The following is a 72,089-nucleotide window of genomic DNA, read 5'->3' on the forward strand; positions in this document are numbered from 1 at the left end:
CCTTGTTCTTATCATTTTTCTAAATCCAGAAAATATATGTGAAAAAAATACATTTTCTTATGTTTCTTCTTTTCTTTAAAAATATAAAGAGTTTTAAATTTTACGATTATGTATCCTTCAAATGATTGTTTTTGATGAATAACTGAATTAAGAATGCACTATTTTCAAAGATGGACATTTTTACACCTTTCTTAAAGTAGCATTCTACTTTGCAATTTTTAGTGAGTTCTTAAACTCTCAAACTTGTTTTCATAAATATTCTGACTACTAGATACAACTTCAATGAATGGGTTCATGTCTTAAGAGACAATCTCATAAGAGATATGAAGTTATATACACTTAAAGGTCTTGGTCCTAAAGTATTTGCTTTGAGCAATAAACCTGAACATGATATCTAGTAAATGCATCACTGTGATGCAAAAGATGCTTCTAACATCAAGAGATTAAGGGAACCAAACGCGACCTCTGCAATTTCTTGCAAGCCGTGAAATTCACATTATAGTAATGTCACACTTTACATGCGAAGATAGTAATACACCAAGTTTTATCATTTTTATGGAACACATTTTCGAAAAAATATAATGGGTATAGTAATGTCACACTTTACGAGTTATTCGTGACATTTTACATACTATAAACACTATAAAGAGGAAATATTTACATTTACAAGGAAAACGGACTTTTCATTTCGTAAATCTATTGATACTAATTTTTGTGAGACATTTGGCTTCACCGTACTTTCAAGTACGCATTTCAAGTCCTGTATTATAAACCATAATCTCTTGTAGGGAAAGCGTGATACTTGTGTATAGATCTATACGGGATTGACAATCCCGCACCTAAACTGTTATCTACAGTTAGACCGGCAGGTCTGGGGTGACAAACATCATAACACTGCAACGCCTGAAGAACGTTGTTACAGGTAGTCTGGGTCAATAGCATGGTTATAAAACTCACATGGAGTATCAAAACAATTTGATTTACGGAGCTATTAAACACATTAGTGATTATATATACATATATAAAACTACATGCACTATTTTAGGTATGAAAAATACTTATGCATTCCAGCCTTTGGAACTTTTCAACTACCACACATACATGGAAAATATTGGATTTTCTAGAAACAAGCTCAGTTATTTTATACAGAAAGACATACATTCTAGTACAAAAACGCTTATGAACTCACCAACTTAATTGTTGACATTTTTCAAAACTACTTGTATTTCTCAGGAATTCAGTAATACAGGTAAAACATCAGCTTTTGGAGAAGGGACGCTAAGGCGTCAGTTTTCAAAACTTATTAAATCATCATATTGTAATATTTTTTTGAGACATGTATCACATGCAACAATGTAACTTTTAAATTATATTTATGATGGTTGTGTTTACTTTCTTTACAAATATTCAACTATTATGATACTACGTGAAGTCGTCCACCCCCGAATGTTTCCGCCATTCTGGTTTGGGGGTGTGACATTTCTTCAACCTTCTAGCATTTTTTAGAGTTAATTTGAGTGTTCTAAGCCTAGTACCTTCAAAGTTAGGGTTTAGAATTGGGTTCCATAAGTTCACCACTTCCCAAAATGGCCAAACACTCCATCATGAGGAGTGTACGGCCGTACACTTGTGTGTGCGGCCGCACACACCCCTCCTGGCAGCACACTCTCATGTATAAATGAGAGACTTAGCCTTCATTTAGCTCTTTTCACACTCCTAATCCAAGAACTCATTCTCTCTCAACTATCATCCGATTTTCTTCATAGATCTTCAAGTTGTAAGTGTTTCTTTCCTTGATTTTTTGATTCCTTTCACTATCTAGTAAGGATCATTGGTTTCATCCATGAAATTACTTCTTTTTATAGATCTTCAAGTGTTCTTCAGTTTCACCAAGAACACCAAGACCACCTACTAAGTTCTTGGGCTCCAAGCACCCCTAAAGGCTTCTATATTGTAAGTACCACTCCCTATGCTTGTTACTTACTAGATATGCTCCTTAAAAATCGTCCAAACCATGATCATCAAGGAGTGTGCAGCCGCACACACCTCATGTGGCCATACACCCCGTTGTTTAGTGCATATTGGCCTTTAACTCATGTTATATGCTAGCACATGATCTAGAACACCTAAAGGATGCAAGTTTTAGCCTTAAAACTCACTTTGGCATGTTTCATAGTGAGTGTATGGCCGTACACCCACTTGGGCCGTACACCCTGGCCGCACACTCATGAAACTCATGCATTTTGGCCGTACACTCAATGGTGTGGTCGTACACCCCTTATATAAGCAATCTTATGTGATTGTAGCACTTCCAATCAAGTGTTTCCTAGTCCCTAAGGTGTTTCCTTACATTATTAGTTGTATAAACATTAATGATATACATATATGTGTTATTATATGCTATTTAGGATCCGTTGTGCTCAAATCTTCACTTGACACTTAGCATCCTACAAACCGATCTTTCATTCGTATCACTCACTGCAGGTGAGTTCATACCCCTTTAACTTACCTTTTAAATGATTTTAAATGCTTTTATGGGGGGGGGGGGAATTCAATTACAAACATTATAGTTATTATATCAATCGCATGTGATTAATAATTATCAAACAGACAGATTTCTTATACTTCAAACTGTGTTTTCAAACAAATTGCTTCAAATGGTTTTACAAACTCTTTAATATGAAAAACTCTTTATTAAACTCTTTTAAAGTTATATTTTGTCAAAAGCATATCTATATAGATATAGTTATATAAGTAGGATTAAAAGGACTTAGGACTGATAGCTCGCCTTACTTCTTGTTCCTTGTTTGGTTGTGGACTTAGGGTATCGGTTGTTTGTCCGAAGGTCGTTTGAATCTTAATTATATATTATGTGTATGTATATAGATATAAAAGTTATTCATTCAGTTCAATACATTTGGGTAGCAAAGTTGTACAAACATGTTCATTCATACAAACAACATTGCTAGTAAACTATAATAGGTATAGTTTAGGAGTCACTATTACTATTACTAGAACAACGAAACAATACTCACTATAAAGAGAAACAGATAGAGAATACTATAACGAGAAACAATACTCACTACAAAGAGAAACAGATAGTGCATACTATAATGAGAAACAATACATACAACACGCTATACACTAGAGAACATACTACATACTAGACAGAGAGAACATACACTACACTAGTACATACTATACAAATACAAGAATACTATAAAATTAATGTGAGATACTACTTCATGGCTCGGCAAGATACTTCTGTGTCACGTTTTGTACCCAGAGTCTCCTGGAGGGAGAGCATGAATTTGTGTATAGATCTATACGGGACTAACCCTCCTACACCTTGCTGCTAGCTACAGTGGGACCTGCAGGTCTGCGGGTGACGAATGTCATATCATTTCGACGTCTCGAACGTCGTGTTATACTGGTCGATCAAGTATGGTTACAATCATATCACATTTTACCTTAATTAACTAACAAGTTTAAAGGTAGATAGTACATTAGTAGTTACCTAGATAAAACTAGATTACATTTTTATTTTTCCCAATTCATTCACATTGTGATCTTCTCACATAAACGGTAATGAGAAACTATATTTTGGTAATGATAGTCATACTTTGGGAAAACTCACACTTTTACAAAAGAACAAACATAGAGAACAGTTGAGTCTTGGTAGAAGACTACTTTAGTAGAAAATATAGGATTTTCTAGGAAGTTTACAAACATTTACATCAAATACTTACAAACTTTTACATCACACATTAACAAGTACATTCTTCAAACTTATACAAACAATGACACTAAATTGCTTATGAGCTCACCAGCTTAAATGCTGATCTACGCTTTCAAAATAACTTGTATTCTCAGGTTACCAGTAGATAGGTAACGATGACCAGGTTTTTGAGAAGATGGAGCACGTTCAAGACTCATCTCTTATTTTGATTATTCATTTTTGGTGTCTTATACACTTCAGAACACTCTTGTATTAAAATTATTACTATTAATGCAATGGATGATGTTGTTGCTTGTTTTACTATTATGCATTGTTGTGATACTGTACATGACGTCCTCCGCCCCCGAACGTTTCCGCCGTTCTGGTTTTGGAGTGTGACACCATGGACGACGAAAATTACGAGTCATCCGTTCGTTTGCTTCAAGCATGTCTATAGAATTATGCAAAGCATATATCTTAGCATTGAGACGTTTGTTATCAGAACTCAATACATTTCTTCCAGAATAGGTGATTTCACATTTTTCTTTTAAAATGACACATTCATCTTTTGACATTACAAGCTCACGCTCTAAAGACTCGATTTTCAATTTTTTATCCTCAAAACGTAACCTAAGACGATTTAATTCACACTCCTTCTTGTCACTGGCTTCTATGGCAGACTCATAGGCTTTATAGATGGTGCTCATATCTGTTTGGATCTGGGTTAGATAAGGTTCACAGAGAGACAAATCAAAATTATTATCAGTAATCATAGATTTTACCTGCTGAACGATGCTTCGACCAGGTGGATCGTTGGTGGCCATGTAGCAGTAGTGTAGTTCAGCAACATCATCTTTATCTTCTGACCCAGATGACCAATATCCTTCATCACATTCAACGGTTTGTCTTGCCATCAAGCACATGTTTCTTCCAGTTACCATGTCATTATCAATCATCCGAATGACCAATATCCTTCAACATCCCTTGATACAGTTGTTACGAAAGCTTTTTCACTTTATGCCATCTCTTGAGCTTTTTAGACGTAGTAAGAAGAGTCCTTGATCTTTGGTTTTTGCGGAGCATCAGCCAGGAAATATTTAGCAAAGTGGTTTGCATGTCCACACTTGTGACATACAATTTTCGGTTTGTCAGATTTTGGATTCTGTGATGGTTCCGGAGTAGAGTTTGGCTTAGTGATGTTTGGTTTGGATGCGGGAGGATTTTCCGAAGTTGGTTGAGGTTCCGGAGCTGAATATGGTTGAGGATTGTTTTGGTGAGGAGCATCGAATCGGTTTTGGTATGGTTTGTAAGAGGGATTGAAAGGACGTTTGTATTTCATGGAGAGTAGAGCAAACTCCTGTTGGAAATGGAGTTCAGAGTCCATGGCTTTGGAATCATCAACAGGATAGTTTTGTGTGGGTAAGATGGGTACGGAGGATTGAACATATGGAGCAATGGGTTTGAAAAGGTCCGAAGTGGATGAGTTCGGAATGGTTGGTTCAAATGAACTGACAAGAGCAAGAGGACCTCCAGAGAGTTCCCTTATGGTCTGAGCAACATTATACTCGTGTCCTTGAAGTTCATCAAAAAGTTGATAGAGCTTTAACTTTTTCAAAGAACCATTACTTTGGAGACAAGATTTCACATTTCCCCATCCTTTGCCGAGACTGTTTATGAATTTTAGATTGTACTCCAAAGGAGTTCGGACAATCCCATGAGCAGTCATGTTGTTGACCACAACTAACAGTTAGAGGCTGAGGCCACTGATTCACCAGGAGTGGTAGTGAAGGTATCGAAGTCATTGACAACTGAGGTTGGACGCTTGTCTTTCATATTTTCCGAACCTTCAATCAGTTCTTGAAGAGTGTCCCAAATCTCTTTTGCTGATTTGCACAACTTGATGTGCTCAAAGAGTGAAGGAGGAACACCAAAAACCATTTCTGAGAAAGCAACTTGATCATCATGCAATTTCTCAATATCATATGCAGTTAGAGGAGCTGGACGAGTTTCATCTTGACCCATAAGTTGAGCAGCAGCATCTCTCACAACTGTTCTTACAGGAACATGAGGACCTTCTTAGACAGATCTCCAAATTTCTTCACCTTTCTCTTTGGCTAGTAAAAATATTTCCATTCTAACTTTCCAGTGATCATATTATTCCACAACTAGCAATGGGGCACGTGTAGGGCCACCCACACTATTTGCGATTTGCATTGAAATCATTTATTGAGGATTAGAAGCAGCCATTGAAGTTAAGATATCTTCAAGCAAAAGTGGTATATAGAATAACTTTTATCCTTAACACATAAATGGTTGAAATACCAAGGTAGTTTCAAACCAACTATAATCTGATCTTATGGATTCAAAGGACAACCACTCAAGCTCTGATACCAATTGAGAGAGCAATTAGATCTGATGCACAGGGACAAGGTTTGAAAACTCAAACCTTAAGTGAATGCTTAAGATCAATGTATGCTTGCTAATAAATGTTCTAGTCAAGCCTGGATAGACCAGTCAAGTCTGAGTTAATGCATTCAACAAATGATCAAGCCATAAATGAAGAATGAGAATAAAGATCAAAGTAAAGTTAATAAATGAAGAACAAGAAGAATGTTTGAAAGGGAATTGAAGTAACTTAGTAAATGCCAAAATGAGTGAAAGATTCGTCTCTTAACATTGCATTGAAAGCTCCTATAAATAGGAGTGTGTGAAGCATGGTACAAACCGGTAAACATACATAGGACCGGATAAAGGGAATGATTCTTACATACTGATTGTCCAAGTTGACAAACATACTAAGTCCTATGAAATGTCTAATCATACAAAGAGACAAAAGTAATTAATACACAAAGAGACAAAAACAGTGACTCCGGATTATCGTCCATTCCGGAATGTCTTCACTTCTAAACTTCTCATCTTCTATTCTCCAAGTCCGGACAGATTCCGGACTACTCTTCACTTTGGAACACTTGCTGACTTCGGAATTCACGTTTGGACTTATGATTGCTAGAGGTTCACTTTCAGGTTCCAACAAAATCCCCTAACACCATCTAACTAGCTTAAGAATACAATTACGTATCACCGACACCAGATAATTCTCTGAATGATAGGTCTCACACTACAACGGTTGGACTCAAACAAGAGCTGAGCAATAGAGTTAAACCTAGCCTTCTAAAATTAACTAATTGTTAGGGCCAAGATCCCGGAATTACATTCAGGATCCTCAAAGCTCAGGATCCTTAAACAGACTTCAGGATCCTAATTATTATCAATTATTTTCCTAACATATATAACGGTTATATGCTAATTTATTTTTCTCATGTGTGCAGAAACAGCTAGCTAAAGACTTATTCTCGACGAAGAATTATCTTGACCATGCAAAATACTTGGGATACCAAGTCAAATAACGTCTATAAGCTGATCTCGGAGGATCCCTGAATTATCGGACTTCTTGTTATTTGATTTAGACTATAAATAGAACTTGTATTACACACACAACACAGACGATTAGTCATCTATAATACTTGTACTTGCTTTTTACACATTGATCTCTGTATTGACATTTTCAATCAATAAAATCATCAAGGCAGGTGATCATTATCACCTCCTAAGGTTTTGTGTCGAAGATCCTAGCAAGGATCAAGGGCTTTCCTTGTAAACCACTTGTGTCACTTTGATCATCATTCTATACTTGTTTTATTCTAAACATCACAGCCTCTCATACAATTTGGTTAATTCTTGATTGTTCATTTTTTGACCAAAACAGGGGTCATGGTGTTCAAAATCCCTTGAAAAATCATGTATACACAATCGACCCTATCCTTTTCCTCAATTCCTTCCATTTCCTCCAAAAACCTTCCACCAGCTCCAGCTGAAGCTTCCAAGAAAGCCTCAGAAGCACCGAACAAAAGTACATCTGCGGTCGTTACCCCAGGACTCCAGGATCCTCCTATGTTGATTTCCAACAGTGACATCATCTCTATGATGAAGAGAATAGAACAAAAAGTCACCCAACAGCAGTAGGATAATAGGACAATTCTCAAGGAACTGGAGAGAACGCAGACAGAAATCCACGAGCCTCAGGAAGCAGAACCCTCGATCTTGCAACCCAAGATCCTGAACTTTGATAACAAGGGATCCTTAGCGATTTGTGGTGAGATAGGATCCTTAGTACCAGCCTCTGTTCCCGCCTGGGGCGCAACTCCAAGAGAGTAAGCCCACATGACCCAAGATCCCAACGAAACCTTTGTTACTCCCAATACCAAGGATCATGGTAACCCCGTCAATAATAATATCCTTACTACTAAATGAATAGATCTTGATACAGGTTTAAGCTCGATCATGGCTAAGGAGCTCCAGGAACTAAGACAAATGATCTCGAGCATGCCTAGAGTAGTTCAACCTGTACCAGAAGTATCCCCCATAAGACATAGGATCTCAATATTTGTTTCGACAACAGCTAATACCGAAGTCCTAAAGTGCTTCCAAACCCCCAGCATGAAGCCTTATGACGGGACTACAAATACTGAGGAGAAAGTGGCACAATACAGGGCAACGATGGAGATCATTCCCATCCCCACTCACTTAAAAGAAGCTTGGCTATGCAAGGGTTTTGGTTTTGGTTGACCCCACACATGATCAGCTTTAAAATGGATTCTCAACGTTCCTCCTTACTCTATTACATTGTTTGCTTATTTAATTAATTTGTTTAACCATCAATTTTCTTGTAGAAGAACATTCGAAAAGATCACTAGTGATCTCTATCGAGTGGTCCAGGATCCTAAGGAATCCCTTAGGACTTTTGTGAATAGGTTTGGCAGGAAAGCTTTAAGTATCCCCAACATCGACATGGCAACTATAGTTTAAGCCTTTGAAATGGGGTTAAAGAACAATTCTCCTTTCTATGAAGACCTCCTGATGACTCCATGTAAGAGGATGGACGAATTCAGAAGCAGAGCACTAAGGTTCATAAGGCTTGCAGAAGACAACCAACAGGACCTCTACATCCTATAACATCCTACATCAACCAGCATAACCTCTACATCAAATCATCTCCCCTTATCCATTCATGAAAAGGGGGATTAATATAGTGAGTAAACTATCGGTGGCTCCTGGAGGAAAGGTCTTTATGCTGGTGATAACTGACTACTTCTCAAAATGGATAGATATTGAAGCTTTCGTCCATGTAAGACACAAAGAGATAGTTTCCTTCATTAAATGCAATATCTTAACCAGGTACGGGATCCCTGCCGAAATCATATGCGACAACGGATCCCATTTCATAAGCAAAAGGACAAGAGACTTTTGCGCAAGTTGGGGAATCAAGATGGTAATGTCCACTCCGGTCCACCCTCAAGCCAACGGTCAAGCAGAATCTAGCAAAAAAATTGTAATCAATAACTTGAAGAAAAGGTTGGACGAAAAGAAAGGAAGATGGGCAGAAGAACTTCTTTTCGTACTGTGGGCAGATAGGACCACTTCCAAAGTAGCCACAAGCCAAACCCCATACTCCTTGGTCTTTGGAGCAGAAGCAATGATTCCTACTGAAGTGGTGATCCCAACAACAAGATACCTGCTTCAAAACCAAGAAAACAACGACAGGATCCTGGCCCAGGATCTTGATACTATAGATGAACTCAGGGTTCTTGCCAAGGTTCGCGTAGTTGCTCATCAACAGAGGATTACTAAAGCGTATAACAAAAATATAAAAGTTAGAAGGTTCCAAATAGGAGACTTGGTACTAAGTAAAACATTCCAAAACACCAAGGATCCTAGTGCAGGTAAAGTTGCACCTAAATGGGAAGGACCATATCTTATAGATGTCGAAGCAGGAAAGGGGGCATATTGGTTGGCTACCCTTGATGGAAATATCCTGCCATGATCCTGGAATGCTATACATCTTAAAGCTTATTTTATGTATGTAAGATTAGTCATTTTTCAACACACTCAAGGTACACACGCTCTTTACCTTTTACCCTTTATTTTTATTACTATTTTCTCTCTTCGAATACCGTTACTAACTTAAGCATCGAAGGGGCGTTAGCTAGACTAACGCCCACCCCTAGCTAATGATTTTTGTACGCATGGACTCAAGGATCCTAACACTCAAGGATCCTGACACACAAGGATCCTGACATATAAGGATCTTGACATATGAAGATTCAAGGATCCTAATAGACAAGGATCGTGATGTGTGAAGACCCTGGCACCTAAAGAGTTCCATAACTACAAACGTCCTATGATTCATAACACAAGTATCCTAAGAATAGAGACTGGTCATCTCTCCTACGAATAAGGGTACTTAATCCCCTCTAAGGTTTAAAGAGTTAATTATCTCTTTCACACGAGTTAAGGTTTAATCACCTCTCTTGGATGCACATTTTCTAACTATGGGATATGGATAAGGGGATCATTTCCCGCTGCAGTGACTTAGCAACCCTCTTATTTCTGAACATAAGTTAAGATTCTAAAGTTGAAATCTAAGGTTTATAACAGTTTCATGTTATCTCAAGTTGGGATCCTCGCTATATAATTCCTAAGGTTTATAACATTTTCATGTTATCTCAAGTGGGGATCCTCCTCATTAATTCCTAAGGTTTATAACATTTTCATGTTATCTCAAGTTGGAATCCTCCCTATATAATTCCTAAGTTTTATAAAATTTTCATGTTATCTCAAGTTAGGATCCTCCCCGGATAATACACAACGTTCATAACATTTTCATGTTATCTTAAAATTGGGATCTTCCCCACAAAATACATACTCTTTATCGGGATTTTTCCCAAGTAATTTACTAAAGTTTATAGTACTAACATGTAAATCTTATACTAGGATTCTCTCTTGAGATTTTCCAAGGATTATATAACTGACATATTGCTTGGAGATTGGGAAGCTCCCCATAAAATATACAAGACTTATAGCATTATCATGATGCAAAACAAAAGTTACCTCAGTTATTTTCCAGGTTGGAGCCATTTCCAACTGATCCTTAAAGAGGGACCCTCCTTAAAGTTTACTTAATTATAGACAATCAAGGATCCTATTTGATGAACAAGGACCCTTCCATGTACGAACTTTAGGATCCTATGGAGCCAAAATAATCGTGACTTCACACCTCTCCTAAAGTGAGTCCTAAAGGTTACGAAGCCGGAAGATGACCAGGTTCTATCTATCCTTATTTGTCAAAAGTTGTCTTTCTTATATAATGATCGAAGATTTATCCTAAATGGATCTCAACTATTTTGGGATCCTAAATGGATTACAAACTATTTTCAGGTTATTCAGATTCTGAGAGTTCTTATAAACCCTGAACTCCTTAGGATACTGATTATAAGGATCCTCGAAAATCCTACTGGTACAACAACACAATTCAATCAAGTATGCAAAGAAATATTAAACAACCATAACACTAAGGGTTGCCCACCAACCCTACAAGAAAAAGTAAAAAGATAGTAATATTGTCTTACACCCCAGAAGAAAAAACCAAAAACTACCTAAACTTAATTTTTGCAGGCTTAAACCTTTGTTTGGTTATCATCTCCTGTGAGTTGGGCAAGAGCAGCGCGCCACCCTGCCAGGTTCCAGGATCCTACATTGGCCACATCCTCAGCCAGTTTAATATTATATTCCCAGACGGCCATAGCAGCACTAGCCCTTGCCTTGTCAATCACCACCTCCATCTCCGCGATATGCAACTCTTCCTTCTCGACCTTCTCCTAGCTCAAAAGTTCCACCCTCTTCAGGAGGTCCTCATTGATTGCTATCCACATTTTCTCTTGCTCTTTGAGGGCTTGTTTAGCTGTTTCGACGCGGATCCTCAACTTAGTAGAGACGTGGTAAGAGACCTAATATAAGGAATACATAACAAATAGAAAAGAGTAAAAATGCAAAGGGAAGAAGGATGTTTGCTCTTACAGCCTGAGAGAAAGAAACCAATTTCCGGAGTGCATCTTCCACCCCAAGGTTCTTCAAACTCAACTCAGTGGATCCCATATTCTTTCTCTTCTTAGATCCTGGAGTTTTCACAGTTGAATTTAAAGGGGATCTCATGATGGGAATGGAGGGCAAGGTCTTTTCTTTCTTCACCACCAGTTGACCATTGGACATCGCCGTATCCAAGTCAGCAAGGGTGAAGTGGGTGCCAGAACGGGTACTCTTGGATCCTGGGCAAAACAAACAAGAGCATTAGAGGTTGGGATCCTCCATAAAAAGAGGAAGAAAAAGTTAAGATCCTTACCTTTCGACATGGAGACAGTGGTAGACGAACTTTATTGAAGATAGGTGTAACACCCATAAAAATCATGAAAAGTTTAAACTTTTAAAACCAATCCACAAATCATCATTGTTTACAATATAGTTTTCAAAACATGTTTAATAACAACGTTTTCCCAAAATCATAAATCAAAACACGAGGAGGAGTGCGATCATGCCTTCGCCTTCTCGCAGTCATCTGAGGTACTTAAAACATAACCCAAAACTATCAGCCCAAAGCTTAGTGAGTTCCCCCAAAGTACCAACACATAAAAAAATAGCACATATCCAATAACAACCTGCAATGGGTCCACAGCTAAAAGACTGTATTACCCTTGAGCCCACAACATAAGTCTGGCTTGCCCTCGGGGCCCACAGCTTATGTCTGGATTGCTCCCAGACCAGATCGGTCCTCACACTGAATACCAACAAGCCCTCATTACGAGTCTGGCATGCCTTACCCTGTCCCTCAGCTCGTATCTGGAATGCTCATGAGCCCTCAGTATGAGTCTGGCATGCCCTAACCGGCCCTTAGCTCATATCTGGATTGCTCTAGGGTTTGTTGGCTACCGTACGGAGTAGTACAACCTTGTGACAACCCGAACCTTTTTTCGTTTCCGTTATCCTAATTTCGTTAATAAAATTTGAATTTTATTAAGTTTCCAGCAAAACCTCATGGTTTAGGAAATCATCTAGTTTTATATAAATTTATATAAGCTATTCGGAATCAAATCACGCGAAAACCCGAAGTCCTTGAAAAAAACAAATCAGTTTTTGGCCTAAGTAAGTGTATGGCCGCACACCTGTGTACGGCCGCACACCCGTGTACGGCCGCACACCCGTTCACGGCTGGTGCCAGGTGGACCCCACCACCGACCGTACCCCCAACCTATAAATACAGGACCCCCACCCTCATTTGAACACTTTTGACCGGAAACTCTCTCATTCTTTCTCTAGAACCCCTGACCGTACACACTAAAAGCACCTCTTTTCTTCCGAAAAACATCGAAAATCGTCATTTGGAATCGTTTGGGAGCATCTGGAACACATTTTCTTCGAAATCAAACACCCTTGTTCTTGAGTGTACGGCCGTACACCTTCAAATCTGCAAAGGGCCGTACACCCCTCAAAGAAGAGTTCACAGCCGTACACCCTGTTTATGGCCGTACACTGCTTGTCCAGCCGTACACCCCTGTTCACGGCCGTGCATATCTCTTAAGCAGTGAAAAGCTCGTTTTCTCGATTCAATCAAGTCCCGGTAACATTCCTTAACCGAAAACAAGTGTTTTTCTAACAGTTTACCTAACGAAATCGCTAATCTAGATGCATATATGTATTTATTGATATTAGGATTCCGTTAAGTCCCACGTACAACAACCCGAGGATCTTCGTTTCCGGTCGGCATTTTCACACAACAACAGTGAGTTCATACCCCTACATTTTTCCGAGTTTTTAATGTTTTCAGGGGGGGAGTACAAGCCAACCATAAATGATTTTATGAAATTTATACAAAAGGATTTCAATAAACTTAAAACGGATGCAATCGATACAAACATACAGTTTCTATATTTTTATAAAATATTTAGATATTTTATCCCTTCTGTATTATGCTAAGCATAAGGGACATTTTCAACTTACAAGTTACTCACATGGTTTTCAGATCAATACAAGGTTTTACATATACAAACACACAAACTATAATAGGTATAGTTTGGGAATTCATACTAGGTTATACATATACAAACACACGAACTATAATAGGTATAGTTTAGGAATTACATACAAGATTATACATATTCAAACACACAAACTATATTAGGTATAGTTTGGGAATTCATTAAACGGTTTACAAACTTATCTTTATAAACCTTTCCGTTATTTATAAAAAGGGTTTTTCCTGTATTATTACTTGTAAAGTCGTTAATCTAGTTGGAGACACGTCCTTGGGCGCTTACAAACATAACTAAGTGGATGGCTACCCCTTATGATCCAGAGTCTCCTCGAACGAGAGCGTGATTTTTGTGTATAGATCTATACGGGACTGACAATCCCGCACCTTGTTGCTAGCTACAGTAGGACCGGCAGGTCTACGGGTGACAAAGTCATAAAGGATACTGGTGCCCGATTCACGCCATATCATGTTTAGTATGGTCATAAAACTCGCAAATAGATAACAACTATTTACTTATGCAGTAATATACTATACATGAACAATGATTATTTAGCATAATTATGGAAAATACATGGTTTCTTTATGAGAAATAAAACTACCATACATACAGGTAGTAACCAGGGTTTTCAAACAGAACATTCCACATAGAAGTTTTTCATATAGAATTCATCACACAATACATCTAGTACTAACCCAAACATACAAATTAATATGTTTTATATACTACAACCGGATATAATAACAAACATTCATAGTTAGTTCTATAACTCTTTAGTTTATGCATCAGGGTTGTGTATGAAGAATACTCGATAGACTGTGGGATATGTGGTTTCCGCCTCATTTCCTGTTCCTTGTTTGGTTGGGGACTTAGGGCATATCCACATAGTCGACTGTCTGTTCAATATTGGTTTATACGTGGCTAGCATGAACTAGGTGGTTATAGATGGAACTGATAGTATATCACTATTACTAATGAAAATATTGGATTTTCTTGGAAACATATAAACATTTTCACTGATTCATTATAAGGTTTTTATTACAAAAACATTGCTTATGAACTCTCCAGCTTTATGCTGATACTCTTTCAAAACTGATTGTCTTCTCAGGGAATCAGTAGACAGGTACCTCCTGGAGTTTTGAGAAGACGGAGTGTATAGAGTCACGTCTTTCTATTTTGATTATACTTTTGATGTATAAAACCAAGAATCAAACTGATGTAAAATCTTTTCATATATGTATTCAATGTAATGGTTGTGTTTACTATGATTGCTATGATACAATTGTTGTGATACTACATATGACGTCATCCACCCCCGAACGTTTTCGTCGTTCCGGTTTGGGGGTGTGACAGATTGGTATCAGAGCTATTGTTTATAGTGAACTAAGTATATCGAACCTTACATGGTATACAACTATAAACACTAAGGGGCTGAAGCGCTCTGAACTAAAAGTATACTTTTAAAGTATAAGTATTTTATAGAAGTATACAAGTATCCGTAAGTACCAGAAACAGTAACATAAGTAGAACAAAACAAAAGTATTTGGATGTTGGACACTGCGGTTAAACCTGGGAAGTTATGTAATCATGTCTAGGGTCAATATAGCCTGATCAACTATATTTATTCGAGACATGACCAACATGTGCTTAGGAGTGACTGTGGTGTTGCTGCAGGCCTAAAAATTACCAAGTATATATACATCAGGTATCGATAGAACAAAACATACAACTTAAAATACTATAGGAGTATTTTAGCCAGGGCTGACTACAGTATAGAGATTCATTTCAAGTGTTGCTACTCATTTCTCCCTAGCGATAGTTTACTTGCATTAGTAACTTTTCCTTGTTTATCGCTTAGTAGAACACTTTATCTATCAGGCTGAGATATATCTTGTTTTATATCTCTTGATTTAAAATCTAGAGGACTTACCATCCTCTTCTTCTTCATTATTTTTAGAACAAGATGCCTCCCAGAAAGAGATACAACAGGAAGAACAACAATCCCCCGACTGATCCAACGCCACCACCTCCTCAGTTCGACCCAACTATGTTCCAGGCAGCAATTACAGCTGCTGTGGCTGCTGCGATGTCGCAGATAAATCAGGGCAACTCTGGTGGATCCGGAGGTGGACCCGATTCTCAAAGCCATGGTGGAGATCAGGGACACCAGAAGGAGTGTTCCTACAAAGACTTCATGAACGCAAAGCCCAAATCCTTCGACGGCAATGGAGGTGTTATTGCCCTGACTCGATGGATTGAGAATATTGAATCGGTCTTTGAGATCTGTGCGTGCTCCGAAGCAAACAAGGTGAAGTTCGCCGCCTGCACCTTCACCGACAGAGCATTGACCTGGTGGAATGGTCGAGTCAAATCCCTGACCCTGCCGATAGCAAATGTTATGGGTTGGGAAAGCTTAAAGGAACTCATGCTGGCTGAGTATTGCCCAAGGGGCGAAATGCAGAAGTTAGAGCACGAGCTCTGGAACCTGAAGATGAAGGGTTCCGACATTGTTGCTTACACAGCTAGATTCTGCGATCTGGCTCTCCTCTGTCCGGGAATGGTCACCCCGGAAAGCAAGAAGATTGAAAGATATATTTGGCTGCTAAGCCTTCCACTTTTGACAGTGCCAAGTGCCTGGCGCAGACCTTGATAGATCACGGGGTTGGTCTCGATGATGTAGCAGCTGCTCCTGAACCACCAAAGGCGAATTGGGGAAAAGAAGAAGTTCTGGAACAAGCGTAAGGGCCAGTCTTCACAGGAGCCCTCTAAGAAACAATAGACAGTGGCAGTCCATGCTGCTACTACTCCTGCTGCAGTTCCCACTACTCCAACAACCCCCAGCCGCTATGCTGGAAACCTACCCCCGTGCAACAAGTGCAACTACCATCATCATGGGCAGTGCCGGGAGATGTTGTGCAACAGCTGTGGTAAGAAGGGACACACAACTCGATTCTGCAAGGCACCAATCCAACCAACCAATCAGGCTCCTGGAGTGGGCGCCGGTCAAGCCTGTTACGACTGTGGGGAGGTTGGGCACTTCAAGAGAAATTGTCCCACGCCAACAACAAGTGGTAACACAGAGAGAGTGTTGGCGATGAGCCAGGAGGAGGCAGTTGTTGATCCCACAGTTGTTATGGGTACGTTCCTCCTTGACAACTCTTATGCATGCATTCTTTTCGATTCTGGTGCGGAGAGGAGTTTTGTTAGTCATGCATTCAAACATCAACTCAAACATAAATCCCAACCTTTGACCGAAACATTTACCGTGAAGATGGCTAACAGAAAGAAATAGAGCACTAACGACATATTCATAGGCTGTAGGTTGAGCCCCAATCGTGCCGATATCCTTTGTTACGAAAAAGCCATCCGTCTCAATCTGCCCTCGGGCGAAACTCTCACTATTTTCGGTGATAAACTCAGTTCAAACCTTCGCATCATTTCGTGCATCAAAGCCCAGAAGTATCTACGAAAGGAGTGCCATGCATTCCTAACCCACGTTGTTGTCGAAAAGCAAAAAGTTAAAGACCTCGAGAGCATCCCCGAAGTCTGCAACTTTCCTGATGTCTTCCCCGAAGATCTTCCAGAACCCCTCCCGTGCGCCAAGTCGAGCTTCGTATCGACTTAATCCCTGGAGCTACTCCTGTAGCTAAATCCCCATACCGTTTAGCGCCGGCAGAAATGCAAGAGCTATCCAGCCAGCTCAATGAGCTGCTCAGCAAAGGATTCATAAGACCGAGTTCCTCACCCTGGGGAGCCCCGATCTTATTCGTGAAAAAGAAGGATGAATCCTTTTTGATGTGCATTGATTACCGAGAACCGAACAAGCTTACCATCAAGAACCGTTATCCATTACCCATAATCCACGACCTATTCGATCAACTTGAGGGAGCCAGTTACTTCTCGAAAATAGACCTAAGATCAGGGTACCATCAGCTGCGGGTTCACGAGAATGATGTTCCCAAGACAGCATTCCGAAATCGTTATGGACACTACGAGTTTGTAGTGATGCCCTTTGGTCTAACCAACGCACCGGCGACATTCATGGATCTGATGAATCGGGTGTGTCACCCTTTCCTAGACAAGTTCGTGATCACGCTCATTGACGATATACTTGTCTATTCTCGGAGCGAGGATGATCATAGACAACACTTGAGGTAGGTGTTAGAAACACTAAGGGCGGAGAAACTTTATGCGAAGTTTTCAAAGTGCGAATTCTGGATCAGAAAAGTGACTTTCCTTGGTCACATGGTTAGCGAGGAAGGCATACATGTGACAACCGTCAAATTTCGGTCAAGTCAAAGTCAAACAAAGTCAACAAGTCAAACCGGTCAACTCCAATAACCCTTGTATGTTAGGGTTTACGTTATGTAATCACTGTACAATTCGCTATTTTAATGAGAAAACATCATTTCGAAAATTCATGTGTTTGATTTTCCTTAGCCTTAACAGTGCTAAACAACGAACCAAAGCGATAAAACACTATTGCACAATCATCGGGATTGTGTAGGACACTAAATCATGGCTTAACGGGGTTTACGGACCTTGCGTTTCAAAGCCAAACACTCAAAAAGGTCTCAAAAGAACTCTCTCTCAATCTCTTTCACTCAATCTCTCTCTATTAGAAATCTCTCCCAAATCTCTCTCAAAAGTTCCTTTAACTTTTTGTAATCATTCGGGTCATCACGACCCTTAACCGGGTCAAAAACCACTTGAAACGGGGTAAAAACGGGTAAAATAGCCTTAAGGACCCAAAACCGAAGCTTCAGGACCGAAGCCTCGCATCCGAAGTGCTCAGGACCGAAGCCTCGGACCGAAGCCTCAGGACCGAAGCCTCGGACCGAAGCCTCAGGACCGAAGCGTCAGGTCCGAAGCCTCAGGTCCGAACCTCGGCCCAGGACCGAGCAACTTCGCAGATTCAGCTTTTTCTCCCGGTTTTCGACTACGACTTCGTTTTAACTCCGTTTTTCATTATTTTAACGTGGGATTTTCACCCAAAACTTTATTTTATAAACTAAGGCCCCAAAATATATAAATCTCCAGGGTTTTTATAAAATATATTAAAATAATTAGTGGTTGAACTAATTATTGAGGGAATATTTGCTTTTCCTTAATTTATGGCAAAAGCAAACCACCACCACCTCACTCTATGATTAGCCACTCTTTCCCACTACCCCTTGTCTCCTTAGTGGACCTTTACACCCAATTTCCAGCTCTTCCCACGTTCTAAGAGCTGGAGGATTGATCCTCTCTCCTCATTCTCCATAAAATTCTTTCATTCTACACTTAGCAACCAAGAACATTCTCCAAAATTCTCTCATCTTTTCTCTCAACTTCAAGAACTTCAAGGCTTTCTCCAGGGTTTCTTTCTTCAATTAGTAAGTATCTTCATCATTCACATAATTATTAAACTCCATTCTACTCAAAACATTGATATCTTACACAAGTTCCATCTTATTCGGTGTTAGATTCTCGAATCATCAAGACATCTTCTTAGTGTTCTTGGGTTGAACACTTCCTCTCTCTCACTTTCATCTACTGAAACCACATAAGGTGAGTTCATACCCCTACATTTACATGTTTTCTTAAGTTTTTAAGGGGGGAATACAAGCAAAATCATCAAGAACACAATTAAACTTTTTCTAACAGATTACATCAGAAAAGATAGACTTCAATCACGGACTGTTTTGGTCAACTTAAATAATTTAGTTTTCAAAACTGTTCCAGGTGCAAGTAGTTCAAACTCTTAGCTTTAAAATGGCTACTTGAACATCCCCATATGATGTTTCTACAATTTATGGTGATTTTTACAAAACTGCCTACCATTTCAGAGGCAAACCCGGACCAGTCTGTGATTATGGACATTTTCACCTCTGTTAGAGATCACTAAAAATCTTGATAAAATTTACAAACAAACTAGACTCATATTCCAAACTCTCAAAATTTGCGGATTTGGATTTGGAGTTTTGATGAATTTTCTATAAATTTTCTAAAAACAGTAACAGAAACTGTTTTCAACAAAAAGTTGCTGTCAATTTCATTTCACCTTGTAACATGTTGAGCAAGGTGTATATCTTTATATGATTATATGTTATTGCAATATATGTCATTTTATCTTAATATATGGACACACATCAGTTTACAAATGGATTTGGACATATTGAATATAAAGAATAACAAGTGATTATAATCAAAGTACAACCGATATATTCAAACATTTAATAAACTATTTTAAATATAGTTTGCATACATTACTACGTACTACCCTTGGTTGATAAACTATAATAGGTATAGTTTATGATACATTACATAACACATACATTTAAAAATGGTACATTTATACAAAGGATATTTTTATTAAGCAAGGTACGGCCATACGGTACCAAGTTTTAATAACACGTATTTCCGTTAACGATACATTCAAACATTTAATAAACTATTTTAAATATAGTTTGCATACATTACTACGTACTACCCTTGGTTGATAAACTATAATAGGTATAGTTTATGATACATTACATAGCACATACATTGAAAAAGGGTACATTTATACAAAGGATATTTTCATTAAGCAAGGTACGGCCATACGGTACCAAGTTTTCATAACACGTAATTCCGTTAATTACTTTGTGAGACATTTACTTCAAATTACCATTAAGTCCTGTATTGTAACCAGAGTCTCCTTGAGGGAGAGCGTGATACTTGTGTATAGATCTATATTGGGTTTGACAAACCCACACCTAAGCTGCATGCAACAGCTAGACCGGCAGGTCTGGGGTGACAAATGTCATAACATTTCCGACGCCTGAAGAACGTCGTTTCAGGCCAACTAGGTCATAGCATGGTTATAATAACTCACATAAAGTATTAATAAACATTGGAATTTACGGGAACTTCATTAAAATTTAACGAGTTTATGTCGATTTAAACTTGCATTGTTTTACTATAAATATGACAAATTACTTGTACATTTCGGTCTTTGGGTTTTAAGACTACATTTACACATTAAGGAAAATATTGGATTTTCTAACACAAATACTACTTTCACAAACGAAAGGCTTTTAATAATACCAAACAAAAGCTTATGAACTCACCAACCTTTGTGTTGACACTTTTTTCAAACAACTTGTATTCTCAGGAAATCATCAAACAGGTAATCAAGTGCTTTTGAGGATGGGACGCTAAGGCGTCTACTATTTCATATCTTGTCAATATATTGTAATTGATTCGTAAACATGTAATTCATACAATGATGTAACTTTTTTTCAATTATATATATGTTGGTTGTGTTTGCTTGAATTACTATTACAATTGTTGTTATGATACTATACATGAAGTCCTCCACCCCCGGACGTTTCCGCCATCCTTGGTTTGGGGGTGTGACAGATTGGTATCAGAGCACAGTTTATAGTGAATTAAGTATATCAAACCACATAAGATATACAAACTATAAACACAATTGAGACTAATAGTCTCTGATTTGTGCATTTTTCAAATAAATATACTTTTAGAAAATAAATGATTTTTTATTAAAAGTATAAATACATGCATACATGCTCATATAGTGTCATAACTAGAAGAACATAAAATAAAAGAAGAGGAGTTGTACATTATGGGTATGCCTTGGTATATGTAAATCAAGTCTGGGAAGGATATAGCCTGATCAACTATATCTGTCCGAGGAGTGACTTGCATATACTGGGGGATAGTCATAATGGGCAACAAATCTATCAACCTAACTACACCCTACAGAGAATACTTTAAGAATCGAATCTAAACAGCTAAAAATACTATAGGAGTATTTGGTGATACTATAACCAACTTATGTGAAAACTAAAGACCTCTATTAGTAGGCCTATGATAACTGAGTGCATACGCCTAGGTTATACATAATTAAAGATATTATAGACTCAGAATCTATGACTATTGCTCTACTTCCTGTTCCTTGTTTGGTTGTGGACTTAGAGTAGAGTCATTTATTCGAAAGTCTATTCTATCTCAAATTATGTATAACTGATATGCACTACGTGATTATAGACGTAACTAATAAGGATCACCCCTATAAGTAATTATAGGATTAGGCGTCTATTAATTATCTCTTCTACCCCTATTCTCGCAGGAGCAACATGATGTGTAAATTTTAACGCCCGTACAAAACCTACTTCTACCCACTACCATAACTCCATCTCCAAGACGTTAACAGAAACACCAAGAATAGTTCACTAAAGTGCGAAAATATACATGTGTATATAAATGGTAAGGATATTTACTAAAAGGTTTATCAATGAAATAGGCATGCATTTTATTTCATTGAATCTCACTACTTGGTATTACAAACAATTTACAACTGGTAACTCTAAGATTCTTTAGGTGTACCTCGAAGTTATGTGTAATTAAGGAATGATTGACCTAGAAATGGTGAGTCCGCCTTAGGACCTGTTCCTTGTTTGGTTGTGGACTTAGGGTAGACTCATTAGGATCAACAGTCTAATAAAATTTTAATTACACATAACTGGGGGCATGTCAAGAGAATCTTAGGAGTGGATCAGACATGGAACAAATCACAAGATTATAATCAAGTTATTCCTACTAAATTCATAAGTCTATTTATATAGACCTCTGGTATAGAGTCGTCGGCGTAGTCGTGTCGGCAATCTAAAATATGGCTAAATACATAATACAAACTATAATACCCAAATTATACAAAATTTTCTGCATTAAAAATCAATAGACAAATACATAAAATGAAACTAAAACAAAAGAGTATCAAACTATCAAGAGAAAAACACATACAATGTAGATTAAAATCCACTAATGATAACAAAATGGCTAAGGATTGTTAAGTCCTCTCTTCTTATAAATAGCTTTGAAGCAAGCTTGCCTAAGCTTCTTTGTTCTTTCTGTCAATTCCATACCTGGCAATTTCTCCATCATCTTCTTGTGCCCTTCTAACGTCTCTATCTCCTCGTTTAATCCCAACTCCTAATTTTTTTAAAGGTAGATACAATATATTTTTCATGTGAGTTCACAAAATTTACAATGAGTTAAGTTTATATAAATATAAATCAGGAGATCGTAGTAAATCAATTGATTTGATGTGGCATATGCCTAGGACCTATGTTTAGTTATAAAGAAGCTAACGATTAAAATTTTAGAAAATACCAAAACTACTTTGGTTACCAAGTGCATGAGTAATGTATAGAAGGTTATTATCATAATTTACCTTGGCATTTTCAATGAGGGATTGAAGGCTCTTAAGTTTTCTATGAGGCCATCTGTTTATGTTTAACTCTCTGCATCTTTTCTTCAACACTGTTAAACTTATCCCTAGTTCCTTTGCTGCCATGATTATCGGCATCTCAAAGTACTTCTCTATCTCTTCAAACTCCAATGGTCTCAATCTCTTTGTTACCTTCCGGCCACCGTGATCAGTGGTGACAACACTAGCACTACATGTAGCCTCACCACCGGATTTATAGTCTCCACTGAAACTAACCAATGGTAAATTACCATCCTCCCAACAATCCCATAAGCTTATATCTTCAAGGGGATCAAGATCGTGAAACTCATTTCTAGAAATGATGTTTTGATCCTTGTTAAGTACTGTGGAAACGTTCTGATCGAGCCCTTCATGCAATTTTTCCGACAACTCGTAATCATGATGGTTAAGCATGTCACCACTGCAAAAATCCAAAAAAAAAAAAAAAAAAAAATCTCAAGATAATCAAATCCAACATGATGAAATACTCTTTTTGATCACTACAAATCTAAACCATGTTTTGATCAATGTCGACAAAATCACTTTTTTGTGCGTAAGATGGTGTAATGAGTGACGTTTATATATACCTGAAAAGATCTTGATGATCAAAGTACTGAAACCAATCGAGGTCATCTATGGGGTTTTGATGATCTGCAGGTGGATCCATTTGTGAGGGAGAAGTTAAAAGTCACGGTAAGAATGTGATGATTTATATAAGTAAAGTGGGAGAAGTAATTAATAAGCAAATTGTTGGGAATGCAACAAAACAAGTTAAGCACTTCTGAAAAATTGATAAATGATTTCGGTAACACTCGCAGAATATAAACTAGTGAAAATTACAAATGAAATGGAATATATATAGTGTATGATGTTATGGTTATTGTGTATCTAACAAATGAAGAGAAAATGAATATATATATATATTCTTTGAGCCGTAACCTTCTTCTTCAATTCACACACATATACGGATATGTTGCTGCAAATTATGACTTGTGTGCCTCATGCATTTAATGCATCACATGCCTACTGCATATTCTTGACTTTGAAGCTACGTTCCAGTTTCCAATTTCCCCAGTAGCACAGTTTTCATTAGAAAGTACTCCAAGTCTTCACACATGAACCAGTTAGAAAGTACTCCAAGTCTTCACACATGCAAATTATGACTTGTGTGTCGCTATAGGTATGTCGTTGGCTATTGTTAAAAACCTATAGCGACAACAAGTCATCGTAATAGATTAAACCTGTGGTGACGACAAGTCGTCGCTATAGGTAACTAATAAAACTTTATTTTTTTTTTACCCAAAAAAATATGATTGACAAAATCTATCCGACGAGACCCTCGTAATACCACTCGACGAAATCGAAGTTAACAAAAATCTCCACTTCGTGGAGGAACCAATCAAAATCATGGATCGGGAAATCAAACAACGAAACAAAGTCGTATTCCCATCGTGAAGGTCCGTTGGAACGCTAAACGAGGGCCTGAGTTCACCTGGGAACGCGAAGATCAAATGAAACAAAAATACCCACATCTTTTCCCAAACTCTTGATGTCCCAGTCAAATGCAAATTTCGGGACGAAATTCCTTCTAACGGGGGGATGATGTGACAACCGTCAAATTTCGGTCAAGTCAAAGTCAAACAAAGTCAACAAGTCAAACCGGTCAACTCCAATAACCCTTGTATGTTAGGGTTTACGTTATGTAATCACTGTACAATTCGCTATTTTAATGAGAAAACATCATTTCAAAAATTCATGTGTTTGATTTTCCTTAGCCTTAACAGTGCTAAACAACGAACCAAAGCGATAAAACACTATTGCACAATCATCGGGATTGTGTAGGACACTAAATCATGGCTTAACGGGGTTTACGGACCTTGCGTTTCAAAGCCAAACACTCAAAAAGGTCTCAAAAGAACTCTCTCTCAATCTCTTTCACTCAATCTCTCTCTATTAGAAATCTCTCCCAAATCTCTCTCAAAAGTTCCTTTAACTTTTTGTAATCATTCGGGTCATCACGACCCTTAACCGGGTCAAAAACCACTTGAAACGGGGTAAAAACGGGTAAAATAGCCTTAAGGACCCAAAACCGAAGCTTCAGGACCGAAGCCTCGCATCCGAAGCCTCAGGACCGAAGCCTCGGACCGAAGCCTCAGGACCGAAGCGTCAGGTCCGAAGCCTCAGGTCCGAACCTCGGCCCAGGACCGAGCAACTTCGCAGATTCAGCTTTTTCTCCCGGTTTTCGACTACGACTTCGTTTTAACTCCGTTTTTCATTATTTTAACGTGGGATTTTCACCCAAAACTTTATTTTATAAACTAAGGCCCCAAAATATATAAATCTCCAGGGTTTTTATAAAATATATTAAAATAATTAGTGGTTGAACTAATTATTGAGGGAATATTTGCTTTTCCTTAATTTATGGCAAAAGCAAACCACCACCACCTCACTCTATGATTAGCCACTCTTTCCCACTACCCCTTGTCTCCTTAGTGGACCTTTACACCCAATTTCCAGCTCTTCCCACGTTCTAAGAGCTGGAGGATTGATCCTCTCTCCTCATTCTCCATAAAATTCTTTCATTCTACACTTAGCAACCAAGAACACTCTCCAAAATTCTCTCATCTTTTCTCTCAACTTCAAGAACTTCAAGGCTTTCTCCAGGGTTTCTTTCTTCAATTAGTAAGTATCTTCATCATTCACATAATTATTAAACTCCATTCTACTCAAAACATTGATATCTTACACAAGTTCCATCTTATTCGGTGTTAGATTCTCGAATCATCAAGACATCTTCTTAGTGTTCTTGGGTTGAACACTTCCTCTCTCTCACTTTCATCTACTGAAACCACATAAGGTGAGTTCATACCCCTACATTTACATGTTTTCTTAAGTTTTTAAGGGGGGAATACAAGCAAAATCATCAAGAACACAATTAAACTTTTTCTAACAGATTACATCAGAAAAGATAGACTTCAATCACGGACTGTTTTGGTCAACTTAAATAATTTAGTTTTCAAAACTGTTCCAGGTGCAAGTAGTTCAAACTCTTAGCTTTAAAATGGCTACTTGAACATCCCCATATGATGTTTCTACAATTTATGGTGATTTTTACAAAACTGCCTACCATTTCAGAGGCAAACCCGGACCAGTCTGTGATTATGGACATTTTCACCTCTGTTAGAGATCACTAAAAATCTTGATAAAATTTACAAACAAACTAGACTCATATTCCAAACTCTCAAAATTTGCGGATTTGGATTTGGAGTTTTGATGAATTTTCTATAAATTTTCTAAAAACAGTAACAGAAACTGTTTTCAACAAAAAGTTGCTGTCAATTTCATTTCACCTTGTAACATGTTGAGCAAGGTGTATATCTTTATATGATTATATGTTATTGCAATATATGTCATTTTATCTTAATATATGGACACACATCAGTTTACAAATGGATTTGGACATATTGAATATAAAGAATAACAAGTGATTATAATCAAAGTACAACCGATATATTCAAACATTTAATAAACTATTTTAAATATAGTTTGCATACATTACTACGTACTACCCTTGGTTGATAAACTATAATAGGTATAGTTTATGATACATTACATAACACATACATTTAAAAATGGTACATTTATACAAAGGATATTTTTATTAAGCAAGGTACGGCCATACGGTACCAAGTTTTAATAACACGTATTTCCGTTAACGATACATTCAAACATTTAATAAACTATTTTAAATATAGTTTGCATACATTACTACGTACTACCCTTGGTTGATAAACTATAATAGGTATAGTTTATGATACATTACATAGCACATACATTGAAAAAGGGTACATTTATACAAAGGATATTTTCATTAAGCAAGGTACGGCCATACGGTACCAAGTTTTCATAACACGTAATTCCGTTAATTACTTTGTGAGACATTTACTTCAAATTACCATTAAGTCCTGTATTGTAACCAGAGTCTCCTTGAGGGAGAGCGTGATACTTGTGTATAGATCTATATTGGGTTTGACAAACCCACACCTAAGCTGCATGCAACAGCTAGACCGGCAGGTCTGGGGTGACAAATGTCATAACATTTCCGACGCCTGAAGAACGTCGTTCAGGCCAACTAGGTCATAGCATGGTTATAATAACTCACATAAAGTATTAATAAACATTGGAATTTACGGGAACTTCATTAAAATTTAACGAGTTTATGTCGATTTAAACTTGCATTGTTTTAATATAAATATGACAAATTACTTGTACATTTCGGTCTTTGGGTTTTAAGACTACATTTACACATTAAGGAAAATATTGGATTTTCTAACACAAATACTACTTTCACAAACGAAAGGCTTTTAATAATACCAAACAAAAGCTTATGAACTCACCAACCTTTGTGTTGACACTTTTTTCAAACAACTTGTATTCTCAGGAAATCATCAAACAGGTAATCAAGTGCTTTTGAGGATGGGACGCTAAGGCGTCTACTATTTCATATTTTGTCAATATATTGTAATTGATTCGTAAACATGTAATTCATACAATGATGTAACTTTTTTTCAATTATATATATGTTGGTTGTGTTTGCTTGAATTACTATTACAATTGTTGTTATGATACTATACATGAAGTCCTCCACCCCCGGACGTTTCCGCCATCCTTGGTTTGGGGGTGTGACAATACACGTGGACCCTTCCAAGATCAAAGTGATTGAGAATTGGTCAGCACCAAAGACACCCACAGAAATCCGTCAATTCTTGGGTCTCGCTGGCTACTATCGCAGGTTTATTCAGAACTTCTCCAAAGTTGCTAAGCCTTTAACCACCCTGACACAGAAAGGTGTAACCTTAAGTTGGGGGGAAAAGCAAGACACTGCATTTCAAACATTGAACCAGACCCTATGCAGCGCACCTATCTTGTCCCTGCCCGAAGGGACGGAAGACTTCGTTGTCTACTGTGATGCATCCAATCAAGGCCTAGGATGTGTGTTCATGCAGCGAGGAAAGGTTATTGCATATGTCTCAAGACAGCTTAAAACACACGAAGTCGATTATACAACTCACGATCTAGAGTTGGCAGTAGTGGTCTTTGCGTTAAAGATTTGGAGACATTATCTCTACGGAACCAAGTGCAGTGTCTTCACCGACCATAAGAGCCTACAACATATCTTTGATCAGAAAGAGTTAAACATGAGGCAGCAGCGATGGGTAGAGCTACTTAGTGATTACGAGTGCGAAATACGCTACCATCCTAGCAAGGCCAATGTGGTAGCGGATGCCCTCAGCCGAATGGAGTATTCAGGTCGTAGGGTGAAGGCACTGACAATGACCATCCACTCCCAATTATACACACAAATCAGAGAGTCTCAGTTGGAAGCCTTGAAACCGGAAAATGTGGCAGGTGAATCTCTGAGAGGGATAGATAAAAACTTGGAAGTCAAGGGTGACGGAGCCTTATATCTCATGAACCGGATCTGGACACCGAAGGACGGTGGTTTTACAGACTTGATCATGTCTGAAGCGCACAACACTCGGTATTCCGTCCACCCAGGTTCAGATAAGATGTATCTGGATCTTAAAAAGCTATATTGGTGGCCGAACATGAGAGCAGAGATCGCTACCTTCGTGGGCAAGTGCCTGACTTGCGCCAAGGTGAAGGTAGAATATCAAAAGCCCTCAGGTCTCCTCCAGCAACCAGAAATACCTGAGTGGAAGTGGGAAAACATTACAATGGATTTTATCACAAAGTTGCCCAAGTATCCGAATGGGCACGACGCCATCTGGGTAATTGTCAACCTACTGACTAAATCCGCTCACTTCCTTCCAATCAAGGAAAACTTCAAAATAGAGAAACTGACACGAATCTACATTCGAGAGATAGTTCGCCTTTATGATGTACCTGTATCCATTATCTCTGATCAAGATAGCAGGTTTACCTCGAGATTTTGGAAGTCACTGTAGAAGGCTCTTGGAACTAAGTTGGATACGAGCACAGCTTACCATCCACAGACAGATGGGCAGAGTGAGAGAACTATTTAAACATTGGAAGATATGTTGAGAGCATGCGTCATCGACTTTGGCATGTCGTGGGACACTCATCTGCCCTTGGTCGAATTTTCCTACAACAACAGCTACCATACCAGCATCAAGGTTGCGCCGTTCGAAGCCCTCTATGGTCATAAGTGCAGATCCCCTCTGTGCTGGGCTGAGGTTGGTGACACGCAGCTAGTCAAGGGTCAAGTTGTGACAACCCGAAATTTCTATCTTGTACAGTTATTCAATTCAATCAACGTCAGACTCGTTTCTGCTATCTTTTAGCCTTTTTTTAGAGTCTGTTTGAGTGTTCCAAGTCTTGTACATTCAAGGATAGGGTATAGGGATGAGTTCTCAAAGTTCATAGTATCGAAATCGGGCCAAACACTCCAACATGAGGAGTGTACGGCCGTACACATGGGTAGATCTTTAAGTGTTCTTCACTTTCACCAAGAACACCAAGAACACCTACTAGTCCTTGGTGACCGTGAACACTCATCAAGCCTCCAAATTTGTGAGTAACTACTTCCTATGCTTGTTACCTACTAGAATCACTGGATATTCACCTTAAAACATCATCTACTGCATGAACACAAAGGGTGTACGGCCGTACACCCTTCATATGGCCGTACACCCCTTGTTTAGTGCATATCTAGGCCTTCTACTCATGTTATGTCCCAAAATAAGATCATGGACACTTAGAGGATGCAAGATAGGGCCGTGAAACACCTTCTTGGCATGTTTCTGCAAGGAGTGTACGGCCGTACACTCCAAGGCCGTACACCCAGGTGGCCATACACACAAGTGGCCGTACACCAAGTGGCCGTACACACTTAGGCCATACACACCTTGGCCGTACACACTCATATGTGGCCTTAAACCCTTTTTATGCAATCCTTTGTACTTGTAACACTTCAATCTATGTGTTTCCTAAGTCCTAAGGTGTTTTCCTTACATGATTAGTTGTATAAACACTAATTATTTACATATATGTGTCATTATATGCTAAATAGGATCCGTGTGTGTTCGAGTCTTCACTTGACACTTAGCGTCCTACAACCGATCTTTCATTCGTATCACTCACTGCAGGTGAGTTCATACCCCTTAACTTACCTTTTAAATGATTTTAAATGCTGTTATGGGGGGAATACAAGTAGAAACATTATAGTTACTATATCAATCACATGTGATTAATAACTATCAAACAAATGGATTTCTTATACTTTAAACTGTGTTTTCAAACAAATGGATTTCTTATACTTCAAACTGTGTTTTCAAACAAATGGATTTCTTATACTTCAAACTGTGTTTTCAAACAAATTGCTGCAAATCGTTTTACATACTCTTTTTTATGCAAAACTCTTTATCAAACTCTTTTAAACTTATATTTTGTCAAAATCTTGTCTATATAGATATAGTTATATAAGTAGGATTGAAAGGACTTAGGACTGATAACTCGCCTTATTTTATGTTCCTTGTTTGGTTGTGGACTTAGGATATCGGTTGTTTGTCCGAAGGTCGTTTGAATCTTAGTTATATATTATGTGTATGTATATAGATATAAAAGTTCTTCATTCACTTCAATACCTTTGAGTAGTAAGGGTGTACAAACATGTTTATTCATACAAATAACATTGCTAGTAAACTATAATAGGTGTAGTTTAGGAAGTCACTACTACTATTTCTAGAACAATGAAACATACAAGAGTCAGTTCATACATGAGTCAGTTCAAACATACTATAACGAGAAACAGTACATACTATAATGAGATACAAAACATACTATAACGAGAAACAGTACTCACTATAAAGAGAAACAGATAGAACATACTACACACTAGACAGCGAGAACATACACTACACTAGAACATACTATACAAATACAAGAATGCTATAACATTAATGTGAGATACTACTTCATGGCGCGACAATATACTGCTGTGTCACGTTTTGTACCTAGAGTCTCCTGGAGGGAGAGCGTGAATTTGTGTATAGATCTATACGGGATTGACCATCCCACACCTTGTTGCTAGCTACAGTGGGACCTGCAGGTCTACGGGTGACGAATTTCATATCGTTTGCGACGTCTCGAACTTCGTGTTATACTAGTTGAATCAAGTATGGTTACAATCTTATCACATTTTACCTTAATTAAACAAATAGGTTTAAGGTAGTTAGTACACTTGTAGTTACTTAGATAAAACTACAGTACATCTTTATTTTCCCATTTCATTCACATTGTGATCTTCTCACATAAACGGTAATGAAAACTATATTTTGGTAATGATAGTCATACTTTGGGAAAACACTCACTTTTACAAAAGAACAAACATAAAGAACAGTTGGGTCTTGGTAGAAGACTACATTAGTAGAAAATATAGGATTTTCTAAGAAGTTTACAAACATTTACATCAAACACTTACAAACTTTTACATCAAACATTTACAAACACTTTCTTCAAACTTATACAAACAATGATACGAAAATACTTATGAACTCACCAGCATTTTATGCTGATACTCTCTTTCAAAATAACTTGTATTCTCAGGGAACCAGTAGACATGTACACCCATGCAGCTTTTGAAGGACGGAGTGGATTCAAGACTCGTCATTATTTTGATTATACATTTTTGGTGTCATTTAAACTTTACTAAAGAACATACATCTATTTAACTATTCTATTAATGCAATGGATGTTGTTGCTTGTTTTACTATATTGCATTGTTATGATACTGTACATGACGTCCTCCACCCCCGAATGTTTCCGCCAATTTGATTTGGGGGTGTGACAGATTGGTATCAGAGCATTGTTTATAGTGAATTGAGTATATCAACCCATAAAAGATATACAACTATAAACACAATGGGATTAAAACACTCTGACCAAGAGTTTATACTTTTAAATAATAAAATATTTAACCAAAGTATACATACCTGCATTCATACTAAAATCAGTGTCACTAGGACAAAACAAAAGTATTACGATTGTTGGACAGCACAAGTAGGCTTGGGGACATATAATCCGATCTGGGAGTGATATAGCCTGATCAACTATATCTTTCCGAGAAGTGATTAGCATGTGCCTAGGAATGGTTGTGGTGTTGCAGCAAGTCTAAAAACTTACCAACACTACTACAATGACAACTTTAGAACAAAACATAAACTTAAAATACTATAGGAGTATTTTGTGTTACTATAATTACTTATTTGACAACTAAAAGGTCTTTATTAGTAGGTCAATAGTTGCTGAGTGGATATGCTAAGGTTATATGTGACTAGGGTGTCATAGACTTAGAATCTGTGATCTTTTCTTTACTTCCTGTTCCTTGTTTGGTTGTGGACTTAGAGTTAGGGTCACTTATTCGAAGGTCTATCCTGTTTTGGTTACATATGACTGGTATGCACTACGCAAGTATCGAAGGTCTATCCTGTTTTGGTTACATATGACTGGGTCACTTATTCGAAAGTCTACCCTCGTCCAGCTTTTCAAGGCCTGACGCCTCTGTGGGCGGAAAACTTGGGAACTTGGAGTCAAGAACATGGTCAACCCATGCCATACAATGGAGACCGAAGCTTCTACAACCTGAGCGAGGGAGGCTCAGCGGACATAATCCTGCCTATTCTGGTCCGCATGGTTGCTCGTAGTGAAGAGCAGGGTAGGACGGCCATCAACCGAGTCATGCAGGTTGATGCCAATGCGGGAGTGAATACTGTCCGCATTCGTCGTCTGGAAGATGCTCGTTAGAGAGCTGCGAGAGACAATGAGTCTCTACTGCAAGAACTAGTTGTGACTCGAGCTGAGGTCATAGAGCACCGCGTATGCCAGCGAGTGTATGAGCGACGCCTTCTTGATATGGAGTGTCAGCTGGCTGACTTTAGGGTTCGCCCAAGGGGTGCCCGTCGCCAGTAGGAGATGCTCTGGTCATCCTTTCTTTTGGTTAAAGGAATAGCCTTCTTATCTATGCTCTAAGTAGCACTTTTCCCTATAATTTCCTGTTTATCTTAAGACCTTGGACTTTCAGTTTATTAGGACTTTATGCTGTCAAAATTTTCCTATTCTGGTTTGATGTAGGACCTACTCTTAGGTCATTTTTCCCGAACTTGTTACATCTGTAATACCAATATTATTGACAGATATCTAATCTCATGGAAATTATTATCCAAATGCTTTCATCTTTCTAGTACTAGATCTCTATTCAATCATACTTTCATCTGTGTTGTTGGGCTATGGAGAGTTAGTCCATGAGTCACTCTCATCATTCTCTCTATTGAATTCTTACCAATATCTTCATATTTGTGATCTTATAGCTTCAAGATGCCTCCTCGTAGATCGAATAGGCGCGCTACTCGAATAACTCCAAATCAAACTCCACCTCCTCCTCCTCAATACAACCCAACAGCTATTCAAGCTGCTGTGAACGCGGCTGTTACGGCAGCCCTAGCACAATTCACCACTACCGGTACTAGCGGGAGTGAAACGAATGTGCATACTACTCCAGTTGAAGCTCCAGTGCGCTCTAGGGAGTGCTCGTATAAGGACTTCACCAGCTGCAAACCCAGGGCCTTCAATGGAACTGGCGGAGTCATTGCCCTCTCGCAATGGTTTGAGAAAACAGAGTCGATCTTTGAAATCTGATCCTGTCCGGAAGGGAGCAAAGTTAAATTTGTTGCCTGCACCTTCGCGGACCGAGCCCTGACGTGGTGGAATAGCCATGTCAAGTCACTAACTCTTATAGTGGAAAATGCTATGGGCTGGGAAGCTCTTAAGGAGCTCATGATCGAAGAATACTGCCCGAGGGGCGAAGTTCAGAAACTGGAGCAGGAACTCTGAAGCCCAACCATGAAGGGCTCTGACATAGTCTCCTACACTGCCAGATTCAGCGATCTGGTAGCGCTATGTCCGGGAATGGTCCCTTCTGAAGCGAAGAAGGTGGAAAGGTATATCTGGGGGCTGGTGCCTCCATTTCAGGGGAATGTACTAGCTTCAAACCTCACTACCTTCGATAGTGCCAAGCGATTGGCACAACGGCTCATTGACCATGGGGTCCGTACCCCGTCAACAACAACAACCCTAGTGTAGCGACATAAGAACATGGTTTGGCATGCAGAATTAAAGATTGCACAATGAACATGGTGATTTGGGTGTTCAAGAGATGTATTGATTGTATATGGTGTTACACAAAAAGGATCTAGATCTAGACTACATAAATAACACACACTTACACACTCACTTTTACATCTCTCAAGCACACCTCTACAAGTGGTATGAACCCACTATTTATAGAGGTGTTTACATGTCTCTCTCTCACTCTCTATCTCAAGTCAAAAGGCTAATACTCCACATGCAAGTGGGTTTTACAAAAGTCAAACATTACAAAGTCATTCAAGGAAAACTTTGTACCCCAACATTCTCCCCCTCAAAGTTAGGAATGAATGACCCACTTCAAATCTTCCAAAATCAAGCAACTACGCGATCTGAGCCTTAAGGGTGACACATGTCGAAACAAACTTCAATCTTCAATTCTTCCATGATTCTTCAATTTGGGCTCTAGGATGTGAAACCGTACAAACCGAGCATCAACGAATGATTACGAGCTTCTCAAACTCCAAATTGATCACCAAAAGTTGAGCATAAAGCACACCCCAAAAATCATCAATAAAACCAAACCCATTTCGAAAATAAATCATTTGAACTTCCAAAATCGAGCAACTACGCGATCTGAGCCTCAAGGGTGACACATGTCGAAACAAACTTCAATCTTCAATTCTTCCATGATTCTTCAATTTGGGCTCTAGGATGTGAAACCGTACAAACCGAGCATCAACGAATGATCACGAGCTTCTCAAACTCCAAATTGATCACCAAAAGTTGAGCATAAAGCACACCCCAAAAATCATCAATAAAACCAAACCCATTTCGAAAATAAATCATTTTCGAACTTCCAATTGCATCATTTCGTAAGCTTCAAAAATTCAAGGTCACTGCGGTCGTCAAATCCGCGTAATATGAAAAATTCAAGTTTGAATTTCTATATAAATTTCTCCCCCTTTTTATAATCGAAACTTGATTATAAAACCTTCAAGGAAAGAGAACGTGCTCTATTTGGAATTTTTCGTGTCAAAACTCCCCCTTAACATGTGGCATAAACTTTGTGCTTCAATCCGGAAAATCCAAAAAATATTCAATTTTTAGCTTCGTTCACGGATCGCCTTTGACAAAATTTCTCAAAAATGGGTAGAAATTGTCAATTTCAAAATTCTGCAGTGACCCGGTGCGCCTAAAACAACAAAATATGCAAAACTCTCCCCCTTTTCCAAAGCTGGGTAGAAAGCGTCAATTTACACAAACTGCACGGGCTTGAAATGCATTTTCTTCAATTTTCAGCAAAAACAGTCCTTTTTCGAATTTGGGTATGAACCGCCAAACATTCGAAGCCTCAGGGACTATTTTTGAAAATTTTGTCTTTGTGCACCAAACATACGAAGAGTTGTCCCAAACATTCGAAGCTTCAGAAAATTTTCGAATTTGGGTGAAAAGTGTCAAACATTCGAAACTTCAATTAATTGTTGAGGTGGCCAAATATTCGAAGGTTCAGGGACTGAATTCGAAATTTTTTGCTTTTTGATCAAAACATACGAAACTTTGATCATTCATACGAAGGATTTTTCCATTTGTCAACCATTCGAAACTTGAGGGACTACATTCAAAAATTTTGCTTTTCCATTCCAAACATACGAAACTTTGTGTCCAAACATACGAAAATTTTGCCATTCGTACGAAATTGTCATGTGACAAACATGCAAATCTTCAATGACCATTTTCGAAACATTTCTTTCTTCTTTCCAATCCGTACGAAATCTTCACAATTCGTACGAATCCAGTTGTTCATATAAACGAAACTTTTCCAGCCATTGTTCACTTCGTACGAAATCATCCATGCTTCACTTCGTACGAAACTTCATCCAAACACACGAAATTTTTCACACGAAATCGAAGCATAACGAAGCCTCTTAATGAACAGTAACCTCTTAATCATCCAACCTCTGAATCATAACTTCGTTCTTACAGTTTTTCGTTTGAAAGAACAACACACTTCGTTCATTCAACAACAGCTCAACATCAAGGCTTCGTACGAAATTAAACACCCATTTTCGTTAATTGATTCATCCGTTATTAACCCTTCGTTAGTTGTCAGTCGTAACCAACAATCAACATCCAATTCGTACAGATCCAACAAAACTTCTGTTCTTCGTCCCTAAAATTGTTCTTGTTCATCCATCTGTTCGTTCATCGATATATCACCAAGTCATTCGATCCATATGCTTCTTTGCTCATCGATTCTTTTATCAAGCCTTCATTCCTAAACAATCGACTCCAACAAAATCATTTAAATCAACATCTCAATGATCATCAACAATTCTTCCCAAAATCGACTATCCCTGAATCGAAATCACTATCAACAGAATCACGATACTTGAATCAAACGATTCAATAGATTATCTCAGCAAATCAAAATCGTGATTCATCTAATTCCGACTCCAAGCAAGAACATTCGATTTTGATTTTTCAAAAACTCTTTTGACTCCTAATTCGATTCCAAAACTCTTCGTTCCCAAAAAAATAAAAAACACCGACCATCGATCTTGAGTTCAACATAGTCTATTTCAACTACACAATCTTCGAATATCGAAAAATGGATAACCGATTTCAAAGAAAACCAACTTTGATTTCACTATCGTTCCAGGCATAGAGTCTCCATCAAAAGATAATTTTGACTATCTGTGTCTGACTCTACATTCATCTGTTCTTGAATTACTTTGATCGATTAACTCAATAACCAAAATCGATGTTCAAACAAGATTGATTAACTCAGATCAATCTAAAATATTTGGATACAAATTAATCTTGAATAGAATGATTCATGAAATCAAGAACATCAACAGATCGATTGAAGTTGATCGATCATTCAACCACCAAAAAAAAAATTTAGATCAAATTGCTTGAACGCATGAGTGATTGAATTTTTGAACAATAAGAAATGTGATAATCACAAAACTCAAAGAATGAATCTGATGAAATAATTTTTTTGCTAGATTGTTAATGAGTGAAAGTGTAAAAGTATTCGTGAATCTGTAAGATGAATAACGAGAACAATTATATTCGATTTGGGCTTCATAGTGAACAGTAACGAATTTTCAGATTTGGGCTCAAATTTGGATTTACGAATAGTAACAAACATTGATTAAAACATTTGTTTGGGCTTTTGAATTCAATCTGATGAACAGTAAAATTGATTTTGTTTTTGGTTGGCTCGATCTAAAAAAAATTATTGGATCATCAATGGGGTTTTTCAAGAAAAATTTGATCCAACGAGTCAAACGATCACAAATCAAAAACGCAACGCATGATTTCAATGAAATTAAGAGAGATCATAGAGAGACTCACCAAAAATTGCTTCAATTGTGACAAATGTTGCCAAACCGAGAATCGTTCTTTAAAAATCACTTTGATCTTGAAGACCCGCTCTGATACCAATAGTAGTGACATAAGAACATGGTTTGGCATGCGGAATTAAAGATTGCACAATGAACATGGTGATTTGGGTGTTCAAGAGATGTATTGATTGTATATGGTGTTACACAAAAAGGATCTAGATCTAGACTACATAAATAACACACACTTACACACTCACTTTTACATCTCTCAAGCACACCTCTACAAGTGGTATGAACCCACTATTTATAGAGGTGTTTACATGTCTCTCTCTCACTCTCTATCTCAAGTCAAAAGGCTAATACTCCACATGCAAGTGGGTTTTACAAAAGTCAAACATTACAAAGTCATTCAAGGAAAACTTTGTACCCCAACATTCTCCCCCTCAAAGTTAGGAATGAATGACCCACTTCAAATCTTCCAAAATCGAGCAACTATGGGCTGGGAAGCTCTTAAGGAGCTCATGATCGAAGAATACTGCCCGAGGGGCAAAGTTCAGAAACTGGAGCAGGAACTCTGAAGCCCAACCATGAAGGGCTCTGACATAGTCTCCTACACTGCCAGATTTAGCGATCTGGTAGCGCTATGTCCGGGAATGGTCCCTTCTGAAGCGAAGAAGGTGGAAAGGTATATCTGGGGGCTGGTGCCTCCATTTCAGGGGAATGTACTAGCTTCAAACCTCACTACCTTCGATAGTGCCAAGCGATTGGCACAACGGCTCATTGACCATGGGGTCCGTACCCCGTCAACAACAACAACCCTAGTGTAGCGACATAAGAACATGGTTTGGCATGCAGAATTAAAGATTGCACAATGAACATGGTGATTTGGGTGTTCAAGAGATGTATTGATTGTATATGGGGTTACACAAAAAGGATCTAGATCTAGACTACATAAATAACACACACTTACACACTCACTTTTACATCTCTCAAGCACACCTCTACAAGTGGTATGAACCCACTATTTATAGAGGTGTTTACATGTCTCTCTCTCACTCTCTATCTCAAGTCAAAAGGCTAATACTCCACATGCAAGTGGGTTTTACAAAAGTCAAACATTACAAAGTCATTCAAGGAAAACTTTGCACCCCAACACCTAGCCATCTCAGAACCCTCCAAAGCCGCCGACAACAAGCGGAAGTTCTGGGATAACAAAAAGAAGAAAACGGTGCAGAACGCTGCCAAGAAGCAGTAGGTTGTAGATGTTCATGCTGCAATAGCACCTACTGCTGCTGCACCGGTGAAGCAGTATGCTGGAAACTTGCCTAAGTGTAACAAATGCAGTTTCCACCACAACGAACCCTGCCGGGAAATGCAGTGTGCTGACTGCAACAGGAACGGGCACACTGCCTGTTTCTGCAAAGCTCCGGCAAGGCCAATCACCCAAGTCCCCGACGTTGGTGTGGGCCAGGCTTGCTACGGTTGTGGCGAGGTGGGCCACTACAAAAGGAACTGCCCGAAGGCAGGGAATGCCGGCGGAGTGGGGAAGAGTTTTGGCTATAGGCCACGAGGAAGCAGTTGTCGAACCCACAGTGGTCATTGGTACGTTTCTCCTCGATAACTCATATGCATGCATACTGTTTGATAGTGGAGCGGAGAGGAGTTTCATGAATCAGAAATTTTCTCACTTGCTTAAACAAAAATCACATGCACTTAAAGAACCGTTCACTGTAAAAATAGCTAACGGAAAGACAGAGAGCACTAGCTGCATATACATAGGAAGTACACTAACACTAGATAGCCATTCATTTCCAATCGACCTCATGTCGATCTCAATTAAAAGTTTCGACGTCATAATCGGCATGGATTGGTTGAGTTCTAATCGTGCCGACATCATGTGTTACGAAAAGGTTGTTCACCTTAATCTGCTGTCTAGCGAAACCCTAGTGATCTATGGCGACAAACCCGGCACGAACCTTCGCATCATCTCGAGCATACAAGCCTAGAAGTACTTACGAAAGGAATGTCGTGCATTCCTTGCTCATGTTGTCGATGTGAGCCAAGAGACGAAGGACATAAAGAACATCCCAGGGGTACGCGACTTTCCCGACATCTTTCCAGAAGAACTCCCAGGATTACCTCCGCAACGTCAAGTCGAGTTCAGAATCGACTTAGTTCCAGGGGCTACCCCAGTAGCCAAATCGCCCTATCGTCTAGCACCAGCTGAGATGCAGGAGCTATCTAGTCAACTTAATGAACTGCTCAGCAAGGGCTTTATTAGACCAAGCTTCTCACCCTGGGGAGCACCGGTCTTGTTCGTCAGGAAGAAAGACGGATCGTTCCGTATGTGCATCGACTACAGAGAATTTAACAAGCTTACCGTCAAAAATCTTTACCCTCTGCCTCGCATAGACGACTTGTTCGACCAACTGCAAGCGGAGAATTACTTTTCAAAGATAGATCTGAGATCCGGGTATCACCAGTTACGAGTGCTAGAGGAGGATGTTCCGAAGACAGCCTTTCAAACTCGTTATGGACACTACGAGTTTGTAGTGATGTCGTTCAGATTGACCAATGCGCCCGCAGTACTCATGGACTTAATGAATAGGGTGTGTCGTCCTTACTTGGATCAGTTTGTCATTGTATTCATCAATGACATACTTATCTACTCTCGTAGTAAGGAGGAGCATAGTCATCATCTGCGTCAGGTCTTAGAAACACTGCGATCAGAGAAGCTTTATGCGAAGTTCTCGAAATGCGAATTTTGGATCCGAAGAGTCGAATTCTTGGGGCACGTGGTTAGCGAAGAGAGAATACACGTGGACCCTTCCAAAATCAAATCCATTGAGAACTGGTCAGCACCGAAGACGCCTACAAAAATTCGTCAATTTCTAGGCCTCACTGGCTACTATCGCAGGTTCATTCAAAACTTCTCAAGGATTGCGAAACCGCTTATGACATTGAACCAGAAGGGCGTGGCCTTTGACTGGGAAGCGAAGCAAGAAAAAGCGTTCCAAACGCTAAAGCGCGCCTTATGCACCGCACCGATATTGTCGCTCCCCGAAGGGATAGAAGACTTCGTGGTTTATTGCGCTGCATCCAACCAAGGGCTCGGTTATGTTCTGATGCAACGAGGTAAGGTCATCGCCTATGCCTCAAGACAGCTAAAGACACACGAGGTCAACTACACCACACACGATCTTGAGTTAGGAGCAGTGGTATTTGCTCTGAAGATCTGGAGACACTACCTGTATGGTACAAAAAGCACTATCTTTACAGACCACAAAAGCCTACAATATATATTCGAACAGAAGGAGCTCAACATGAGACAACGACGGTGGGTCGAGCTACTCAGTGATTACGAATGCAAAATTCGATATCATCCCGGCAAGACCAACGTAGTAGCTGACGCTCTAAGTCGGAAAGAATACTCTGGTCGTAGAGTCAAATCATTGACTATGACTATCCATTCACACTTGTCTACACAAATTAAGGAGGCTCAGCTCGAAGCCTTGAAACCTGAGAATGTGGCGGGTGAATCCCTGAGAGGGATGGATAAAAACTTGGAAGTCAAAGGTGGCGGAGCCTTTTATCTCATGGATCGGATCTGGACATCGAAGCACGGTGGTTTCAGAGACTTGGTCATGACCGAAGCTCACAACACTCGATATTCCGTCCACCCATGTTCAGATAAGATGTATCAGGATCTTAAAAAGTTATACTGGTGGGCTAACATTAAAGCATAGATTGCTAACTTCGTGAGTAAATGCCTTACTTGCGCCAAGGTTAAGGTCGAATACCAGAAACCATCAGGTTTACTTCAACAACCAGAGATACCTGAATGGAAGTGGGAGCGGATCATGATGGACTTCATAACCAAGTTTCCCAAGACAACGGGTGGTCTCGATACCATTTGAGTGATCGTAGACAGGTTAACAAAGTCCGCACACTTCCTGCCTATCAAAGAGACTGACAAGATGGAGAAACTAACTAGAACATACATTAGGGAGACCGTACGACTGCATGGTGTTCCCATATCCATTATCTCTTATAGGGATAGTAGATTCACTTCGAGGTTCTGGAAGTCGCTACAAAGTTCCCTAGGAACTAGGATGGACATGAGTACAGCCTATCATGCGCAAACTGACGGATAAAGTGAGAGGACTATTCAAACTTTGGAAGATATGTTGCGAGCCTGCGTGATCGACTTTGGGAAGGCATGGGATACACATTTACCCCTTTTCGAGTTCTCCTACAATAATAGTTATCACACAAGTATAAAGGCTGCTCCATTTGAAGCCCTCTATGGCCGTAAGTGCATATCCCCTCTGTGTTGGGCTGAGGTGGGCGACACTCAGTTAGCTAAAGGACGAGTTCCTGACAGCACTCTCACAGGTCCGACAATTATTCGGGAAACGATAGGGAAGATCTTTCAGATTCGTGAACGACTGAAAGCCTCTAGAGACCGACAGAAAAGCTACGCAGACAAAAGAAGGAAACCGTTGGAATTCCAGGTGGGCGACCGTATTCTATTGAAGGTCTCACCCTGGAAGGGCTTGATACGTTTCGGAAAGCGTGGAAAGCTAAATCCAAGATACGTAGGGCCTTTCGAGATTCTCGCTAGAATCGGCCCGGTCGCTTACAAACTCAAACTACCTCGCGAACTTAGTAACGTACATTCTACTTTCCTCGTCTCGAACTTGAAAAAGTGTCTGTCCGACGAGACTCTTGTAATCCCACTCGACGAGATCGAGATCAACGAGAGCCTCAACTTCGTGGAAGAACCAGTCGAGATCATGGACCGAGAGGTCAAGCAAACGAAGCAAAGTCGTATCCCGATAGTGAAGGTTCGCTAGAATGCCAAGCGAGGACCTGAATTCACTTGGGAGTGCGAGGACACGGTCGCCCACCTGGAATTCCAACGGTTGGGGGGAAAATCAAGATACTGTGTTTCAAACATTAAAGTAGGCCCTATGCAGCGCACCTATCTTGTCCCTGCCCGAAGGGACAGAAGACTTCGTTGTCTACTGTGATACATTCAATCAAGGCCTAGGTTGTGTGCTCATGCAGCGAGGAAAGGTTATTGCCTATGCCTCTAGACAGCTGAAAACACATGAAGTCAATTATACAACTCACGATCTAGAGTTGGGAGCAGTGGTCTTTGCGTTAAAGATTTGGAGACATTATCTCTACGGAACCAAGTGCACTGTCTTCACCGACCATAAGAGCCTACATCATATCTTTGATCAGAAAGGGTTAAACGTGAGGCATCGGCGATGGGTAGAGCTTCTCAGTGATTACGAGTGTGAAGTACGCTACCATCCCGACAAGGCCAATGTCGTAGCGGATGCCCTCAGCCGAAAGGAGTATTCAGGTCGTAGGGTGAAGGCACTGACAATGACCATCCATTCCCAATTATCCACACAAATCAGAGAGGCTCAGCTGGAAGCCTTGAAACCGGAAAATGTGGCGGGTGAATCTCTGAGAGGGATGGATAAAAACTTGGAAGTCAAGGGTGACAGAGCCTTATATCTCATGAACCGGATATGGACACCGAAGCACGGTGGTTTTAGAGACTTGGTCATGTCCGAAGCGCACAACACTTGGTATTCCGTCCACCCAGGTTCGGATAAGATGTATCTGGATCTCAAAAAGCTATATTGGTGGCCGAACATGAAAGCAGAGATCACTACTTTTGTGGGCAAGTGCCTGACTTGCGCCAAGGTGAAGGTAAAATATCAAAAGCCCTCAGGTCTCCTCCAGCAACCAGAAATACCTGAGTGGAAGTGGGAAAGGATTACAATGGATTTCATCACAAAGTTGCACAAGTCTCCGAATGGGCATGATGCCATCTGGGTAATTGTCGACCGACTGACTAAATCCGCTCACTTCCTGCCAATCAAGGAAAACTTCAAAATGGAGAAACTGACACGAATCTACATTCGGGAGATAGTTCGCCTTCATGGTGTGCCTTTATCTATTATCTCTGATCGAGATAGCAGGGTTACCTCGAGATTTTGGCAGTCACTGCAGAAGGCTCTTGGAACTAAGTTGGATAGGAGCACAGCTTACCATCCCTAGACAGATGGGCAGAGTGTGAGAACTATTCAAACATTAGAAGATATGTTGAGAGCCTGCGTCATCGACTTCGACATGTCGTGGGACACAAATCTGCCCTTGGTTGAATTTTCCTACAACAACAACTACCTTGGTCGAATTTTCTTACAACAACAGCTACCATACCAGCATCAAGGCTGCGCCGTTCGAAGCCCTCTATGGCCGTAAGTGTAGATCCCCTCTGTGATGGGCTGAAGTTGGTGACACGCAGCTAGTCAAGGGTCAATTTGTGACAACCCGAAATTTCTATCTTGTACAGTTATTCAATTCAATCAAAGTCAGACTCGTTTCTGCTATCTTTTAGCCTTGATTAGAGTCTGTTTGAGTGTTCCAAGTCTTGTATATTCAAGGATAGGGTATAGGGATGAGTTCTCAAAGTTCATAGTGTCGAAATCGGGCCAAACACTCCAACATGAGGAGTGTACGGCCGTACACCCATCTATGGCCGTACACTCTCTTCTATAAAGTAGATACTTAGCCTTCATTCAACTCTTTTCACACTCCTAAGCCAAGAACTCGGAATTCTCTCTCAACTATCTTCAACTTCCATCATCTAGATCTTCAAAAATGTAAGAACTCCTTCCATTTCTTTGTGATTATCCTTCTTGATCTTGAATCACCCTTTGATTTCAACCATGAAATTACTCTTTTTTGGGTAGATCTTCAAGTGTTCTTCACTTTCACCAAGAACACCAAGAACACCTACTACTCCTTGGTGGCCATGAACACTCATCAAGCCTTCAAATTTGTGAGTAACTGCTTCCTATGCTTGTTACCTACTAGAATCACTGGATATTCACCTTAAAACATCATCTAATGCATGAACACAAAGAGTGTACGGCCGTACACCCTTCATATGGCCGTACACCCGTTGTTTAGTGCATATCTAGGCCTTCTACTCATGTTATGTCCCAAAATAAGATCATGGACACTTATAGGATGCAAGATAGGGCCGTGAAACACCTTCTTGGCATGTTTCTGCAAGGAGTGTACGGCCGTATACTCCAAGGCCGTACACCCAGGTGCCCGTACACACAAGTGGCCGTACACCAGGTGGTCGTACACACTTAGGCCGTACACACCTTGGTCGTACACACTCATGTGTGGCCTTAAACCTTTTTTATGCAATCCATTGTACTTGTAACACTTCAATCTAAGTGTTTCCTAAGTCCTAAGGTGTTTTCCTTACATGATTAGTTGTATAAACACTAATTATATACATATATGTGTCATTATATGCTAAATAGGATCCGTGTGTGTTCGAGTCTTTACTTGACACCTAGCGTCCTACAACCGATCTTTCATTCGTATCACCCACTGCAGGTGAGTTCATACCCTTTAACTTACCTTTTAAATGATTTTAAATGCTTTTATGGGGGGAATACAAGTAGAAACATTATAGTTACTATATCAATCACATGTGATTAATAACTATCAAACAAATGGATTTCTTATACTTCAAACTGTGTTTTCAAACAAATGGATTTCTTATACTTCAAACTGTGTTTTCAAACAAATGGACCATCCTACACCTTGCTGCTAGCTACAGTGGGACCTGCAGGTCTACGGGTGACGAATTTCATATCATTTTCGATGTCTCGAACGTCGTGTTATACTAGTCGAATCAAGTATGCTTACGATCTTATCACATTTTACCCTAATTAAACAAACAGGTTTAAGGTAGTTAGTACACTCGTAGTTACTTAGATAAAACTACAATACATCTTTATTTTCCCATTTCATTCACATTGTGATCATCTCACATAAACGGTAATTAAAACTATATTTTGGTAATGATAGTCATACTTTGGGAAAACACTCACTTTTACAGAAGACCAAACATAAAGAACAGTTGGGTCTTGGTAGAAGACTACATTAGTAGAAAATATAGGATTTTCTAGGAAGTTTACAAACATTTACATCAAACACTTACAAACTTTTACATCAAACATTTACAAACACTTTCTTCAAACTTATACAAAAAATGACACTAAAATACTTATGAACTCACCAGCATTTTATGCTGATACTCTCTTTCAAAATAACTTGTATTCTCAGGGAACCAATAGACAGGTACACCCATGTAGCTTTTGAAGGACAGAGTGTATTCAAGACTCGTCACTATTTTGATTATACATTTTTGGTGTCATTTAAACTTTACTAAAGAACACACATGTATTTAACTATTCTATTAATGCAATGGATGTTGTTGCTTGTTTTACTATATTGCATTGTTATGATACTGTACATGACGTCCTCCACCCCCGAATGTTTCCGCCAATTCAATTTGGAGGTGTGACACAAGTCCCCGACAGTACTCTCCCAGGCCCAAAAATCATCCGAGAGACGACAGAAAAGATCATACAAATCCAGGAACGATTAAAAGCTTCAAGAGATAGACAAAAGAGCTATGCCGGAAAGAGACGAAAACCCTTGGAGTTCCAGGTTGGTTACCATGTTCTTTTGAAGGTCTCACCCTGAAAAGGCATGATACACTTCGGAAAGCATGGAAAGCTGAATCCGAGATACACTGGACCATTCGAGATCCTCGCTAGGATCGGTCCCGTAGCATACTGTCACACCCCCAAACCAGAACGGCGGAAACGTTCGGGGGCAGAGAACTTCAGGTAAGTATCACAACACATGCAATATAGTAATCAAAGTACAAACAACCATTGCATTTATAAGTATAAGTTTTACATAAGTGTTTAAACATTACATATTCAAACACCAATGTAGGTACAGTAGAAGACAAGAGTCGCGGTACGGTACTAGGTAGCCTTCTCAAAAGCTTCGGGAGTGTACCTGTCTACTGGATTCCTGAGAATACAAGTTATTTGGAAAGAGTAGATCAGCATTTAAGCTGGTGATTTCATAAGTATTTTAGTTCTGTTAAGTATACTCCAAGTTCTTTGGAAAAGTTCACTGGTTCCTCCAGAAAATCCTATATTTCCTGAGGTGATAGACTGATAACCTCAATAGTTTCCCTCTGTAATTACTTAGTTTATACTAATTATATATAACCCAATATCGAATGGACAGTTAAATGGATGTATCTGCCCTAAGCCCACAACCAAACAAGGAACAGGAAGTAAGGCGGAAGTCACACATTTCACTGTCAATCGGATATTACTTATGTATAACTCTGATGTAAAAACTAAGGAATTATAGAATTAACCACTAAAGGTCCTTTATGTTATACTAGTTGACTAAGTTCCAATTTGTAAAAGTGGTTTAATCCCATAAACCGTTTCATTTGTAAAAGTGGTTTAGTCCCATAAATCGTTTCCTTTGTAAAAGTGGTTTAATCCCATAAACCGTTTCCTTTGTAAAAGTAGTTTAATTCCATAAACCGTTTCATTTGTAAAAGTGGTTTAATCCCATAAACCGTTTCATTTGTAAAAGTATTCTTAGTTATATCCGTTCTATAGTAAAAACATTAGTATTAATCCTGGAAAATATTATATTATCCATAATACTGCTTTGTGGTTTTAAATGTTCCAAAACCAGAAGTACAAGTATATTTGGCATACTTGATTTCATGATACGTAGCTTTTACTGTAAGTAAAAACTAACAGAAGGTATATTTGGTCAGGATGTAATTATCTTTTCTTACTGTTTTAAGAGAAGTATATTACTTAGTAATTTACTCGTTGTTTTATCCATGTGAGTTCTATTAACCATACTGATATGACTGATGTGCCTGCTGCGACATTCTTCAGGTGTCGGAAACGATATGATATTTGACACCCTAGGCCTGCCGGCCAAACTGTAGCGAACAGTAAAGGTGCGGGATTGTCAGTCCCATATAGATCTATACACAAATTCACGCCCTCCCTACAGGAGATTCTGGTTAATAAGTCAGGACTTAAGGTCGTACTTAGATAAGTACACCATGAAAAGTCTCACAAATTTATTGTTTCAACGAGATTTACGATGTATTATTACCCCGTGATTTCAAACCCTGGTACTCTATATCGTACCCTTGTTAATGCAAACTCGGTATGATGTATTATTACCCCGTGATTGCTAACCCTGGTACTCTGTATCGTACCCTTGTTAATGCAAACTCGGTATGATGTATTATTACCCCGTGATTGCTAACCCTGGTACTCTGTATCGTACCCTTGTTAATGCAAACTCAGTATGATGTATTATTACCCCGTGATTGCTAACCCTGGTACTCTGTATTGTACTTTTGTTAATGCAAACCCGGTATGATGTATTATTACTTCTTTAATATGTTATCCATATATTAAAAGTATTATACATATCCTGGTATAGATAAATGAATTGTTGGTAATTTCCTTGGAAAGTATACAATCGTGAATCATACTTGTATATTTAGTTTTGAATCATAAATTATACCTATTATAATTTATATGTTCTATCTGATTAGCATGATTTTTCATGGATGAATACCTTTGCTCAGCATGATACAAAGGTAATGATACCGAATGAAGTAACATTTTATATTCATATATGTATAATATATATATAATTAAGAAGGAAACGACCTTCGGACAACTAACACCACCTTAATTCCACATCCAAACAAGGAAAAGGAAATAAGATAATTCATTAGACCTAAGCCCTTCAAATCTTATTTATATATTTATAATATATAAACATGATTTTGGTGATTATAATTTGAAATAGTTTATAAAACCTTTTTCAAAGAATTTAACGGAGTTTACATGACTTTAAAGATTTAACATGGCTTTAAGTCATTTTGGAAGTATTTGGTAATCCTTAAAAGCATAAGGAAATCCTTTGTGTGATTATTATCACATACAATTATTAACACAATTTTAAATTGTTTTCAACTTGTATTCCCCCCCCCCCCTAAAAAGCATATAAAACCATTTAAAAAGGTATATTATAGGGGTATGAACTCACTTTGATAAGTGGTGATTTGGGCAGCGTTTCGTTTCTATAGATGCTCTTTCTCGAAGAAACCGTGAGTTTTTGATTAAAAATCGGGCTTTATGCGGGCAACACTTCGACTGGACAGAGGCTATCTTCTCGAGAATTTCGGGGCTCCGGGGCTTGCTTCAGGTTTTAGATACGATATCGGGGCCTTGGGGGTCGTAAGAAAGTTTAGGGAGGTGAAAAGGTGAAAAAGGGTGAAATTTGGGGTGAAAAACCTCTCAAATCCGAGAAGTCTCGCACCCTTTATATAGGGGTGCGAGGGTTCGGCCGAGGGAGGTGAGTCATCGGACAGGTAACGACGCTTCGGACAGCTGGCGAGGGCGAAGGTGAGTCTGCAGCCACGCGTCAGAAGGAGAAGCGAAGCTGGAGGCGGTTCTCGGATGCGTGTAGGATCAAGAGAGGACCGAACTTCGGTCCAATCAGGAGGCGCCATGACGACTTCGGACCAATCAGCAGGTGGCACGCGTACTTCGGTCCAATCAGCAGCGAACACGTGTCCGACACGGGGAGGCCTCGCATGCGAGGGTGACGTGGCCGAAGAGGGTCCATGCGAAATTTCCCGGTTTTCTAGATTTTTCGATTTTCGTGCCATAAACTTGCGAAATTCATTACTTCCGCATACGAGCTCCGTTTTTGGCGTTCTTTATATGCACGCGTAGGTAAAATTATACACTACGACTTTTGTTTATACTTCGTCGGCTAATTTTGACTTTATTTTTAATATTATGATTTTTAACAGACCGGGACTGGAAATCCGTTAAAAATTCATAAGTTCTTCATCCGACGTCCGTTTTCGTCTGTCTTTTTACCATTGTACTACTTTTGACGAGACCTTCGATTCTCGTTTAAGTTGTGTCAGCTAAATATCGATCGATTTATATTTCGAATTTTTAGCTGTCTACTGTTAAACTGAAACTTAGAAAAATCATAACTTCCTCATACGAAGTCAGACTTTTACGTTCTTTTTATGAACATTCTCGGTTTAACATATTCTACAACTTTCATTTAGATTGTTAAGGCTAAAAATCCTTTTATCGAAAATTCACCTTTTACACTGAACAGTGTTTTGCCGGTTTTCTCATGGATTTTCGATTGGTCATAACTTCTTCGTTATAACTCGGATTTCAGTGTTCTTTATATTTTTGGAAACCTTGTTACAATCTCTACCACTTGGTTCATCCCAATCACGATTATTGATCAATTTATTTTTGACCTAAATTTGACTGGTGTCACATTATCCCCCCGTTAGAGGGAATTTCGTCCCGAAATTAAGTCTAAAGTGATACTCATGGACTAGGTCTAATCGTCCCTTTCCCAAGTGAATTCAGGTGCCCGGTTTTTAATCCAGCGAACCTTCACTAACGAGATAAGACTTTGCTTGGTTCTTTTGATTTCCCTATCCATGGTTTCTATTGGTTCTTCTACAAAGTGTAGACTTTCCTTTAACTTGATTTCATCGAGTGAAATAACAAGTGTTTCATCGGATAGACACCTCTTTAGATTAGATATGTGAAAGGTGGGATGAATGTTATTAAGTTTTTGTGGTAGTCTAAGTTTATAAGCTACAAGACCGATTCTGGTAAGAATATCGAATGGTCCTATGTACCTTGAACTTAGTATTCCACGCTTTCTCAAGCGTATCTTGTCCTTTCGGGGTGAGACCTTCATATGACAAGGTCATCAACCTGGAATTCCAAGGGTTTTCTTTTATCGAAGTCGTAGCTTCTCTGATTAACTCTGGAAGCTTTATGTCGCTTCCTGATTAGTATTTTCTTTTTGGTAGTTTCTCGGATGAATTCCAGATCAGTGAAGGTGCTGTGTGGAAATTGGACCTCTAGCTAGTTGCGTATTACCTAATTTAGTCCAGTGCAGATAGGATCTGCACTTGCGACCACAGAAGGTTTCGAATGGATCAACTTTAAATGCTAGCATGATAAAGGACTCAATCTAATTGGTAAATGGGTATTCCATATTTTACCAAGGTCGATCACATACGTTCTTATCCATTCTTCCCAAGGTTTCACCTCCCACATTTTCAGGTTTCAAGGCTTCCTGTTGAACCTCCTTACTTTGTGTGGACAGATTTGAATAGGTTATCATAGTCAATGATGGGCTCCACGACCTGAGTACCCCTTCCGACTTAGGGTGTCAGCTACTATATTGGCGTTGTTGGGATGATAAGGAATTTTGAGTTCGTAGTCATTTAGTAGTTCGACACCCTAGGCCTGCTGGCCAAACTGTAGCGAACAGTAAAGGTGCGGGATTGTCAGTCCCATATAGATCTATACACAAATTCACGCCCTCCCTACAGGAGATTCTGGTTAATAAGTCAGGACTTAAGGTCATACTTAGATAAGTACACCATGAAGAGTCTCACAAATTTATTGTTTCAATGAGATTTACGATGTATTATTACCCTGTGATTGCTAACCCTGGTACTCTGTATCGTACCCTTGTTAATGCAAACTCGGTATGATGTATTATTACCCCGTGATTGCTAACCCTGGTACTATGTATCGTACCCTTGTTAATGCAAACTCGGTATGATGTATTATTACCCCGTGATTACTAACCCTGGTACTCTGTATCGTACCCTTGTTAATGCAAACTCGGTATGATGTATTATTACCGCGTGATTACTAACCCTGGTACTCTGTATTGTACCTTTGTTAATGCAAACCCGGTATGATGTATTATTACTTCTTTAATATGTTATCCATATATTAAAAGCATTATACATATCCTGGTATAGATAAATGAATTGTTGGTAGTTTCCTTGGAAAGTATACAATCGTGAATCATACTTGTATATATAGTTATGAATCATAAATTATACCTATTATAATTTTTATGTTCTATCTGATTAGCATGATTTCTCATGTATGAACACCTTTGCTCAGCATGATACAAAGGTAATGATACCGAATGAAGTAACCTTTTATATTCATATATGTATAATATATATATAATTAAGAAGGAAACGACCTTCGGACAAATAACACCACCTTAATTTCCACATCCAAACAAGGAAAAGGAAATAAGATAATTCATTAGTCCTAAGCCCTTCAAATCTTATTTATATATTTTTATATATAAACATGATTTTAGCGATTATAATTTGAAATAGTTTATAAAACCTTTTTCAAATAATTTAACTGAGTTTACATGACTTTAAAGATTTAACATGGCTTTAAGTCATTTTGGAAGTATTTGGTAATCCTTAAAAGCATAAGGAAATCCTTTGTGTAATTATTATCACATAGAATTATTAACACAATTATAAATTGTGTTCAACTTGTATTCCCCCCCCCCCCTAAAAAGCATATAAAACCATTTAAAAGGGTATATTATAGGGGTATGCACTCACTTTGATAAGTGGTGATTTGGGCAGCGTTTCCTTTCTATAGATGCTCTTTCTCGAAGAAACCGGGAGTTTTTGATTAAAAACCGGGCTTTATGCGGGCAGCACTTCGACTGGACAGAGGCTATCTTCTCGAGAATTCTGGGGCTCCGGGGCTTGCTTCGGGTTTTAGATACGATACCGGGGCCTTGGGGGGTCGTGAGAAAGTTTAGGAGGTGAAAAGGTGAAAAAGGGTGAAATTTGGGGTGAAAAACCTCTCAAATCCGAGAAGTCTCGCACCCTTTATATAGGGGTGCGAGGGTTCGGCCGAGGGAGGTGAGTTATCGGACAGGTGGCGAGGCTACGGACAGCTGGGGAGGGCGAAGGCGAGTCAGCAGCCACGCGTCAGAAGGAGAAGCGAAGCTGGAGGCGGTTCTCAAATGTGTGTCGGATCAGGAGAGGACCGAACTTCCGTCCAATCAGGAGGCGCCATGACGACTTCAGACCAATCAGCAGGTGACACGCGTACTTCGGTCCAATCAACAGCGAACACGTGTCCGACACGGGGAGGCCTCGCATGCGAGGGTGACGTGGCCGAAGAGGGTCCATGCGAAATTTCCCGATTTTCTAGATTTTTCGATTTTCGTGCCAAAAACTTGCGAAATTCATAACAGACGCATACGAGCTCCGTTTTTGGCGTTCTTTATATGCAAGCGTAGGTAAAATTATACTCTACGACTTTCTTTTATACTTCGTCGGCTAATTTTGATTTTATTTTTAATATTATTATTTTTAACAGACCGTTAAAAATTCATAACTTCCTCATCCGACGTCTGTTTTCGTCTGTCTTTTTAACGTTGTATTACTTTTGACGAGACCTTCGATTCTCGTTTAAGTTGTGTCGGCTAAATATCGATCGATTTATATTTCAAATTTTTAGTTGTCTACTGCTAAACCGAAACTTAGAAAAATCATAACTTCCTCATACGAAGTCAGATTTTTACGTTCTTTTTATGAACGTTCTCGGTTTAACATATTCTACAACTTTCATTTAGATTGTTAAGGCTAAAAAGCCTTTTATCGACAATTCACCTTTTACACTGAACAGTGTTTTGCCGGTTTTGTCACGGATTTTCGATTGGTCATAATTTCTTCGTTATAACTCGGATTTCAGTGTTCTTTATATTTTTGGAAACCTTGTTACAATCTCTACCACTTGGTTCATCCCAATCACGATTATTGATCAATTTATTTTTGACCTAAATTTGACTGGTGTCACACATACAAACTTCGTTTACTCCGAGAACTTAGTAACATTCATCATGTCTTTCACGTCTCGAACCTGAAGAAGTACATGTCCGATGAGACACTTGTGATTCCCCTCGATGAGATCGAACTAGACGATAACTTACACTTTGTAGAGGAACCCGTAGAAATCATGGATAGGGAAGTAATGCGAACGAAACAAAGCCGTATCCCGATAGTGAAGGTTCGCTGGAATGCCAAGCAGGGACCTGAATTCACTTGGGAGCGCGAAGATTCAATGAAACAGAAGTATCCCCATCTCTTCCCGAGCCCATGATTTGTATTCTATGTCTGAATTTCGGGCCGAAATTCCCTCTAACGGGGGGATGATGTGACAACCCGAACCTTTTTCCGTTTCCGTTATCCTAATTCCGTTAATAAATTTTGAATTTTATTAAGTTTCCGTCAAAATCTCAATGGTTTAGGAAATCAGCTAGTTTTATATAAATTTATATAAGCGATTCGGAATCAAATCATGCGAAAACCCGAAGTCCTTGAAAAAAACAAATCAGTTTTTGGCCTAAGTGAGTGTATAGCCGCACACCTGTGTACGGCCGCACACTCGTGTACGGCCGCACACCCGTGTACGGCCGCACACCCGTTCACAGTTGGTGTCAGGTGGACTCCACCACCGACCGTACCCCCAGCCTATAAATACAGGACCCCCACCCTTATTTGAACACTTTTGACCCTGAAACTCTCTCATTGTCTCTCTAGAACCCCTGATCGTACACACTAAAAGTACCACTTTTCTTCCGAAAAACATCGAAAATCGTCATTTGGAATCGTTTGGGAGCATCTGGAACACATTTTCTTCGAAATCAAACACCCTTGTTGTTCAGTGTACGGCCGTACACCTTCAAATCTGCAAAGGGCCGTACACCCCTCAAAGAAGAGTTCACGGCCGTACACCCTGTTTACGGCCGTACACTGCTTGTCCGGCCGTACACCCCTGTTCACGGCCGTACACGCCTCTTAAGCAGTGAAAAGCTCGTTTTCTCGATTCAATCATGTCCCGGTAACATTCCTTAACCGAAAACAAATGTTTTTCTAACACTTGACCTAACGAAATCGCTAATCTAGATGCATATATATCTATTTATTGATATTAGGATTCCGTTAAGTGCCACGTACAACAACCCGAGGATCTTCGTTTCCGGTCGGCGTTCTCACACAACAGTGAGTTCATACCCCTATATTTTTCCGAGTTTTTAATGTTTTCAGGGGGAGTACAAGCCAAACATAAATGATTTTATGAAATTTATACAAAAGGATTTCAATAAACTTAAAACGGATGCAATCGATACAAACATACAGTTTCTATATTTTTATAAAATATTTAGATATTTTATCCCTTCTATATTATGCTGAGCATAAGGGACATTTTCAACTTACAAGTTACTCACATGGTTTTCAGATCAATACAAGGTTTTACATATACAAACACACAAACTATAATAGGTATAGTTTGGGAATTCATACAAGGTTATACATATACAAACACACGAACTATAATAGGTATAGTTTGGGAATTCAATACAAGGTTATACATATACAAACACACAAACTATATTAGGTATAGTTTGGGAATTCATTAAACGGTTTACAAACTTATCTTTATAAACCTTTCCGTTATTTATAAAAAGGGCTTTTCCTGTATTATTACTTGTAAAGTCGTTAATCTAGTTGGAGACACGTCCTTGGGAGCTTACAAACATAACTAAGTGGAGGACTACCCCTTATGATCCAGAGTCTCCTCGAAGGAGAGCGTGATTTTTGTGTATAGATCTATACAGGACTAACAATCTTGCACCTTGCTACTAGCTATAGTAGGACCGGCAGGTCTACGGGTGACAAAGTCATAAAGGATACTGGTGCCCGATTCGCGCCATATCATGTTTAGTATGGTCATAAAACTCTCAAATAGATAACAACGATTTACTTGTGCAGTAATATACTATACATGAACAATGATTATTTAGCATAATTATGGAAAATACATGGTTTCTTTATGAGAAATAAAACTACCATACATACAGGTAGTAACCAGGGTTTTCAAACAGAACATTCCACACAGAGGTTTTTCATACAGAATTCATCACACAATACATCTAGTACTAACCCAAACATACAAATTAATATGTTTTATATACTACAACCGGATATAATAATAAAACATTCATAGCTAGTTCTATAACTCTTTAGTTTATGCATCAGGGTTGCGTATGAAGAATACTCGATAGACTGTGGGATATGTGGTTTCCGCCTCATTTCTTGTTCCTTGTTTGGTTGTGGACTTAGGGCAGATCCACATAGTCGACTGTCTGTTCAATATTGGTTTATACGTGGCTAGCATGAACTAAGTGGTTATAGAGGGAGCTGATACTACATCACTATTACTAAAGAAAATATTGGATTTTCTTGGAAACATATAAACAATTTCACTGATTCATTAACAGGTTTTTATTACAAAAACATTGCTTATGAACTCACCAGCTTTATGCTGATACTCTTTCAAAACTGCTTGTATTCTCAGGGAATCAGTAGGCAGGTACCTTTTGGAGTTTTGAGAAGACGGAGTGTATAGAGTCACGTTTTTCTATTTTGATTATACTTTTGATGTATAAAAACAAGAATCAAACTGATGTAAACTCTTTTCATATATGTATTCAATGTAATGGTTATGTTTACTATGATTGCTATGATACAATTGTTGTGATACTACATATGACGTCATCCACCCCCGAACGTTTCCGCCGTTCCGGTTTGGGGGTGTGACAAACCTTAACCTAACCCACACAATATGTCGACATATAACAGATACTAACATATATAGATAATCATACCGACAGTATCACAGGTAGTCCTACCGATCTACCAGACTAGCATATCAAACTGATACCATGCAAACTAAATAGATTTCATGAGTTCCAACTCCAAATCTCAGCTCTTTAACCAATACCTATTTCCACCAAGTGACCAATTCCATCAAAATCTAAAAATACCCAAAATACCCTCAAGGTCAATCTTGGTCAAAGTCAACTGGTCAAACCCACTAAGTCAACTGAGTCAACCCAGCCGAGTCAACTCACCCGAGTCAACTCAACAAGGCTGACCCATACGAGTATGCAGGTACCCTGGAGGTATGCTTAGAGTACGTGAAGCATCGTAGAAGACCACCATCGAGGTGGTTGACCGTCATGTACACGAGTGTACTGTCGCAACCTCCAAACTCCATTTAGTGGTTACTGTCTTAAGCACTTAAGCCCACATTTCAGATCTAAGGTCCAAATACGCTCTAGATTCATAAAACTTCCAACTTTATGACTTTACAAGTCCAAAAAGTGCTTAACAGAAGGTCTTAATCCATTAAGACTTTCTACAAGATGCATGGAGCAAATCTTACCAAAGGGGCTTCATTTTTATGGCTTAGGACCCCTCAATGATTTGAAAGGACAGCTCAAAACGAAAAGAACAATCCATGCACAAGATGAGCCTTTTGGGACCAAAAAGGTGACATAAAACACCGATTTCTAGATCTACAAGATTAAAAGACAAAGGCGCAAGATTTATACCTTGAAAGGCTTGCAAATGAAAGATGAATCCCAGATCTAAGGTGCTTCTTCCTCCAAGTTGAGCTTGATCTCCTTCCTTCTTCTTCTAATCACACAAACACACTCTTTAATGCTTGAAATGGCCTCACAATATGATTCAAGGGTTTCAAATCACGAAGAAAGGATAGTGGTTGTTTAGGTGAAGAGAAATGAGGCCATAAAGATGCTTAAATACCACCCAAACCCTAAAAATTAGGGTTTCCAACTTTATCTAGTACGCCCCTCATGCATGACTGTACGCCCAATGTACTAGGGCGCACCCTAGTACGCACAATGTACACACATGTACGCTTGGCGTACTTCTCCTGGAAAACATTACGAGAATGCCACTAGGGCTTCAAGGCACATTATCTTGGACTTATGGACCAAAATGACATATAATAAAATTAAAGGGATGAATTTAGAAGTGCTTAAACATCGGGATGTTACAATTCTCCCCCACTTGATCTAGACTTCATCCTTGAAGTCTGCAGCGGTGAATAACTTGGGATAATGATCCTGCATCTCAGCCTCCTGCTCCTAGGTCCACTCGGAGCCCCTCCGGCGCTGCCACCATACCTTTACCAAAGGTATTTCCTTGTTACACAAAACCTTCATCTTCCTTTCCACGATAGCCACCAGCTTCTCAACATAGTTCAGGCGCTCATCAACCTAAATATCATCCAAGGAAACCACTACATCCTCATCCAATATGCACTTTCGCAACTATGAGACATGGAAAGTGATGTGAATCTGACTGAGCTCCTCGGGAAGATCCAATTTGTGAGCAACCTTGCCAGCCCTAGCAATCACCCGAAAAGGCCCAATATACTGGGGACCTAATTTCCCCCTCTTCCTGAAGCGTATCACACCTTTCCATGGTGAGACCTACAGTAATTCCATGTCGCCGACCTGAAACTCCAACTCGGATCGGCACCAGTCGACATAGCTCTTGTGCCGACTCTAAGCGGTCTACAGTCTCTGCCTGATCTGCTGAGTAAGCTATGTGGTCTGAAGGACCACTTCAGCCATCCTATAACCCTGTGACCAACCTCGCCCCAACAAACCGGGGTATCACATCTCCGCCCATACTAGAGCTCGAAAGGCGGAGCACCAATACTGGAGTGATAACTGTTGTTGTAGGAAATCTCCGCAAGAGGCAAGCAGGATTCCTAGCTCCCACCAAAATCGATAACACAGGCCTGCAAAATATCCTCAAGGGTCTGTATCGTCCGCTAACTTTGGCCATCGTACTGCGGATGGTAGGCATTGTTGAAGTGCAACCTCTTGCCCAGTTCCTCATGGAACTTCTGCCAGAAACAGGAGATGAACCGAACATCACGATCTGAAATAATGGAGACCGGAACCCCATGGCAAGAAACGATTTCGCGAACATACACATCGTCCAACTTCTCGACCGAAGAACTCTCCTAAATTGCTAGAAAGTGGGCACTCTTGGTCAATCGATCCACGATGACCCATATAGCATCAAAACCCTTTGCCTTCTTCGGCAACTTGGTGATAAAATCCACCGAAATATGCTCCCATTTCCACATTGGAACCTCCAGAGGCTGCAGCTTCCCATGCGGCCCCTGATGCTCAGCCTTAACCATCCTGCAAGTGAAGCCTCTCTCCACATATCAGGCTATCTCCCTCTTCATACATGGCCACCAATAACTCAATCTCAAATCCCGATACATCTTGGTGGTCCCGGGATGAATAGAAAAGGCGAGACTTATGAGCCTCCTCTAACACAATCTGTCTGACCCCACTAGACATTGGAACCTAGACCCGACCACACCGGGTCAACAGCCCTCGACTATCTGTGACAAATCTGTCAATCTCACCCCAAATCTTCTCTTTCTTCCAATTCTCTTTCCGAACACCCTCGGCCTAAGCCTCCCTGATAAATCCCAAAAGCGAGGAATCCACTGATATCCTCATACACATCTCCCTGTCCGAATATCCAGCCGACTTGCGGCTCAAAGCATCTTCCACCATATTCGCTTTACACGGATGGTAAAGGATCTCGCAGTCACAATCCTTGACTACGTCTAGCCACCTGCTCTGCCTCACGTTCAGTTTTGGCTGGTCCATAATATGCCTCAAACTCTTGTGATCCGTATAGATAGTAAAACGGACCCCATAAAGATAGTGTCTCCAAATCTTGAGGGCAAAAACCACTGCCCCTAACTCCAGATCATGAGTGGGATATCGTGTCTCGTGCGGCTTCAGCTGCCGCGAAACATAAGCAATCACTCGTCCTCTCTGCATGAGAACTGCCACCAAACCGGTGATGGATGCATCATAGCATACCACAAAGTCCTCAACTCCCTCTGGGAGGGTCAAAACCGAGGCCTCACATAACCTCTGCCGAAGAGTCTCAAATACCGACTGCTACTTAGGGCTCCATCGGAAATCCACCCCTTCGTCGTCAGACGAGTGAGGGGTACCACAATCAGGGAGAAATCCTAAATGAATCTCTGATAGTACCCTACCAACCCCAAGAAACTCCTGATATCCGAGAGATATTTTGAAACCACCCACAATATCACGACCTCGATCTTGGCCGGATCAAAATCCCATCCTGGTTTACGAGGTGCCCAAGGAACTGGACCTCTCGTAACCAAAATTCACACTTAAAGAACTTAGCATAAAGCTATTCTTGCCTCAAAACCCCCAAAAGCTCGCGAAGGTGCTCCTCATGGTCCAGAATAACCGAACGATCAAGCACCGGTCTGCAAACCCGATTTATCAAATCCATAAACACTACAAGCGCGTTGGTTAACCTGTCTACGATCACCCATATGGTATCGAGACCACCCGTTGTCTTGGGCAACTTGGTTATGAAGTCCATCGTGATCTGCTCCCACTTCCATTCTGGTATCTCCGGTTGCTGTAGTAAACCTGAGGGTTTTTGGTATTCGACCTTAACCTTGGCGCAAGTAAGACACTAACTCACGAAGGTAGCAATCTCTACTTTCATGTTAGGCCACCAGTATAGCTTTTTGAGATCCAGATACATCTTATCTGAACCTGGGTGGACAGAATATCGAGTGTTGTGCGCTTCGGTCATGACCAAGTCTCTGAGACCACCGTATCTCGGTGTCCAGATCCGATCAATGAAATATAAGGCTCCGTCACCATTGACTTCCACGTTTTTATCCATCCCTCTCAGGGATTCATCCGCCACATTTTCAGGTTTCAAGGCTTCAAGTTGAGCCTCCTTAATTTGTGTGGACAAGTGTGAATGGATAGTCATAGTCAATGATTTGACTCTACGACCAGAGTATTCTTTCCGACTTAGGGCGTCAGCTACTACGTTGGCTTTATCGGGATGATAACGAATTTCGCATTCGTAGTCATTAAGTAGCTCTACCCACCGTCGTTGTCTCATATTGAGCTCCTTCTGGTCGAATATATGTTGAAGGCTCTTGTGGTCTGTAAAGATAGTGCTCTTTGTACCATACATGTAGTGCCTCCAGATCTTCAGAGCAAATACCACTGCTCCTAACTCAAGATCGTGTGTGGTGTAGTTGACTTCGTGTGTCTTTAGCTGTCTTGAGGCATCGGCGATGACCTTACCTCGTTGCATAAGAACACAGCCAAGCCCTTGGTTGGATGCATCGCAATAAACCACAAAGTCTTCTATCCCTTTCTGGGAGGGATAGTATCGGTGCGCTGCATAAGGCTCGCTTCAGCGTTTGGAACTCTTTTTCTTGTTTCTCTTCCCAGTCAAAGGCCACGCCTTTCTGGGTCAATGTAGTAAGCAGTTTTGCGATCCTAGAGAAGTTCTGAATAAACCTACGATAGTAGCCAGCGAGGCCTAGAAATTAACGAATTTCTGTAGGCGTCTTCGGTGCTGACCAGTTCTCAATGGCCTTAATTTTGGAAGGGTCCACGTGAATTCCCTCTTCACTAACAACGTGACCCAAGAATTCGACTCTTCGAATCCAAAATTCACACTTAGAGAACTTCACGTAGAGCTTCTCTGATCGTAGTGTTTCTAAGACTTGACGTAGATGTTGACTATGCTCCTCCTTACTTCGAGAGTAGATTAGTATGTCATCGATGAATACAATGACGAACTGATCCAAGTAAGGACGGCACACCCTATTCATTAAGTCCATGAATACTACGGGTGCATTGGTCAATCCGAATGGCATCACTATAAACTCATAGTGTCCATAACGAGTTCGTAAGGCTGTCTTGGGAACATCCTCCTCTAGCACTCGTAACTGGTGATACCCAGATCTCAGATCAATCTTTGAAAAGTAATTCGCCCCTTGCAGTTGGTCGAACAAATCGTCTATGCGAGGTAAAGGGTAACGATTCTTGATGCTAATCTTGTTTAGTTCTATGTATTCGATGCACATACAGAACGATCCGTCTTTCTTCTTCATGAATAAGATCGGCGCTCCCCAGGGTGAGAAGCTTGGTCTAATAAATCCCTTGCTGAGCAGTTCGTTAAGTTGACCGGATAGCTACTGCATCTCAGCTGGTGCTAGACGATATGGCGATTTGGCTACTGGGGTAGCCCCTAGAACTAAGTCGATTCTGAACTCGACTTGACGCTGTGGTGGTAATCCTGGTAGTTCTTCTGGAAAGATGTCGGGAAAGTCGTGTACTTTTTGGATGTTCTTTATGTCTTTAGTCTCTTGGCTCGTATCGACAACAAGAGCAAGGAATGCTTGACATTCCTTTCGTAAGTACTTATGGGCTTGTATACTCGAGATGATACGAAGGTTCGTGTCGGGTTTGTCGCCATAGATAACTAGAGTTTCGTTAGACGGTAGATTAAGGCGAACGGCTTTCTCATAACACATGATGTCGGCACGATGAAGAATCAACCAATCCATGCCGATTATGACGTCGGAACTTTTAATTGAGACCGGCATGAGGTCGATTGGAAAAGAATGTCTATCTAGAGTTAGAGTACATCCTATGTATATACTGCTAGTGCTCTCAGTTTTTTCGTTAGCCATTTCTACAGTGAACGGTTCTTTCAGTGCACGTGGTTTTTGTTTAAGTAAGTGAGCGAATTTCTGGTTCACAAAACTCTTCTCCGCTCCACTATCAAATAGTATGCATGCATAAGAGTTATCGAGGAGAAACGTACCAGTGACCACTATAGGGTCGGCTACTGCTTCCTCGTGGCCTATAGCCAAAACTCTTCCTACTCCTCCCACGTTCCCTGCCTTCGGTCAGTTTCTTTTGTATTGACCCACCTCGCCACATCCGTAGCAAGCTTGACCCACACCAACGTCGGGGACTTGGTTGATTGGCCTTGCCGGAGACTTACAGAAATGGGCAGTGTGCCCTTTCTTGTTGCAGTTAGCGCACTGCATTTCTCGTCAGGGTCCATTGTGGTGGAAGCTGCACTTGTTGCACTTGGGCAAGCTCCCAACATACTTCTTCATTGGCGCAGTAGTAATAGGTGTTATCGCAGCATGAACAGCCACGACCTGCTGCTTTTTGGCAGAGTTCTGCACCGCCTTGTTCTTCTTGTTATCCCAGAACTTACGCTTGTTGTCAGCGGCTTTGGATGGTTCTAAGATGGCTAGGGTTGTTGTTGTTGTCGGTGTGTGGACTCCATGATCAACGAGCCGATGTGCCAATCACTTGGCACTGTCGAAGGTAGTGGGGTTTGAAGCTAAGACATTCCCCTGAAATGGAGGCACCAGCCCCCAGATATACCTCTCTATCTTCCCCTCAGTAGGGACCATTCCTGGACATAGTGCCACCAGATCGCTGAATCTGGCAGTATAGGCCACTATGTCGGAGCCCTTCATGGTTAGGCTCCAGAGTTCCTGTTCAAGTTTCTGAACCTCGCCCCTCGGGCAGTACTCTTCGATCATGAGCTCTTTCAGAGCTTCCCAGCCCATAGCATTAGCCACTATTAGGGTTAGTGACTTGACATGGCTATTCCACCACGTCAGGGCTCTGTCTGCGTAGGTACAAGCATCAAATTTACCTTTGCTCCCTTCCGGACAGGAACAGATCTCGAAGATCGATTCCGTTTTCTCGAACCATTGCGAGAGGGCAATGATTCCACCAATCCCGTTAAAGGTCTTGGGCTTGCAGTTGGTGAAGTCCTTATACGAGCACTCTCTAGAGCGCACTGGAGCATCACCTTGAGTGGAATGAACAGTTGTTTCACTTCCACTAGTACCACTGGCACTAAATTGAGCTAAGGCTGCCGAAACAGCCGCAGCCACTGCAGCTTGGATAGCTGCCAGATTGTATTGTGGAGGAGGTGGCGGTTGAGTAGGAGTAATCATAGGATTGCGTCTCGGTGATCGACGTGGAGGCATCTTTTAACTAAAAGGTTACAAAGATGAAGATAATAGTAAGAATCAATTGTGAGTATAATGAGAGTGGTCCATGGACTAAATCTCCATAGCCCAACAAAACAGATGAGAGTATGATTGAAATATAGATCTAACTATAGAAGGATGAAAGCACTTGGATAGAGATTTGTTGGATTAATGTCTAAGTCCATAACTATATTTGGTATGTACTTGACCCGACCCGGCATGGTCCATTTGGGTTGCACTTCACCGGCACAATTTATATGGATAGTCTTTTGAGAATAGTATATTTATGATTTATATTAATATATTATAAGTTCTAATATATTAATATGGAATCATATTATTTAATTAGTATTGATCAAGAATTAATTTAGAATTAATTAAGTGATCAAAAAGAACTAATTAAATATGGACTCTTATATATATATGGAATGGGCCAAGTTCATTTAGGTTGGGCTAAGCTTTCATGGATGGTCCATGGAGCTTTTAACCCATGGATCCTATGTAAATGAAAGGTCATGGGTATTAGGGTTTACATGGATGTAACCCTAATCCTCCATAATATATAAAGGGGTCCTTGGCTCACAAAATTGGCACAAGTGTGTGAAAATAAGAGTGGGCCGATTTTAGTGTGCATACATATTCTCTCAAGTTCTTCCAAGGTGTTTTGGTGATTTGTGATTCCATTTGAGGCTTCCACACTATTGGGGCTAAGCTCTTAAAGCTTGAAGACATCAAGCTACATCAAAAGGTATGTCATCTAACTAGAACTTTGTAGTATAGGTGCTTCATAATATGCTAGTTAGGATGAAACCTTGGAATAGTTAATATTTGCATGTATAATAGAGAAAACATAGATCCAAGGTTTATAGGGTTGCATGTACACCATAGGAGTGTTAGAATGCTCAAAACCCAACAGTGGTATCACAGCCATGGGTTGTTTTCTATTATATTTGATGCAAATGTATTTTTTTTCCAAGTTGAAGGAAAAAAAAAGAAAAAAAAAACATGAAGTTTGTCAAATTTTATGATAATTACTTGATTTTATGAAAAACTAATTATTTATAAAATTTGAGTCACTTTACTACAAGAGTTGAATTAGGTCAAATTTAGTAAAAGATAAAATGATATGATTATTTTATTAGTTTTAAAAGTTTGATCTAAATGTTTTAAGGAGTTACATATTTTGTCATAAAATTTTGGAGCTCAAAAGTTTTTTTTAAAGTTGTGATCTTAAGGGTTTTTGAAACTTCCATAAGTTATGGATATGAAAGTTTTTTTTTTTAAAAAAAAAAATTGATTCAAAGTTTTTATAGAGTTACAAAATTTGGTGTTAATGTTTTAAAGAATTTCATAACTTGTTCTTAAGTTACGGAACATGAAAAGTTTCATCATAAAACAAGTATTTAACTCTATAAGTTATGAAATCCAAAAGTTTTCAAGAGTTACAAAACTTGCCCTCAAGTTTTGGAATTTGGAAAAAGTTTTTTTATGATAAAAAAAAGAATTGAATTCTAAAACTCTTGGGTTCATAACTTAAACAATTAATTAAATGGTTTTAATTTTGAATTTAATAATTGGAATTATGATGTTTTTATTGAATAATTCAATTAACTCTTATGGACTTTATTAATAGATAATTAAAGTGTTTAATTAAAAGAGAATTAATAATTCCATAATGACATGGTTTAAATTTAATTAAATTAAGAGTATAGTTTAATGAATAGATTAAACCACCAAGTATTTTAAATGTCTAAAATACACCCTTATACTATTATAATATTAAAAGTTTAATATATTATATGTATAAGAGCAAGTCGTCTTACCATTAGTAGGCCTCATTCACGAAGCCGGTCTATAAGGGGGGTATAAGGTTACTGCCTATAAAATGGCAGTTTAATGGGTGTCCACTCTCACCCACCGCTTCCTTGACTGGTGGAGGGTCGTTAGCCGAACAGGTAGGACAAGGACTATAATTCTCCCTTCATTAAAAGTATTAATGATAAATACTAAGTAACTAAACACTTATAAATTCCCAATCTTAGTTACTTAGGAAAATATGAATAAGGTGCTAATCCATGAAATTACACTTTGCACTTTGTTTAAGCTGTTAGTGGAGCGTGTATGGTTAACCGACACACTAACCTGGACTTAACAAGGTAGGCAAAGGGTAACTTAATGTTTATCATAGTATCGTTGGAGCGTGTGTGGTTAACCGGCACATCGATTGAGGGGTAAATATTAAGGGTACCAAGTATATTTGCATGGTTACTTCACACCTTGTATTGTGATCCTCGGCATCCCAGTCACAAAACCTAAAGGGCACACTCGAGATTGAAACATGCCATTGAAAAGTTCAATGAATCTCAAAAGAATCTAGGAGTTTCAAAACCAATTAAAACCTAATAATACATTTCGTTTATCTTGGTGGAAATTGGTGAATCGTCATTCACCTACCTTCAAATATTTTATAGCTTGGATTACGGCATCCCTCTTCCAAGTTATAAAATAGTTTGTTGGGTCCTAGCCTTAATATATCATATTGAGTGTTATATTAAGGATTTAATCAACTTTACGTGAATTTCTCCCATTGTTGATGTCTGGTTTAGACAACAATGATCTTCCCAAACCAAGCTTTCCTAATGAATATGACTTCCCGAGTTTGGCTCATGGAAGTCATACTTCTCTTCCTCCACCTCCTCCAATTATTCTCCCTAACCCACAAGTTCAAGGTCACTCAAGCCCTAATGGCAAGCAAGGTCTATGTGTGATCACATCTTAGAGATGAAGTCACATATTGACAAGCCGGGAGAGTTGGGTGTCAAAGTCCTGAGAAAGTTGGATGTTCAATCACTTTCTAAGTCATATAGTGAGTTCCTTTGGGACTACTATGAAACAGACTATGACATGAACCTTAATGATCATATCTATTTGCTTGGTGCTGCTGAATCAGCAATGATTTGGAACGATAGTAAAGCAAATTTGATTAGAAGATCAACTTCCCAAAAACGTTATGGACAGTGACAATGGTGATACTGGAAATCCAGAAAAAGCATTCTCTTCCCAATGGAAAGGATTGACCATAGTCAACCCGGTTGACCAAATGGTAAAGAGAAAGGCTAAGTCTGAGATAGTCCCATTACCAAAGGGTCCATATGTTTATTTTGCCAAAGGAAGGGGCGTTGATTGCAAAGCTGCCAAATTTACCTAAGGATGTTAAAGTCAATAAGTTTGACTCTACATCAGTTAGAGCGCATTATCTAACTCTGTTAAGTTCTATTCTGAGATCCTGATTACATGATGTGACTGGGTCACATGTTGATGTTTTAAGAATCAAAGAATAGAGAGAAATCTTAAAGGAAGTATATGCTGAGTAGTTGCTTAAGAAGTTATGATATATTGCTAAGGAATAGATAACAACAATTTTCCATGTGGATTGTAAGGATAAGTTTTTCCGCAAAGTTTTAAAATAAAAGAAAATTGTTTAATTTTATTTATTTGAAGTATCCTTACAATGGCATTTGTGGAAAATTGTTGCTTATATGATTCCACTGACAGCAATATTGGAAAATGGATTTGATTCTTTCATTTGTGGTAGTGTCTAAATTTACCAAATCAGGAAAGTTCCTCATCGCCCAAGTTTCAATTGGACCGAAACTTGGAATCATGCAAGTTGAATAGTATGATGAATGAGAACTTTCAAGCATTGGAAAATCAAGACTAATTACTTGTTCACATGGATGTGTGAGTCAAGTGAAGGACTAAAGGGATCGAGTACACATTTTTGTGCACTGGTCATGTCCACCACAAAGCTCGTTAAGACTATTTGATTTACTAAAGTTTAGTAAATATGGTTATACTTACAAGTTTAAGTATAATTCTGAAACATTGGAAAAGTCTCAATGTATGGCAGAACGAATGGGAAGAATCAAATTAGGCAGAAAGATAAAAGTTTCTCAAATCTGAAAAGATGGGAGAGTACTTTAGTATCATGTTTGTGATCATCTTAATGATTTAGAAATCATATCACAATTAGTCCTCTAAAGGTCATCTTAGTGCATTATTATGACTAAGAAGAGGAGTCATGAATTGTTGAAATGGTTAGATCAGGAAGATGAGTCATACTTCGTTCCAAAACAATTCTTAGAGTCATACTCCAAGATTGTAACTTGAGTGACATATCTTAAAGAAAGGTTTAAAACACTTGTCAAATGTAAGAGTAAAAGTGTCCTACTCTTGTACATTTGAAATTGGTAAGTTGTGATGTTTTGGATAAAACAAAGACCAACTAAGGCCAATTGTGTGAAGTGTTTGTCTTGATAAAGAATCCGCACTATCTCTTGAATATTTGGCAAGATAGTCTTATATGTCAAGAGGATAGTGGGAGTCTTAAAAATCCTAAAAAGAATTTCAAGAACTAATCAAGAATAAAACCTGAGGTTCTTCACTAGCACACGACTTGAGGTTTATAACCTATCGTGTTGACATATTCTGTGCCCATTCCAGTTAAAGTTGGCTTTGCATAGGAGTTCTGAAAGTTCTCAATTGGTTGCATAACAACTTGGAAGCAATGGCAGGCCCTGTACTGCCAGGTGGCAAGAAGTTAAGATTGCATAAGTTCAGTCCATATGAGTTTGGATTTGTCATTATCCTTGTCATGTGACTATGGTTTGACGATTCACATGGATAAGAACACATACACCATAAAATCTAAGGGTCATAAGGTTTCTCTCCGATTCATGAAAATGATGGGGTGAGGAAACACTTCCACCAAGTAGATTTGAAGCAGATGGCAAAAGGTCTAAACAATTGAGACTATGATTACGGCATCCCTTTTCATAGTTCTGAAATTGTTTAGACACACATGCATGCTATCTAAGGAAAGGTGTATGATTTTAATAAAGTTTTATCAAAGCATCTCGTATCAGAAATCTGAACTTTGGTAAGAAAGTCAATAAAGTATTGATTTCTAGAAGTCCAGCTGATTTCTGAGTACATGTCAAAGCTAGTGGGAGCATAAGTGTTATGCTAATAATCATCATGTTAGTGGGAGCATGATAATTATTGTTAGTGTTGCAAGTTAGCAATGTTAATTATAGAAAACAAAAGTTTCAATTCGTGAGGCTGCAGGGATTGAAAAAGTTGTTTTGCTATAATTAAGGGAGATGATATACTTCATTTCAGTTCTAAAGGCTTAGATTGAGACCTTAATCATCTTTAGTCAAGAATATATATATGAATTTCATGTTGGATTGGTTCAACTTAAGGAAATTCTATATATTGCATTCTCAAAATTCGATTATGATTACGACATCCATCTTCATAGTCAAATTTTGAAAACATGGCAAATAAAAATATTGTAGCAAAAGACTGGTCTAGAATCATGTCTTTATGTGAGACATCATGAATCGTGTACCATTTGCTTTGGGTACAGGATCGATTGCATGTGCTATAATATTTGTCATTTCTAAATTTTCCCAAATGCCCAGAGGCATTAAGAAGGGAAAAGGTCTAGAATTGGATATGACTAAAATGATTAAGCAATTGTCGAGGACAATCTGAGGTTTACCAAAGATTGGTTGCTCAGGGACAGTTGGAAGTATAGTGCTAATTTTGGAAGGACCATATTGACATATTCTGAAAAGAGGCATCTCTTATTCAGAAGTGATAGTCAAAATGAGAATATGGAGTTGTCTCCATAGGTGGAAGTTATCTGTGTAAGATTAGAAAACTTAATGCAAGAAGCATGTCCAAAGCAATGTAGTTTGAATATGAGACTTAATTTCCATGGAGTTGATCTCCATTGGAATACCTTATAATGACTGTTGACAAGTCTTTGTGACTTTGTACATATTCATTACAGGAGGGTCAGTGCATATAAGTTTAAAATCTAAACAGATTTCGATAAATGATAGGAATTTGAAATTCTCACATTTTTCGATAAGGATTTGGGAGTGTGAAATTAGAATCATTGAAATTATGTTCAATTGGTTTATTTCACAAAGTAAGGATCATAGACAAACATAGAGTGCATACTTGGTGTATGGCAAAGCTATTGTTTAAGAAAAACATAGTGTACATGCTTGGAGCATGGGACAACTAGTGTTTTTAATTCAAGTATAAAGTTGATAAAACCGAAACAATGAATAATGAGTAATCAGTATGGTGATAAATAAAAGTGTTTATTTATATTCATAGGGTTTGATACCATATTTGATTCATTTATTCTTGTGTTTCACTTTGCATGTTTTGACTTCCAGAATAACTAAGTCGCTCTTCCTGAATGATTAAGTTATTCAAACCATCCACAGTCGGTCATATGTTGGAAGTAGATATGAATCAAGACTGTCATGGGTTGGTTTGTAGAGGTCCAAGTTGGTGGACAAAGTGGTGCTACAACACTCATGAGTGCTCATAAGTTCTGAGTATTGGATACAACCCACGCTCATTTGAATCACTTCATGGATTTTATCACGAGTGATCGTGAGACGATAATATCTTATATTCTTAAAACCTAGAGATATGAGTTGTTACTATGAGTTGGTTATACATTGATTGCACGAAAACGCATTGGTAACTCGATGTTATAAAACGTGCCTTTGTGTATGATTCAACAAGTAGTAGAACAAGCCATATGAGTCAAAGTTTATCCATTCCTTTTACCTTCGGGATAAAAGCGATATATGTGGGCCCCTCGATAATTTAGCGATGACACATGTGAGTGCTTGGCCAAGCCAGGACTGATTTGATTTGTTCAATCAGTCAGTCATCATAAATCGAAAATCGGGAAACAACAAATGGACAGAGAGAACGATTATAATCCATGTCTCAGTCCATATGATATCTAGAATGGAGGAATATATGATCCCTTATCTAATGGACAAGTCATTGACAAGGTCAGAGTTCGACAGCGGCTTTAAGAGCTACGATTGCCAGTTAGGTTTTGAAGTCATACTCAATAATAGTTTTAGACTTATCCAAGTGGGAGACTGTTGGATTAATGTCTAAGTCCATAACTATATTTGGTATGTACTTGACCCGACCCGGCATGGTCCATTTGGGTTGCACTTCACCGGCACAATTTATATGGATAGTCTTTTGAGAATAGTATATTTATGATTTATATTAATATATTAAAATTTCTAATATATTAATATGGAATCATATTATTTAATTAGTATTGATCAAGAATTAATTTAGAATTAATTAAGTGATCAAAAAGAACTAATTAAATATGGACTCTTATATATATGGAATGGGCCAAGTTCATTTAGGTTGGGCTAAGCTTTCATGGATGGTCCATGAAGCTTTTAACCCATGGATCCTATGTAAATGAAAGGTCATGGGTATTAGGGTTTACATGGATGTAACCCTAATCCTCCATAATATATAAAGGGGTCCTTGGCTCACAAAATTGGCACAAGTGTGTGAAAATAAGAGTGGGCCGATTTTAGTGTGCATACATATTCTCTCAAGTTCTTCCAAGGTGTTTTGGAGATTTGTGATTCCATTTGAGGCTTCCACACTATTGGGGCTAAGCTCTTAAAGCTTGAAGACATCAAGCTACATCAAAAGGTATGTCATCTAACTAGAACTTTGTAGTATAGGTGCTTCATAATATGCTAGTTAGGATGAAACCTTGGAATAGTTAATATTTGCATGTATAATAGAGAACATAGATCCAAGGTTTATAGGGTTGCATGTACACCATAGGAGTGTTAGAATGCTCAAAACCCAACAAGATTTCCCAAAAGACTAGATGTCTGTCAATAATATTGGCATTATAGATGTAACGAGTTCGAGAAAAATGACCTTGAAGTAGGTCTTACATCCAACCATAACAAGAAAATTTTGACAACATAGAGACCTAGCAACAGTACTTGCAATACAGGAATATTTACAGGAAAAGTGCTACTTAGAGCATAGATAAGAAGGTTATTCCTTTAACCAAAAGAAAGCATGAGCAGAGCATCTCCTACTGGCGACGGGCACCACTCCAACGAACCCTCAATTCAGCCAGCTGACGCTCTACCTCAAGGAGGTGTCGTTCATACACTGTATGGTGTGCTCGGAGTTCTATGACTTCGGCTCGGGTTACAGCTAGCTCTTGCTGCAAAGCCTCATTGTCCCTCCTGTGAGCAACTTCCAGATTGCGGATACTATCTGTGTTGGCGTTTGTGTCAGCATCTAGTTCGATGGTTTGCTGAATGGCTATCGTTCCAAGCTCAACATTTCGAGCCACACGATGAACCAAGATGGGAAGAATTCTGTCGGCAGATCCTCCCTCGCTTATGTTGTAGAAGCTTCAGTCTCCGTTGTATGGTAAGGGTTGACCCTGCTCACGGCTCCACCTACCCAAGTTATCATCTCACTGAGGCGTCGGGCCATGAAAAGCCGGACGAGGGTTAGGATTTGGGATTGGAGCCTCTAAGGGTAGATCATTAACTTCCTGCTCGGAGTCAGAATCCTCTGGGAAGTCTTCTGCGAAGTCATCATCCAATGGAATTACAAGATTCTCTTCAGGCTCTGCATCGACCCTTCCACCATTGCCTTGGTTGGGAAAGTACGGGTCGCCGGGGAGATTGAATCCAGTCGTGTTATCTACGCGAGAATAGGGATAAAAGAGATAGTTAATAGGCGTACTACTTAAGATAATTATAGGATGATCATTATCAATTACTTCAATACTTGCGTAGTGCATACCAGTCATATGTAACCAAAACAGGATAGACCTTCGAATAAGTGACCCTAACTCTAAGTCCACAACCAAACAAGGAACAGGAAGTAAAGAAAAGATCACAGATTCTAAGTCTATGACACCCTAGTGACATATAACCTTAGCATATCCACTCAGCAACTATTGACCTACTAATAAAGACCTTTTAGTTGTCAAATAAGTAATTATAGTAACACAAAATACTCCTATAGTATTTTAAGTTTATGTTCAGTTCTAAAGTTTTCATTGTAGTAGTGTTGGTAAGTTTTTAGACTTGCTGCAACACCACAACCATTCCTAGGCACATGCTAATCACTTCTCGGAAAGATATAGTTGATCAGGCTATATCACTCCCAGATCTGATTATATGTCCCCAAGCCTACTTGTGCTGTCCAACAATA

This window comes from Lactuca virosa, chromosome 9 (genome assembly GCF_052849685.1).
Source record: "Lactuca virosa cultivar CGN04683 chromosome 9, Lactuca_virosa_CGN04683_v6, whole genome shotgun sequence".
NCBI lineage: Eukaryota > Viridiplantae > Streptophyta > Magnoliopsida > Asterales > Asteraceae > Lactuca > Lactuca virosa.